The sequence below is a fragment of the Molothrus aeneus genome, chromosome 1 (genome assembly GCF_037042795.1).
Source record: "Molothrus aeneus isolate 106 chromosome 1, BPBGC_Maene_1.0, whole genome shotgun sequence".
Taxonomy (NCBI): Eukaryota; Metazoa; Chordata; class Aves; order Passeriformes; family Icteridae; genus Molothrus; species Molothrus aeneus.
The window spans coordinates 960,584-1,026,735 of NC_089646.1; the positions used below are offsets into that span (position 1 = coordinate 960,584).

Consider the following 66,152-nt stretch of genomic DNA (forward strand, 5'->3'; position numbering starts at 1 on the left):
TCCTCAGCAGGGACAGGCAGCAGGACAGAGCTCTCCTTTGCTCTTAGTTACTTTTAGCTGGCTGAGGCAGAGAAGATCTCTGGACTGTGTTTGTTTTTTTTTTTTTCCTTTTTCTTTGGAGCTGTTTAAACCTGTTCTGCACTGAACACCCAGAAGAGCACCGGCAGCTCACACCCGTGGCCCATCAGACCAGGCCTGGCTGCAGCATTTCCAGCACCAGAGGGACTGATAAGAGATTAAGTGAGCCAAGCTACAGCTCAAGATGGGGACTTTCTGAGTTTGTCATCTCTTTTGGAGCAGCAAGAGATTTTATTGTTGAATATGGCTCCTTTGTGGTGCTGATGAATTCTTTGCTCCTTAACCAACCATTTTTTTCAACTTTTCACCAAGGAAATCTTTTTTCTGAACCAGTTGAGGGAGGGGCCGCTTGAATTTGCTTTCCAGAGGAAAACCCTTTAAAGGTTTTTCTCCCAAAATTGCCCTAAACCAGGACACACTGCGATCCTTCCCGAGGCCCGGCTGTGGCCGGAGCCGCTCCCGGCCAGCGGGGCGGGCTTAGTGCGCTTTGAAGGGATTGGGTCGGGGCGGCAGCGGCGCCCTGAGGGAGCCCAGGGTGATCCTGCGCTGCCTCCCTGCGCTGCCGGCCCCGGCCTGCTCGCCCGAAATCCCCCCAAGGCCCGGCTGCTCCGGCCACGAGGGCTCCCGCCTCCATCCAATAAAAAGCTGAATTCATCCATTTCTAGGAAGAAAAAAGGATTCTGCCAGGTCAGTGACACTGCCAGTGTGACGGACACCAGCCACAGAGAACCAGAATCACTTCTGCTTTTCATTTCCTCCTTCCCCATAGCTGCATCCAGACCTGGTGAGGGGGATGCAGGGAGGCTGCTGAGGGACACAGGGCTGCAGCCAGGCCCTCCTGTCCTGCCCCCACACCTCCCTGCCAGGACATCAGCCCCACCACAGCACTTTTCAGGGAATCCCAGAATGGTTTGGGTGGGAAGGGACCTCCAAGCTCATCTTCTTCCACCTCCCTGGAAGGGGGCAGGAACACCTTCCACTATCCCAGGGTGCTCAAAGCCTCATCCAGCCTGGCCAACTTCCAGAGATGGAAGTGTCAACTCCTGTCAGCACGCCCTGACCCGAAACCCCAAACTTCTTCCAGGGAGTTGCAGGCACCACCCCAGCAGTGGGAAGGCAGGAACCCTGGCAGGCTGCACACACAGCCCCAAAATGCTGCCACCCACAGCAATGAGCAGCTGGTGGCTCTGAAAGAGTAAAGCAGGGATTTATTACAAGGTCTCCAGGGATTCACCTTAGGCAGCGGAAAAGCCCAGCCAGGGCTACACCCAAGATGGGACCAAAGCGGTCACAAAATGGACGAGCGCTCACACTTTTAAAAGTGTGGTGGTCTCGTGCTTTTATAAGTTGTGCTCCATTTGAATAGTGGAGTTAACTGTCCAATGACAGCTTTAGGTTATGAAGTCCCATCCTCCTTGTTGCTCTCTCTTCAGTTCACCGTTGTTTATATTTTTTGGGCCTGGACTTTGTATCCTTGGCCTCAAGCTAGAAAAGAATTGTTTTGTCTACCTACCCCGTGAAAAGAACTTGCTAACAATGAAGCTCAGAGCTACACACCAAAGCAGCACAGAATCTAAAAAATATGAACGCTAAAATGCAAGGCATCCTTGTCAGCTCATGGCTCCAGCCTGGCTTCCTGAGTGCGGGGTGGCTGCATCCTCCAGCCCAGCCCAGCCCATCCCAGCCCAGCCCAGCCCAGCCCAGCCCAGCCCGGCCCCGCCCAGCCCGGCCCAGCCCAGCCCAGCCCAGCCCAGCCCAGCCCAGCCCAGCCCAGCCCAGCCCGGTCCAGCCCAGCCCAGCCCAGCCCAGCCCAGGTGCCACCAGCCCTGCAGTGCTGCCAAAGGCCGGCACAGACAATCAGAGCCTCTTCCCCATTCCCTCCTGATTCTTCTGTGGCCTCAGTGCCCACAGGGAGAGGTAGGACACCATCCCCATGGCATCTAGGCAGGATAGCAGCACGCAGACAGCTCCAGGCAGGACAGCACTTCTTTAATGCTCCAAAGGACTGAGCGGGAGGAGATGCAGAAAATGGCAGAGAGGGTCCAGCCCAGGCAGAGCTGCAGTGAGGCTGCACTGTGATGCCGTCATTCCCACAGTTCCTCCCTGCTCAGCCAGCCAAGGGCATGGGCAGGGGCCCAGCAGCCATCCCACCCTGTCAGTCACACACCTGGATGTAGGTATCTTCTGAGCAGATCAAAAAATATGGGAAGACTTTCTCAGTGAAGGTGGCCTCCAACTGCAAGATCTGCGTCAGGTCCTTTGCGTTGTAGAAAGTCACTCGACCCATTTCATAGTCCAGGCAGACCCTGATTCTCTGGAGGTTTTCCCTGAGTGCCACCACCTCAGAGCTCATGCAGATTGAACTGTACTGTCCATCTGGGTACATTAGCAGCCCCCAGAGCTTCTCAGATCTGAGCAGTTTGAGCAGTTCCTTCCTTGGCACGGACTCCAGGGCCACCCCGAGGGACCACCAGCCGTCTTCCCCAACCTCCACCTCCCAGTAATGCCTCCCAGATGTGAACCCCTGGGTGCCCAAGACAATGAAACTGCTTGTGAACCTCTTGGGGATGTCAGGGAGGTTTTGTTCTTGAAGTATGAACCGGACCCTTTTGCAGTCCTGCGAGAGGATCAGGCAAGGATTCGCCGTCTCTGGGTCCAGCCGCACCTGCTCTAAAGGGTGACAGAAACATCAGTCAGTGCCTGCTGAGAAGAGAACCAGGACCTCTCCTCCACCCTGCACCACGGGGCTGGGACCTGTCCTGGGAGCACAAGGGGCACTCCTGCAGCCCCCTCGGGTGGCATGGGACACGGCAGCCTCGCTGTCCCCACGCTGGCAGCCGAGGGTGAAAAGATGCTCCCTGAGGCAGGACTGAGGCAGGCAGTGTCCCCACAGGCAGGGCACAGACACGATGGGCTTTGCTAAAGCTGCTCCCAGATGTGCTGCATATTGCAGCCTGTGGGGAGCAGTGCATGCCGTGGCTGTGAGCAGGCAGTGCTGCAGGGCAGGAGGGGCCAGGCCAGTCCCTGCTCCTGTGCCAAGGGCTCACCCAGCTCGGAGCCCTGCTCTGCCCAGCCAACAGGCAACCGAGCTGCAGAGCCCGAGCTGCCCATCCACCAGGGATGTTCTGCTGCCATCCCGTGGCCATCCCACAGGGCCACACAGCTGTCACTGTGCGGTGCCACCAGCCCAGACCCTCTGCCAAACCCACTCCTGCGGGGACTGCAGGGGGGAAACTGAGGCACGACTCTCCTGTGCTCAAGTGAATCATCCCAAAAACGGAGAGTGTGGAGAGCGGCCTCAGCACAAATGGTGCCAGCCACACCTCAGCCCAGCAATGCTGCACCATGTGGGCCCTGAGCACCTGCAGAAGCACTTCTGATCACACCAAAATGCCAGCTAAAATCACGTACAGCCCCTCTGCTTAACTGGGCACAGCCTGACACGGCCTCCTGCTGTCCTGGCCCTGGCCTGGCATCGCAGGACAGCATCCCTGGTGCTGCCTGGCACAAGGACAGACCTGGATTTTTATTGCAGGCCTAGTCACAACAACAGGACTCAGCTCTAGACAGATGCTGGGTTTACATGTGCTGTAAGCCCATCTCAGCACCAAGGACATGAGGACACTCATCCTGGAAAGCTTTTCCCCCTCAGTTGTGCTCAGCAGCTCCATAAACTTACCCCTTATGCCCCAGTCTATCTCGCTCTGCAGGCTCACTGGAAGAAGGAAAGGAAGATGCATGAGTGTCTCTCCTGTGGCACCTGTCCTGCTCCCCATCAGGGCAGCAACCCAGATGTGGAGCCCCAGGCTCCAGCAAAGCCCATCCAGGGGATGGTTCCCACCTGGAGCAGCCGTTTTGCTCCTGAGCCCCAGGCAGAGGCAACAGGCAGTGAGGATTTCCCCCTGCCAGCCCAGCCCAGGGGAAGCACAGCACAGAGCCAGCAGGGCTTTACCTCTGAATTTATCCACCATGTCCACGACCCGCTGGCTCCTCCAAGTGAGGCTCTGAATGCTCTTCTGCAGCTCTGGGGAAACTGGCTCTGGGATCGGGGCCTTGGCTGCCTCACAGCTGAGGGGAACAGGGAGAGGAGCTCAGAGCCCAGCCACCAGCCAGGGCCAGCAGGGAAACAGGGAAATCCCTGCGGCCACAGAGCCCAGGGCAGCCGTGTCCCTGCTCTCAGCACAGCAACCCCATCTTTAGGAGGGGTGCAACAGCCTCTGGTTCCTGGTAACATCCCATGAAATCCCAAATCCCCAGCAGGGCAAACCACCTCCATGCTGGCTCCTGCAGCGCTCCCAAAGCTCTGCCAAAGGAGCTGAGCAGGAGGAGAGGGACACCGAGCCTGTTTCATACCTGCTCAGGATTCTGCCAACATCCTGCAAGAGAGAAAACACAGGAGAGCTGTGGCACTGCCGAGGGCCAGGGAGCTGCAGTGGCTGCCCAGCTGTGTGAAGCAGCTGAAGGGGGCTGGGGCTGAGCCCACACCTCATCCCAACCCTCCCTTCCCTCAGGGCCCTGACCCACAGCAGGCACAGCACAGTGTCACAGCACAGTGTCACAGCACCGTGTCACAGCATGGTGTCACAGTGTCACAGCACAGTGTCACAGTGTCACAGCAAAGTGTCACAGCTCAGTGTCACAGCACAGTGTCACAGTGTCACAGCACGGTGTCAGAACACAGTGTCACAGTGTCACAGCATGTTGTCACAGTGTCACAGCATGGTGTCACAGTGACACAGCACGGTGTCACAGCACGGTGTCACAGCATAGTGTCACAGCACAGTATCACAGCACAGTGTCACAGTGTCACAGCACGGTGTCACAGCACAGTGTCACAGTGTCACAGCACGGTGTCACAGCACGGTGTCACAGCACAGTGTCACAGCACGGTGTCACAGTGTCACAGCACCGTGTCACAGTGTCACAGCATGGTGTCACAGCATGGTGTCACAGCACAGTCTCACAGCACAGTGTCACAGCACGGTGTCACAGTGTCACAGCACTGTGTCACAGCACTGTGTCACAGCACTGTGTCACAGCACAGTGTCACAGCATGGTGTCACAGTGTCACAGCACAGTGTCACAGCACGGTGTCACAGCACGGTGTCCCACCATGGCCGCAGCCTGCACCAGGATGCAGAGGGTGCCAGCTGGGTGTCCCCAGCCCCAGTAGGGGTCACAGTGCCCAGGGGCTGATGCTGCCTCACCTGGAGGAACTCGACCCCCGGCTGGTCCCGCTTCTCCTGGATCTGCGCTATCACCGTGTCCAGCAGCGACTGCCTCTCCAAAACCCTGGACGTGTATTCCTCGCTCTTATTCACCAGCTCCTGGGACATCTGCTCCAGCTGGCCCAGCAGGGCCTTCTTCTGCTCCTCCAGGCACTGCTGCAGCTCCTCAAAGCTCTCAGTCACACGCTGCAACTCCGACCTCACTGTCACCTGCAAGGCACCGCACGGAGGCCCTGAGCCCAGCCAGGCTCCGGCTGCCCCCGCAGGGACACGGCTGCTGCACAGAGGGGGCCAGGATCACACACAACGGCACCAGAGGTTTGGAACAGGAACAGCAGGAAGAACAGAGACAGGGGGGGCAAGTCTGGATGTTGATGGGCCCAAGGAGGCCACATGAGATGGACAGAGAAAAGAATGTTGGCATGGATTAGGAGATAAGTATATATGGGGAGAGGGAAAGATGGGACATTCCTGGGGAGCCACATGGGTGAGCACTGGGGGGCATGGAGAAGAACACACACCTGCAGGTCCTCGCTTTTCTGGTCTCCTGTGCTGTTCAATTTTTCCTTCTGCTTTTGTAGAAATAGCAGGTTTCTCTGGAGTGTCTCCTGGGGCAGGGATTAAACAATTGGCATTTCTGTTAATTTTGGAATGACATTCACAGCAGGGAGATGATGTTGCCAAACAACCCCTGTGCGGACAAACCCAGTCTGGGGAGTCACTGGGGGTGACCCCTGCGAGCCTGGGAGTGAGTTTTGCGCTCAGAGACACCACGCAACTCTCCAAACTGAGCCTGGGGACAACCCCATCCACAGCTCTTAGGGACAGAAACATTGCTGGAATAACTTCATTGGAGTTCCAATCCATTCCAGTGGAGACCCTGGATTTTGTGTTTATTTACATGTTTTTTTTAATTAGAAAAAACAACTCTCAACATAGAAAATGTGATTTCTGGGAAGAGGTTTGCAGTGACAGTAGCAGGGACTCAGACAGGCCCCATCAATTTCCTGGAGTATTAACAAACTCCTCCTGCTCTGAGGCATCTCCTGCGTTGCAGTGAGCTGAGACCCCAGCCCACGCTGTGGGGAGAAAGCCTGGCTGGGGACACGTGGGGCACAAGGGACCATGTGGGGACCCAGAGGGGTGAGCAGGGAGAGGGACCGGGGCTCCTGCGTGGGCTGGGGCCAGGCGGTGGCAGAAGCAGCAGCCCCAGCAGGGTGGGGTAGAGCAGCCCAAGCTGGCAGCCAGACAGGGAGCCCGGGCAGCAGCCGGCTGAGGCCCCAGATCCGTGGCTGGCCGGGGACACGGCCGAAGCTGTGTGTGGAGGGGAAGCAGAGCCGCGCCCTGAGGGAAGCCCAGACCCTGCTCAGAGCAGACCCAGAGCCACAGCCAGAGGAGCTCATGCCCAGAGCAGAGCCCAGACTGTCCTTGAAGGGAGCCCAGATGTGTGCCCGGACAGGACGCGGACCTGTGCCCACAGGGAACCCCAGCCTGTCCCCGAGGGAGCCCAGCCCCTGCTGCAGGGGATCCCCGCCTGTGGCCGGAGGGGACCCTGAGCTGTGCCCCTCGGCCGCCCCACCCCGGGCAGCCAAGGCCCCCAGGCCCTGCCCAAGCCCCCGGCCCCTCTCGCGGCGCCGCCCCGTACCCGCAGCTCCCGGGCGGCCTCTTCGGCGGGGCGGACACGGTGCCGGCGGTGCTCGGGCCCGTCCCGGCAGGGCGCGCAGAGCAGGGCGGCGCAGGGCTCGCAGAACAGCGCCAGGGCCTTGCCGTGCTGGGGGCACCGCGGCCGCGCCGCCACCTCCTCCAGGGCCCGGGCCAGCCCGGCCATGTTGCCCAGGGAGCGGATGGGGCGCTGCGAGCCCGGCTCCAGCGGGGCGCGGCACTGCGGGCAGGCGGCGGGGCGCGGCGGGTCCCCCAGCACGCCCGCCAGGCACTGCCCGCAGAAGCTGTGCCCGCACGCCGTCAGCACGGGCCGCTCGAACACATCCAGGCACAACGGGCAAGTGGCCTCGGCCACCAGCTGCTCCCGCAGGGCCAGCAGCTCCTCAGCCATGGCCGCGACGGACGGGAACGGACGGGAAGGTGCCGAGGCGGGGCCGGGCCGGGGCCTTGCCCCGGGGCACAGTCCGCACGGTACGGCAGGCGCGGCTTGCTCCGGGAGTAGCGCTGCCATGGCCCGGTTAATGTTTAAATTCCTATAATCATCAATATGGTGGAACGTGTCCAGCCTGTCTCGCCCTTGGCGGCGGCTCGGCGCTGCCTAGCGGCAATCTCACCTCCAGGCCTTGCACTGTGTCCTGAGGTGACTTTTATGCTCATATCCCTCTTCGTCTGTGTCGCTCAGAAATAAATTTTGCACGTTTAGGATTGGTTCTGAGGGCGAAGAGGGGGGTCAGAAGAAGAAGCGCAGAGTTTGTTTTCAGAAAAATAGCGCTCCCTCCTTCTGCACATTCCTGCTGCGGTTCGGTGCTGTCCTCAGCAGGGACAGGCAGCAGGACAGAGCTCTCCTTTGCTCTTAGTTACTTTTAGCTGGCTGAGGCAGAGAAGATCTCTGGACTGTGGGTTTTTTTTTCCTTTTTCTTTGGAGCTGTTTAAACCTGTTCTGCACTGAACACCCAGAAGAGCACCGGCAGCTCACACCCGTGGCCCATCAGACCAGGCCTGGCCGCAGCATTTCCAGCACCAGAGGGACTGATAAGAGATTAAGTGAGCCAAGCTACAGCTCAAGATGGGGACTTTCTGAGTTTGTCATCTCTTTTGGAGCAGCAAGAGATTTTATGTTGAATATGGCTCCTTTGTTGTGCTGATGAATTCTTTGCTCCTTAACCAACCATTTTTTTCAACTTTTCACCAAGGAAATCTTTTTTCTGAACCAGTTGAGGGAGGGGCCTCTTGAATTTGCTTTCCAGAGGAAAACCCTTTAAAGGTTTTTCTCCCAAAATTGCCCTAAACCAGGACACACTGCGATCCTTCCCGAGGCCCGGCTGTGGCCGGAGCCGCTCCCGGCCAGCGGGGCGGGCTTAGTGCGCTTTGAAGGGATTGGGTCGGGGCGGCAGCGGCGCCCTGAGGGAGCCCAGGGTGATCCTGCGCTGCCTCCCTGCGCTGCCGGCCCCGGCCTGCTCGCCCGAAATCCCCCCAAGGCCCGGCTGCTCCGGCCACGAGGGCTCCCGCATCCATCCAATAAAAAGCTGAATTCATCCATTTTTAGGAAGAAAAAAAGGATTCTGCCAGGTCAGTGACACTGCCAGTGTGACGGACACCAGCCACAGAGAACCAGAATCACTTCTGCTTTTCATTTCCTCCTTCCCCATAGCTGCATCCAGACCTGGTGAGGGGGATGCAGGGAGGCTGCTGAGGGACACAGGGCTGCAGCCAGGCCCTCCTGTCCTGCCCCCACACCTCCCTGCCAGGACATCAGCCCCACCACAGCACTTTTCAGGGAATCCCAGAATGGTTTGGGTGGGAAGGGACCTCCAAGCTCATCTTCTTCCACCTCCCTGGAAGGGGGCAGGAACACCTTCCACTATCCCAGGGTGCTCAAAGCCTCATCCAGCCTGGCCAACTTCCAGAGATGGAAGTGTCAACTCCTGTCAGACAGCACGCCCTGACCCGAAACCCCAAACTTCTTCCAGGGAGTTGCAGGCACCACCCCAGCAGTGGGAAGGCAGGAACCCTGGCAGGCTGCACACACAGCCCCAAAATGCTGCCACCCACAGCAATGAGCAGCTGGTGGCTCTGAAAGAGTAAAGCAGGGATTTATTACAAGGTCTCCAGGGATTCACCTTAGGCAGCGGAAAAGCCCAGCCAGGGCTACACCCAAGATGGGACCAAAGCGGTCACAAAATGGACGAGCGCTCACACTTTTAAAAGTGTGGTGGTCTCGTGCTTTTATAAGTTGTGCTCCATTTGAATAGTGGAGTTAACTGTCCAATTACACCTTTAGGTTATGAAGTCCCATCCTCCTTGTTGCTCTCTCTTCAGTTCACCGTTGTTTCTATTTTTTGGGCCTGGACTTTGTATCCTTGGCCTCAAGCTAGAACAGGATTGTTTTGTCTACCTACCCCATGAAAAGACCTTGCTAACAATGAAGCTCAGAGCTACACACCAAAGCAGCACAGAATCAAAAAAAAAAAAGGATGCTAAAATGAAAGGCATCATTGTCAGCTCATGGCTCCAGCCTGGCTTCCTGAGTGCGGGGTGGCTGCATCCTCCAGCCCAGCCCAGCCCAGCCCGGCCCAGCCCGGCCTGGTCCAGCCCAGCCCAGCCCAGCCCAGCCCGGTCCAGCCCAGCCCAGCCCAGCCCAGCCCAGCCCAGCCCGGCCCAGCCCGGCCCGGTCCAGCCCAGCCCAGCCCAGCCCAGCCCAGCCCAGCCCAGCTGCCACCAGCCCTGCAGTGCTGCCAAAGGCTGGCACAGACAATCAGAGCCTCTTCCCCATTCCCTCCTGATTCTTCTGTGGCCTCAGTGCCCACAGGGAGAGGTAGGACACTATCCCCATGGCATCTAGGCAGGATAGCAGCACGCAGACAGCCCCAGGCAGGACAGCACTTCTTTAATGCTCCAAAGGACTGAGCGGGAGGAGATGCAGAAAATGGCAGAGAGGGTCCAGCCCAGGCAGAGCTGCAGTGAGGCTGCACTGTGATGCCGTCATTCCCACAGCTCCTCCCTGCTCAGCCAGCCAAGGGCATGGGCAGGGGCCCAGCAGCCATCCCACCCTGTCAGTCACACACCTGGATGTGGATTTCTTGTGAGCAGATCCAAAAATATGGGAAGACTTTCTCAGTGAAGGTGGCCTCCAACTGCAAGATCTGCGTCAGGTCCTTTGCGTTGTAGAAAGTCACTTGGCCCATTTCATAGTCCAGGCAGACCCTGATTCTCTGGAGGTTTTCCTTCAGTGCCAGCACCTCAGAGCTCATGCAGACTGTTCTGTACTGGCCAACCTCCTCCATTAGCAGCCCCCAGAGCTTCTCAGATCTGGGCAGGTTGAGCGGCCTCTTCCTCGGCACAGACTCCGGGGCCACCCCCACGGCCCACCAGCCGTCTTCCCCAACCTCCACCTCCCAGTAATGCCTCCCAGATGTGAACCCCTGGGTGCCCAAGACACTGAAGCTGCCCGTGAACCTCTTGGGGGTGTCAGGGAGGTTTTGTTCTTGAAGTATGAACCGGACCATTTTGCAGTCCCGCGAGAGGATCAGGCGTGGATTCGCCGTCTCTGGGTCCAGCCGCACCCGCTCTAAAGGGTGACAGAAACATCAGTCTGTGCCTGCTGAGAAGAGAACCAGCACCTCTCCTCCACCCTGCACCACGGGGCTGGGACCTGTCCTGGGAGCACAAGGGGCACTCCTGCAGCCCCCTCGGGTGGCATGGGACACGGCAGCCTCGCTGTCCCCACGCTGGCAGCCGAGGGTGAAAAGATGCTCCCTGAGGCAGGACTGAGGCAGGCAGTGTCCCCACAGGCAGGGCACAGACACGATGGGCTTTGCTAAAGCTGCTCCCAGATGTGCTGCATATTGCAGCCTGTGGGGAGCAGTGCATGCCGTGGCTGTGAGCAGGCAGTGCTGCAGGGCAGGAGGGGCCAGGCCAGTCCCTGCTCCTGTGCCAAGGGCTCACCCAGCTCGGAGCCCTGCTCTGCCCAGCCAGCAGGCAACCGAGCTGCAGAGCCTGAGCTGCCCATCCACCAGGGATGTTCTGCTGCCATCCCGTGGCCATCCCACAGGGCCACACAGCTGTCACTGTGCGGTGCCACCAGCCCAGACCCTCTGCCAAACTCACTCCTGCGGGGACTGCAGGGGGGAAACTGAGGCACGACTCTCCTGTGCTCAAGTGAATCATCCCAAAAATGGAGAGTGTGGAGAGCGGCCTCAGCACAAATGGTGCCAGCCACACCTCAGCCCAGCAATGCTGCACCATGTGGGCCCTGAGCACCTGCAGAAGCACTTCTGATCACACCAAAATGCCAGCTAAAATCACGTACAGCCCCTCTGCTTAACTGGGCACAGCCTGACACGGCCTCCTGCTGTCCTGGCCCTGGCCTGGCATCGCAGGACAGCATCCCTGGTGCTGCCTGGCACAAGGACAGACCTGGATTTTTATTGCAGGCCTAGTCACAACAGGACTCAGCTCTAGACAGATGCTGGGTTTACATGTGCTGTAAGCCCATCTCAGCACCAAGGACATGAGGACACTCATCCTGGAAAGCTTTTCCCCCTCAGTTGTGCTCAGCAGCTCCATAAACTTACCCCTTATGCCCCAGTCTATCTCGCTCTGCAGGCTCACTGGAAGAAGGAAAGGAAGATGCATGAGTGTCTCTCCTGTGGCACCTGTCCTGCTCCCCATCAGGGCAGCAACCCAGATGTGGAGCCCCAGGCTCCAGCAAAGCCCATCCTGGGGATGGTTCCCACCTGGAGCAGCTGTTTTGCTCCTGAGCCCCAGGCAGAGGCACCAGGCAGTGAGGATTTCCCCCTGCCAGCCCAGCCCAGGGGAAGCACAGCACAGAGCCAGCAGGGCTTTACCTCTGAATTTATCCACCATGTCCACGACCCGCTGGCTCCTCCAAGTGAGGCTCTGAATGCTCTTCTGCAGCTCTGGGGAAACTGGCTCTGGGATCGGGGCCTTGGCTGCCTCACAGCTGAGGGGAACAGGGAGAGGAGCTCAGAGCCCAGCCACCAGCCAGGGCCAGCAGGGAAACAGGGAAATCCCTGCGGCTACAGAGCCCAGGGCAGCCGTGTCCCTGCTCTCAGCACAGCAACCCCATCTTTAGGAGGGGTGCAACAGCCTCTGGTTCCTGGTAACATCCCATGAAATCCCAAATCCCCAGCAGGGCAAACCACCTCCTTGCCGGCTCCTGCAGCGCTCTCAAAGCTCTGCCCAAAGGAGCTGAGCAGGAGGAGAGGGACACCGAGCCTGTTTCATACCTGCTCAGGATTCTGCCAACATCCTGCAAGAGAGAAAACACAGGAGAGCTGTGGCACTGCCGAGGGCCAGGGAGCTGCAGTGGCTGCCCAGCTGTGTGAAGCAGCTGAAGGGGGCTGGGGCTGAGCCCACACCTCATCCCAACCCTCCCTTCCCTCAGGGCCCTGACCCACAGCAGGCACAGCACAGTGTCACAGCATGGTGTCACAGTGTCACAGCACAGTGTCACAGCACAGTGTCACAGTGTCACAGTGTCACAGCACGGTGTCACAGTGTCACAGCATGGTGTCACAGCACAGTGTCACAGTGTCACAGTGTCACAGCATGGTGTCACAGTGTCACAGCACAGTGTCACAGAACAGTGTCACAGCACGGTGTCACAGTGTCACAGCACAGGGTCACAGTGTCACAGCACAGTGTCACAGCACTGGTGTCACAGCATGGTGTCACGTCACAGTGTCACAGCACAGTGTCACAGCACAGTGTCACAGCTCAGTGTCACAGCATGGTGTCACAGTGTCACAGCACAGTGTCACAGCACGGTGTCACAGTGTCACAGCACGGTGTCACAGTGTCACAGTACAGTGTGACAGCACAGTGTCACAGCATGGTGTCAGAAGACAGTGTCACAGTGTCACAGCATGGTGTCACAGTGACACAGCATAGTGTCACAGCACGGTGTCAGAGTGTCATAGCACAGTGTCACAGCACCGTGTCACACCACAGTGTCACAGTGTCACAGCACAGTGTCACAGCACGGTGTCACAGCACAGTGTCACCGTGTCAGAGCACGGTGTCACAGTGTCACAGCATGGTGTCACAGCATGGTGTCACAGCACAGTGTCACAGCACAGTGTCACAGCACTGTGTCACAGCACGGTGTCACAGTGTCACAGCACAGTGTCACAGCACGGTGTCACAGCACGGTGTCACAGCACAGTGTCACAGCACGGTGTCACAGTGTCACAGCACGGTGTCCCACCATGGCCCCAGCCTGCACCAGGATGCAGAGGGTGCCAGCTGGGTGTCCCCAGCCCCAGCAAGGGTCACAGTGCCCAGGGGCTGATGCTGCCTCACCTGGAGGAACTCGACCCTCAGCTGGTCCCGCTTCTCCTGGATCTGCGCTATCACCGTGTCCAGCAGCGACTGCCTCTCCAAAACCCTGGACGTGTATTCCTCGCTCTTATTCACCAGCTCCTGGGACATCTGCTCCAGCTGGCCCAGCAGGGCCTTCTTCTGCTCCTCCAGGCACTGCTGCAGCTCCTCAAAGCTCTCAGTCACACGCTGCAACTCCGACCTCACTGTCACCTGCAAGGCACCGCACGGAGGCCCTGAGCCCAGCCAGGCTCCGGCTGCCCCCGCAGGGACACGGCTGCTGCACAGAGGGGGCCAGGATCACACACAACGGCACCAGAGGTTTGGAACAGGAACAGCAGGAAGAACAGAGACAGGGGGGGCAAGTCTGGATGTTGATGGGCCCAAGGAGGCCACGTGAGATGGACAGAGAAAAGAATGTTGGCATGGATTAGGAGATAAGTATATATGGGGAGAGGGAAAGATGGGACATTCCTGGGGAGCCACATGGGTGAGCACTGGGGGGCATGGAGAGAACACACACCTGCAGGTCCTCGCTTTTCTGGTCTCCTGTGCTGTTCAATTTTTCCTTCTGCTTTTGTAGAAATAGCAGGTTTCTCTGGAGTGTCTCCTGGGGCAGGGATTAAACAATTGGCATTTCTGTTAATTTTGGAATGACATTCACAGCAGGGAGATGATGTTGCCAAACAACCCCTGTGCGGACAAACCCAGTCTGGGGAGTCACTGGGGGTGACCCCTGCGTGTCTGGGAGTGAGTTTTGCGCTCAGAGACACCACGCAACTCTCCAAACTCAGCCTGGGGACAACCCCATCCACAGCTCTTATAGCCAGAAACATTGCTGGAATAACTTCATTGGAGTTCCACTCCATTCCAGTGGAGACCCTGGATTTTGTGTTTATTTAAATGGTTTTTTTTAATTAGAAAAAACAACTCTCAACATTGGAAGTGTGATTTCTGGGAAGAGGTTTGCAGTGACAGTAGCAGGGACTCAGACAGGCCCCATCAATTTCCTGCAGTATTAACAAACTCCTCCTGCTCTGAGGCATCTCCTGCGTTGCAGTGAGCCGAGACCCCAGCCCACGCTGTGGGGAGAAAGCCTGGCTGGGGACATGTGAGGCACAAGGGACCATGTGGGACCCAGAGGGGTGAGCAGGGAGAGGGACCTGGGCTCCTGCGTGGGCTGGGGCCAGGCGGTGGCAGAAGCAGCAGCCCCAGCAGGGTGGGGTAGAGCAGCCCAAGCTGGCAGCCAGACAGGGAGCCCGGGCAGCAGCCGGCTGAGGCCCCAGATCCGTGGCTGGCCGGGGACACGGCCGAAGCTGTGTGTGGAGGGGAAGCAGAGCCGCGCCCTGAGGGAAGCCCAGACCCTGCTCAGAGCAGACCCAGAGCCACAGCCAGAGGAGCTCATGCCCAGAGCAGAGCCCAGACTGTCCTTGAAGGGAGCCCAGATGTGTGCCCGGACAGGACGCGGACCTGTGCCCACAGGGAACCCCAGCCTGTCCCCGAGGGAGCCCAGCCCCTGCTGCAGGGGATCCCCGCCTGTGGCCGGAGGGGACCCTGAGCTGTGCCCCTCGGCCGCCCCACCCCGGGCAGCCAAGGCCCTCAGGCCCTGCCCAAGCCCCCGGACCCTCTCGCGGCGCCGCCCCGTACCCGCAGCTCCCGAGCGGCCTCTTCGGCGGGGCGGACACGGTGCCGGCGGTGCTCGGGCCCGTCCCGGCAGGGCGCGCAGAGCAGGGCGGCGCAGGGCTCGCAGAACAGCGCCAGAGCCTTGCCGTGCTGGGGGCACCGCGGCCGCGCCGCCACCTCCTCCAGGGCCCGGGCCAGCCCGGCCATGTTGCCCAGGGAGCGGATGGGGCGCTGCGAGCCCGGCTCCAGCGGGGCGCGGCACTGCGGGCAGGCGGCGGGGCGCGGCGGGTCCCCCAGCACGCCCGCCAGGCACTGCCCGCAGAAGCTGTGCCCGCACGCCGTCAGCACGGGCTGCTCGAACACATCCAGGCACAGCGGGCAAGTGGCCTCGGCCACCAGCTGCTCCCGCAGGGCCAGCACCTCCTCAGCCATGGCCGCGACGGACGGGAACGGACGGGAAGGGGCCGCACCCGCGACCGCGGCGGGGGAGGGCCTGGGCACGACGGGAACGGGCTGGGCTGGGCTGGGGGCCGGCAATTGGCTCTGGGATGCGAGTGTGTGTTTGTGAGTGTGTGTGTCAGTGTGTGAGGGCGTGTGCGCATCCATGTCATTGCACACACATGTAGAATGCCGCACCTTGTGCACATCCATGTCACTGCAAGTGTGTCTGTGTGTGCCTCTGTGTGTTTCTGTGTGCCTGGGAGTGTCCCCGTCTCTCCCTGGGCAGATTCCTGTGCCTGGATCTCACATTACTCACACGCGTGTCCATGTCCAAGTGCGTGTGTGCAAGCTGGGGAGGAAGGAGCAGGAAAACCCCGGGGGAACACGGGCACGGGGCCGCAGTGTGCGCTGCGTGTGCCCGTGTCTGCAGCCCACGGCAGCGGGGATGCAGCAGCGGCCGCGCAAAGTGAGGGCTGGGGTGAGTGTGAGTGAGAGTGTGAGTGTGAGCATGAGCATGAGTGAGAGTGTGAATGTGAGTGTAAGTGTCAGTGCAAGTGTGAGCGTGAGGGTAAGTGTGAGTGTGAGTGTGAGCCTTCATCCCAGCCTTCCCCCGGGGCGCAGCCAGTACGGTTCTGCCAGGGCCCGCGCATGCTGGGGATGCTTAAATCAGTTGAATAGTTAATAACCTGCCAGGGGCTGGGAGCTTCGGCCCGGCCCGGCCCCTATGGCGGGTCGCAGCTGGCAGCGGGAGCCCCTTCCCCAGGCCGGGCCCCGCGATCCTTCCCGAGGCCCGGCTGTGGCCGGAGCCGCTCCCGGCCAGCGGGGCGGGCTTAGTGCGCTTTGAAGGGATTGGGTCGGGGCGGCAGCGGCGCCCTGAGGGAGCCCAGGGTGATCCTGCGCTGCCTCCCTGCGCTGCCGGCCCCGGCCTGCTCGCCCGAAATCCCCCCAAGGCCCGGCTGCTCCGGCCACGAGGGCTCCCGCCTCCATCCAATAAAAAGCTGAATTCATCCATTTCTAGGAAGAAAAAAGGATTCTGCCAGGTCAGTGACACTGCCAGTGTGACGGACACCAGCCACAGAGAACCAGAATCACTTCTGCTTTTCATTTCCTCCTTCCCCATAGCTGCATCCAGACCTGGTGAGGGGGATGCAGGGAGGCTGCTGAGGGACACAGGGCTGCAGCCAGGCCCTCCTGTCCTGCCCCCACACCTCCCTGCCAGGACATCAGCCCCACCACAGCACTTTTCAGGGAATCCCAGAATGGTTTGGGTGGGAAGGGACCTCCAAGCTCATCTTCTTCCACCTCCCTGGAAGGGGGCAGGAACACCTTCCACTATCCCAGGGTGCTCAAAGCCTCATCCAGCCTGGCCAACTTCCAGAGATGGAAGTGTCAACTCCTGTCAGACAGCACGCCCTGACCCGAAACCCCAAACTTCTTCCAGGGAGTTGCAGGCACCACCCCAGCAGTGGGAAGGCAGGAACCCTGGCAGGGGCCTGCACACCCAGCCCCAAAATGCTGCCACCCACAGCAATGAGCAGCTGGTGGCTCTGAAAGAGTAAAGCAGGGATTTATTACAAGGTCTCCAGGGATTCACCTTAGGCAGCGGAAAAGCCCAGCCAGGGCTACACCCAAGATGGGACCAAAGCGGTCACAAAATGGACGAGCGCTCACACTTTTAAAAGTGTGGTGGTCTCGTGCTTTTATAAGTTGTGCTCCATTTGAATAGTGGAGTTAACTGTCCAATGACAGCTTTAGGTTATGAAGTCCCATCCTCCTTGTTGCTCTCTCTTCAGTTCACCGTTGTTTATATTTTTTGGGCCTGGACTTTGTATCCTTGGCCTCAAGCTAGAAAAGGATTGTTTTGTCTACCTACCCCGTGAAAAGACCTTGCTAACAATGAAGCTCAGAGCTACACACCAAAGCAGCACAGAATCTAAAAAATATGAATGCTAAAATGCAAGGCATCATTATCAGCTCATGGCTCCAGTCTGGCTTCCTCAGTGCAGGGTGGCTGCATCCTCCAGCCCAGCCCAGCCCAGCCCAGGTGCCACCAGCCCTGCAGTGCTGCCAAAGGCTGGCACAGACAATCAGAGCCTCTTCCCCATTCCCTCCTGATTCTTCTGTGGCCTCAGTGCCCACAGGGAGAGGTAGGACACTATCCCCATGGCATCTAGGCAGGATAGCAGCACGCAGACAGCCCCAGGCAGGACAGCACTTCTTTAATGCTCCAAAGGACTGAGCGGGAGGAGATGCAGAAAATGGCAGAGAGGGTCCAGCCCAGGCAGAGCTGCAGTGAGGCTGCAGTGTGATGCCGTGTCATTCCCACAGCTCCTCCCTGCTCAGCCAGCCAAGGGCATGGGCAGGGGCCCAGCAGCCATCCCACCCTGTCAGTCACACACCTGGATGTAGGTATCTTCTGAGCAGATCAAAAAATATGGGAAGACTTTCTCAGTGAAGGTGGCCTCCAACTGCAAGATCTGCGTCAGGTCCTTTGCGTTGTAGAAAGTCACTCGACCCATTTCATAGTCCAGGCAGACCCTGATTCTCTGGAGGTTTTCCCTGAGTGCCAGCACCTCAGAGCTCATGCAGATTGAACTGTACTGTCCATCCGGGTACATTAGCAGCCCCCAGAGCTTCTCAGATCTGAGCAGTTTGAGCAGTTCCTTCCTTGGCACGGACTCCAGGGCCACCCCCACGGCCCACCAGCCGTCTTCCCCAACCTCCACCTCCCAATAATGCCTCCCAGATGTGAACCCCTGGGTGCCCAAGACACTGAAGTTGCCTCTGAACCTCTTGGGGATGTCAGGGAGGTTTTGTTCTTGAGGTTTGAAGCAGACCCTTTTGCAGTCCTGCGAGAGGATCAGGCAAGGATTCGCCGTCTCTGGGTCCAGCCGCACCCGCTCTAAAGGGTGACAGAAACATCAGTCAGTGCCTGCTGAGAAGAGAACCAGCACCTCTCCTCCACCCTGCACCACGGGGCTGGGACCTGTCCTGGGAGCACAAGGGGCACTCCTGCAGCCCCCTCGGGTGGCATGGGACACGGCAGCCTCACTGTCCCCACGCTGGCAGCCGAGGGTGAAAAGATGCTCCCTGAGGCAGGACTGAGGCAGGCAGTGTCCCCACAGGCAGGGCACAGACACGATGGGCTTTGCTAAAGCTGCTCCCAGATGTGCTGCATATTGCAGCCTGTGGGGAGCAGTGCATGCCGTGGCTGTGAGCAGGCAGTGCTGCAGGGCAGGAGGGGCCAGGCCAGTCCCTGCTCCTGTGCCAAGGGCTCACCCAGCTCGGAGCCCTGCTCTGCCCAGCCAGCAGGCAACCGAGCTGCAGAGCCCGAGCTGCCCATCCACCAGGGATGTTCTGCTGCCATCCCGTGGCCATCCCACAGGGCCACACAGCTGTCACTGTGCGGTGCCACCAGCCCAGACCCTCTGCCAAACTCACTCCTGCGGGGACTGCAGGAGGGAAACTGAGGCACGACTCTCCTGTGCTCAAGTGCATCATCCCAAAAATGGAGAGTGTGGAGAGCGGCCTCAGCACAAATGGTGCCAGCCACACCTCAGCCCAGCAATGCTGCACCATGTGGGCCCTGAGCACCTGCAGAAGCACTTCTGATCACACCAAAATGCCAGCTAAAATCACGTACAGCCCCTCTGCTTAACTGGGCACAGCCTGACACGGCCTCCTGCTGTCCTGGCCCTGGCCTGGCATCGCAGGACAGCATCCCTGGTGCTGCCTGGCACAAGGACAGACCTGGATTTTTATTGCAGGCCTAGTCACAACAACAGGACTCAGCTCTAGACAGATGCTGGGTTTACATGTGCTGTAAGCCCATCTCAGCACCAAGGACATGAGGACACTCATCCTGGAAAGCTTTTCCCCCTCAGTTGTGCTCAGCAGCTCCATAAACTTACCCCTTATGCCCCAGTCTATCTCGCTCTGCAGGCTCACTGGAAGAAGGAAAGGAAGATGCATGAGTGTCTCTCCTGTGGCACCTGTCCTGCTCCCCATCAGGGCAGCAACCCAGATGTGGAGCCCCAGGCTCCAGCAAAGCCCATCCAGGGGATGGTTCCCACCTGGAGCAGCCGTTTTGCTCCTGAGCCCCAGGCAGAGGTACCAGGCAGTGAGGATTTCCCACTGCCAGCCAAGCCCAGGGGAAGCACAGCACAGAGCCAGCAGGGCTTTACCTCTGAATTTATCCACCATGTCCACGACCCGCTGGCTCCTCCAAGTGAGGCTCTGAATGCTCTTCTGCAGCTCTGGGGAAACTGGCTCTGGGATTGGGGCCTTGGCTGCCTCACAGCTGAGGGGAACAGGGAGAGGAGCTCAGAGCCCAGCCACCAGCCAGGGCCAGCAGGGAAACAGGGAAATCCCTGCGGCTACAGAGCCCAGGGCAGCCGTGTCCCTGCTCTCAGCACAGCAACCCCATCTTTAGGAGGGGTGCAACAGCCTCTGGTTCCTGGTAACATCCCATGAAATCCCAAATCCCCAGCGGGGCAAACCACCTCCTTGCCGGCTCCTGCAGCGCTCCCAAAGCTCTGCCAAAGGCGCTGAGCAGGAGGAGAGGGACACCGAGCCCGTTTCATACCTGCTCAGGATTCTGCCAACATCCTGCAAGAGAGAAAACACAGGAGAGCTGTGGCACTGCCGAGGGCCAGGGAGCTGCAGTGGCTGCCCAGCTGTGTGAAGCAGCTGAAGGGGGCTGGGGCTGAGCCCACACCTCATCCCAACCGTCCCTTCCATCAGGGCCCTGACCCACAGCAGGCACAGCACAGTGTCACAGCATGGTGTCACAGTGTCACAGCACAGTGTCACAGAACAGTGTCACAGCACAGTTTCACGGTGTCACAGCACAGTTTCACAGTGTCACAGCACAGTGTCACAGCACAGTGTCACAGTGTCACAGCACAGTGTCACAGCACGGTGTCACAGTGTCACAGCTCAGTGTCACAGCACAGTGTCACAGTGTCACAGCACCGTGTCACAGCACAGTCTCACAGCACAGTGTCACAGCACGGTGTCACAGTGTCACAGCACTGTGTCACAGCACTGTGTCACAGCACAGTGTCACAGCACAGTGTCACAGCATGGTGTCACAGTGTCACAGCACAGTGTCACAGCACGGTGTCACAGTGTCACAGCACGGTGTCCCACCATGGCCCCAGCCTGCACTAGGATGCAGAGGGTGCCAGCTGGGTGTCCCCAGCCCCAGTAGGGGTCACAGTGCCCAGGGGCTGATGCTGCCTCACCTTGAGGAACTCGACCCCCGGCTGGTCCCGCTTCTCCTGGATCTGCGCTATCACCGTGTCCAGCAGCGACTGCCTCTCCAAAACCCTGGACGTGTATTCCTCGCTCTTATTCACCAGCTCCTGGGACATCTGCTCCAGCTGGCCCAGCAGGGCCTTCTTCTGCTCCTCCAGGCACTGCTGCAGCTCCTCAAAGCTCTCCGTCACACGCTGCAACTCCGACCTCACTGTCACCTGCAAGGCACCGCACGGAGGCCCTGAGCCCAGCCAGGCTCCGGCTGCCCCCGCAGGGACACGGCTGCTGCACAGAGGGGGCCAGGATCACACACAACGGCACCAGAGGTTTGGAACAGGAACAGCAGGAAGAACAGAGACAGGGGGGGCAAGTCTGGATGTTGATGGGCCCAAGGAGGCCACGTGAGATGGACAGAGAAAAGAATGTTGGCATGGATTAGGAGATAAGTATATATGGGGAGAGGGAAAGATGGGACATTCCTGGGGAGCCACATGGGTGAGCACTGGGGGGCATGGAGAGAACACACACCTGCAGGTCCTCGCTTTTCTGGTCTCCTGTGCTGTTCAATTTTTCCTTCTGCTTTTGTAGAAAGAGCAGGTTTCTCTGGAGTGTCTCCTGGGGCAGGGATTAAACAATTGGCATTTCTGTTAATTTTGGAATGACATTCACAGCAGGGAGATGATGTTGCCAAACAACCCCTGTGCGGACAAACCCAGTCTGGGGAGTCACTGGGGGTGACCCCTGCGTGTCTGGGAGTGAGTTTTGCGCTCAGAGACACCACGCAACTCTCCAAACTGAGCCTGGGGACAACCCCATCCACAGCTCTTATGGCCAGAAACATTGCTGGAATAACTTCATTGGAGTTCCACTCCATTCCAGTGGAGACCCTGGATTTTGTGTTTATTTACATGTTTTTTTAATTAGAAAAAACAACTCTCAACATAGAAAATGTGATTTCTGGGAAGAGGTTTGCAGTGACAGTAGCAGGGACTCAGACAGGCCCCATCAATTTCCTGCAGTATTAACAAACTCCTCCTGCTCTGAGGCATCTCCTGCATTGCAGTGAGCCGACACCCCAGCCCACGCTGTGGGGAGAAAGCCTGGCTGGGGACATGTGGGGCACAAGGGACCATGTGGGACCCAGAGGGGTGAGCAGGGAGAGGGACCTGGGCTCCTGCGTGGGCTGGGGCCAGGCGGTGGCAGAAGCAGCAGCCCCAGCAGGGTGGGGTAGAGCAGCCCAAGCTGGCAGCCAGACAGGGAGCCCGGGCAGCAGCCGGCTGAGGCCCCAGATCCGTGGCTGGCCGGGGACACGGCCGAAGCTGTGTGTGGAGGGGAAGCAGAGCCGCGCCCTGAGGGAAGCCCAGACCCTGCTCAGAGCAGACCCAGAGCCACAGCCAGAGGAGCTCATGCCCAGAGCAGAGCCCAGACTGTCCTTGAAGGGAGCCCAGATGTGTGCCCGGACAGGACGCGGACCTGTGCCCACAGGGGACCCCAGCCTGTCCCCGAGGGAGCCCAGCCCCTGCTGCAGGGGATCCCCGCCTGTGGCCGGAGGGGACCCTGAGCTGTGCCCCTCGGCCGCCCCACCCCGGGCAGCCAAGGCCCCCAGGCCCTGCCCAAGCCCCCGGCCCCTCTCGCGGCGCCGCCCCGTACCCGCAGCTCCCGGGCGGCCTCTCCGGCGGGGCGGACACGGTGCCGGCGGTGCTCGGGCCCGTCCCGGCAGGGCGCGCAGAGCAGGGCGGCGCAGGGCTCGCAGAACAGCGCCAGGGCCTTGCCGTGCTGGGGGCACCGCGGCCGCGCCGCCACCTCCTCCAGGGCCCGGGCCAGCCCGGCCATGTTGCCCAGGGAGCGGATGGGGCGCTGCGAGCCCGGCTCCAGCGGGGCGCGGCACTGCGGGCAGGCGGCGGGGCGCGGCGGGTCCCCCAGCACGCCCGCCAGGCACTGCCCGCAGAAGCTGTGCCCGCACGCCGTCAGCACGGGCCGCTCGAACACATCCAGGCACAGCGGGCAAGTGGCCTCGGCCACCAGCTGCTCCCGCAGGGCCAGCAGCTCCTCAGCCATGGCCGCGACGGACGGGAACGGACGGGAAGGTGCCGAGGCGGGGCCGGGCCCGGGCCTTGCCCCGGGGCACAGTCCGCACGGTACGGCAGGCGCGGCTTGCTCCGGGAGTAGCGCTGCCATGGCCCGGTTAATGTTTAAATTCCTATAATCATCAATATGGTGGAACGTGTCCAGCCTGTCTCGCCCTTGGCGGCGGCTCGGCGCTGCCTAGCGGCAATCTCACCTCCAGGCCTTGCACTGTGTCCTGAGGTGACTTTTATGCTCATATCCCTCTTCGTCTGTGTCGCTCAGAAATAAATTTTGCACGTTTAGGATTGGTTCTGAGGGCGAAGAGGGGGGTCAGAAGAAGAAGCGCAGAGTTTGTTTTCAGAAAAATAGCGCTCCCTCCTTCTGCACATTCCTGCTGCGGTTCGGTGCTGTCCTCAGCAGGGACAGGCAGCAGGACAGAGCTCTCCTTTGCTCTTAGTTACTTTTAGCTGGCTGAGGCAGAGAAGATCTCTGGACTGTGGGTTTTTTTTTTCCTTTTTCTTTGGAGCTGTTTAAACCTCTTCCGCACTGAACACCCAGAAGAGCACCGGCAGCTCACACCCGTGGCCCATCAGACCAGGCCTGGCCGCAGCATTTCCAGCACCAGAGGGACTGATAAGAGATTAAGTGAGCCAAGCTACAGCTCAAGATGGGGACTTTCTGAGTTTGTCATCTCTTTTGGAGCAGCAAGAGATTTTATTGTTGAATATGGCTCCTTTGTTGTGCTGATGAATTCTTTGCTCCTTAACCAACCATTTTTTTCAACTTTTCACCAAGGAAATCTTTTTTCTGAACCAGTTGAGGGAGGGGCCTCTTGAATTTGCTTTCCAGAGGAAAACCCTTTAAAGGTTTTTCTCCCAAAATTGCCCTAAACCAGGACACACTGCGATCCTTCCCGAGGCCCGGCTGTGGCCGGAGCCGCTCCCGGCCAGCGGGGCGGGCTTAGTGCGCTTTGAAGGGATTGGGTCGGGGCGGCAGCGGCGCCCTGAGGGAGCCCAGGGTGATCCTGCGCTGCCTCCCTGCGCTGCCGGCCCCGGCCTGCTCGCCCGAAATCCCCCCAAGGCCCGGCTGCTCCGGCCACGAGGGCTCCCGCCTCCATCCAATAAAAAGCTGAATTCATCCATTTCTAGGAAGAAAAAAAGGATTCTGCCAGGTCAGTGACACTGCCAGTGTGACGGACACCAGCCACAGAGAACCAGAATCACTTCTGCTTTTCATTTCCTCCTTCCCCATAGCTGCATCCAGACCTGGTGAGGGGGATGCAGGGAGGCTGCTGAGGGACACAGGGCTGCAGCCAGGCCCTCCTGTCCTGCCCCCACACCTCCCTGCCAGGACATCAGCCCCACCACAGCACTTTTCAGGGAATCCCAGAATGGTTTGGGTGGGAAGGGACCTCCAAGCTCATCTTCTTCCACCTCCCTGGAAGGGGGCAGGAACACCTTCCACTATCCCAGGGTGCTCAAAGCCTCTTCCAGCCTGGCCAACTTCCAGAGATGGAAGTGTCAACTCCTGTCAGACAGCACGCCCTGACCTGAAACCCCAAACTTCTTCCAGGGAGTTGCAGGCACCACCGCAGCAGTGGGAAGGCAGGAACCCTGGCAGGCTGCACACACAGCCCCAAAATGCTGCCACCCACAGCAATGAGCAGCTGGTGGCTCTCAGCTGCTCCATGTGGCTGCGCTGCCCTCTGGCACATTCTAGCACCGTTAGAGGTCGTAAATCCCAACTTAGGAGGGGTTCATACCCCAGGTCCTGGATGAGGACTTTGGTTCTGCGAAGGCTTTAACAGGTCCTGACAATTTCTCCCATCATCTGTTTATTGATGCCACTGTCCAACATGAGATCTGATAGCACCAGGAAGGAGCCCAGTGTGCTCCGGGGAGCTGGTGTCACCAGCCCAGCCTCAGCTGGTGTCACCAGTGTGGCCCCAACCCAGCCCTTCAGATGGCTCTCACCCAGCCACAGCCCAAACTCAGGAGCTGCAGCCAGGACGAGCTGGGATCCCCAGGAACCGAGCTGGTACAAACAGGAGTGCAGACCAACAGCAGGGAGATGGATCATGTCCCACCCACCCTGGCAGCAGGTGCTCAGGAGAAGGGAGGTCCTTCCTTGGAGCCAGCCTGGAGCTGCTCCTCCCCCGGACAGGAATCCCGCCGCTCCTGCCATTGAGGAGGGCACAGTCGATGCCCCCGGCCGCGGCTCAAGGACAGCAGAGCAGTTAAACACAACAAGGCCTTGCTCTCAGTCCCTGCTGGCCCCACAGCAGGCAACGGCCAGACCCACAGCACCCCATGCCCTCGGGGGCAGCAGGGCCAGCCCCCGGTGGGAGGATTGAGCGCTGGGAATGAATGTTTGGGGGAGCCTTGTGGAGGGGTCCTACCAGAAAAAGCGTCTTTTACTGCAACTAGAATTTTATTCTATTGTATAATTCAGGAGTGCATCACAGCCCCGCGAGCCGGGCAGACACCCATCAGCGCTTCCAATCTAGACACACGCAGAACTTCCTCATCAGCTGCATCTGTTAATTACTCACCTCCCCCCACGGCTGGAGCTCCTCCTATCACATCCAGCCCGGACCGGAGCAGCGCCTCCACAGAGCTCCTGGACAAAAAGTGACTGTGCCAGAATCAGCCTACAGAGCAGTTAACAACAAAAAAAAAAACAAACAACCAAACCAAAACAAACAAACAGAAAACAAACCCGAAAATAAAATCTTGCCCATCCTAAGGCTGCTTATCAAATAAAAAGTTCCTCCACATTTATTAAAAAAAACCAAACAGTAGATTTAAAAAGCAGTTACGAGTCCTACTCTGGCAAAACACCCTGTGTACAGGTTTCTTTTGTTGGTGGTTTGTTTGCTTGTTGGTGAGGATTCCCCCTAAATCAGCTGCTTCTGCTAATTTTTTATATATATCATCTTTTAATTTTGCCGCGCATTGCTTGCTTTAATTCATTAATTTATTTCCAATCAGCCGAGTCTCCACCAGACCAGCGGCGCTACCACACAAAGCTTCCTTGATGTCCATGCCCTGAGCCGGGGTGGGGGGAGATGGATGGAGGGAGGGTGGGAGAGATCAGTGGAGGAGAAGGAGGACGAGGAGGAAGGGAGGGACGGAGGGAGGGAGGGAGGGAGAGGAAGCCTCGGCAGGCCCTCACTCTCCCATGTGCGTCCTCAGGTGGTACTTGAGCGACTGCTTGTAGCGGAAGCACTTGGTGCACTCGGTGCAGGGGTAGGGCCGCTCGCCGGTGTGCGCCCGCTGGTGCTCCAGGAGGTGATGCTTCTGCGTGAAGTTCTTGCCGCACTCGGTGCAGTGGTAGGGCCGCTCGCCCGTGTGGATGCGCTGGTGCTCCAGGAGGTGGTGCTTGCGGATGAAGCCCTTCCCGCAGACGGCGCAGGCGTGCGGGCGCTCCCGCGTGTGGATGCGGTAATGGTTGGTGAGCTTGGACTTCTCGCTGAAGGTCTTCTCGCACTGGCTGCACTGGTAGGGCCGCTCGCCGGTGTGAGTCCGCTGGTGCCGCAGCAGGTGGGAGGGCCGGGTGAAGTTCTTGCCGCACTGGGGGCACAGGAAGGCCATCTCGTTCTTGCCCGCGTGGATCCTCTGGTGCATGAGCAGGCTGATCTGCAGGCGGAAGCTCCTCCGGCACTCGCCGCAGGTGAAGGGCCGCTCCCCGACGTGGGTGATCTGGTGTTTGCTGAGGCTCGACTTGTGGCTGAAGCTGCTCTCGCACTCGGAGCACTTGTAGGGCTTCCCCGGGGGCGGGGGCCGCGCCGGGGGCTTGAGGCCGTGCTCGGGGCGCCGCGGGACCCCCACGCCGCGGCGCGTGTGGCTGCGCTGGTGCAGCAGGAACTGCTGCTTGTTGCGGAAGCTGAGGTCGCACTCGTGGCACTCGTAGGGCCCTTCCTTGAGGTGGTTGCGCTGGTGGATCATGAAGTTGATCTTGAGCATGAAGCTCTTGCCGCACTCGGGGCAGATGTAGGGTCTCTCCCGCGTCCGGTTCCGCTGCTGCCCGCTGGCCGGCTTCATGTCCCCGGAGTCCCTCTCGCAGGCCGACGGCTTCCTGACGCGGGCCAGGCTGCGGGGCTGCGCCTTGGAGCTGCACTGCGCCTCGCAGCCCAGCCCGGCCTCGTGGCTGGGGAACGCCGGCACCTCGCTCCGGCCCGAGAACATGGCGCACTGCTCCAGCGTGTCGGGGTCATCCTCCTCCTCCTCCTCCTCCTCCTCCTCCTCCTCTTCCTCCGTCTTGATCACGATCCCGTCCTCTGAGGGGAAAATCAAACAGCATTAGGGTCATTGGGTGGGACAGGATGGCCTCTTATACCCCTGGTGCTACAGAAACACCTGCATGGGTTCCTGCAGCTGTTTGTGCGCTGGGAGCCAGCCTGTGCCACAAATGGGGCTGCAGGTGGAGCCCGGAGCACTGGGATGGGCCATGTGCCCCCAAACATGGAGTTCAGACAAACCCCCCCCGGCCAGGCTCCTCTAGAGGGTGTGTTCCACTGCCTGCCAAAAGGTTTGGCAACTTCGTGCTGCTGCTGCAGGATGTGAGGGATGAAAGCACCATGGGTTCACCAGGGCTTGGGTGGCTGAGTGATTTCAGAGCAGCTCCATCTGGGCTGCAACAACACCCCTGGCACGGCACCGCTCGACAGAAACAGCACCAGACTGCTGGCTCTGCTCTAGGGACAGCACAGCCCACCTGGGACTGTCCCCTTCCCTCAGCCCCTGCTGCCATGTGGTGTGGCAAGAGACCCAGCCCCCTCCTTCCCAGAGCACCCAGCAGTGGGATGGATCAACAGTGGGATGGAATGGCAGCAGGGGGATGGCAGCAGGCCAGGCTCCCCTTCATGTCACCAAGGCCGGAAGTGAGCCGGGGACTTTGTTTGGTGACAGCAGCCATCCCAGGGACACACGGCAGGACACACAGCCAGCACGGCCCAAGGAAAGGCCAACAGGTCATCCCTCATGTCACCCCACACTGGACTGTGAGCCAGGCCTAAACGCTCTCCCAGGAAGAGCAGCTACACTTTCCCAAGAAAAGGAAAGTGATGGGAGTGGATGTCTCAAAGCCATGGCCCTCTTCCCTTTAAGGGAAAACCCAGGTCCTTCTCTCTGCCCCCTCTGTGGGCCTGGGGGCTCAGCCCCCCATCCTGGCCAGCACAGCTGCAGCTCCTGCCCAGCCCCACCAGCTGGCAGAGGCAGTGGCTCTCAGACAAGGATCAGCCCCCTGGTGGCTTGGCTGGTTTCCCTCACAAAGCCTTGAGCAGACCACAGGACCCACAAGACGGAGTTGAGGCCCTCAAGAGCCCCACTCTCTGAGTCTTGGTTTGTGTTACACCACCACAAAGCCGTCAGGAGGAAGGAACCCACCATTCCCAACCTCTCATCTCCCTGCTCTCCCGTCCCCAGCCTTACAGCACATCTGTAGGACTTGGCCTGTATCTGCCACTCCACCAGCAGAATTCTACACATGAAACACTCGGTGCCATCATCTCATCTCTCCACAAATCACCTCATCCTTCCCCTTCCCTCCTGGCAGCTCGCACATCACAGAGCTCCAGCCACATTCTTCCCTATCCTGTGGAGCTGCCCCAAGCAACTCCCACAAGTGGCAACCTGCAGGACCTCCCACATTCCTCCAGCAGTGTCCAGTGTGCAACCATCCACTCCTCCACACCAGACACCAACCTCTTGCCCTCTGCCACAGCGGGGTTTTGGGAGCAGGGCTCACAGGGGCTCTCACAGAACACAGCCTGAGACACATCTTCCCTTGGTCTCCGTGGCTATCCAGGGCTTTTCCCAGACTCAGAGGACTGGGCCAGTGCTTGCTCTGCTCCTGAGCAGGACAGGAGCCCTTGGAGACCACATTCTGTGTCCACCATGGACGTGCTGCCTCCTCCTCCAAACTCAAGGTGTGACCAGAGCCGCTCTCGGAAGTCACTGCAGCCAGGAACTTTCCTTCTGGTGCTGGTTCTGGGGGGATTTAACTCCTCCTGTCCATCCAACCCCTTCCCCACCTCTTCCTAACCCACCACAGCCCCCTGGGCCTCCTGTCCCTGACACACCATGTGTGCAGATCAGCGTGCTGAGTGTCTCACCTGTGCAGCCCCCGTGGTGAACGATGACCCTCTGGATCTCACTGAAGTCGGCTCCGTACTCGGAGGAGTCTCCCAGGCTGGTGCCCGGGAGGTCCCTCGGGGGGGACACGGAGCCGTAGGGGCTCTCGCAGGCCGCCTCCTCGTCGGGGCTCTGGAAGCTGCCCTCGGACTGCCCCGACATCCCGTGCAGCTCGGGGTTCTCAGGGCTGTCTTCAGGAAGGAGCTCCTCTGTTTTGATCACCACCCTTATTCCAGCTGCAGCAACGAGAGATTGCCACCTGCCATCACTCCCAGGAGCCAGAACGAGGGACCTGCTGCCAGCAATCCCTGCTGGCTCCAGCTGCTGCTCCCACTGAGGGGTCTCCCTTCGGCTTTCTCTTCCGCCCCTGCTCTTCACCCATCCCTGCCACGCTCCCAGCTCCAGCCCAGGACCCTTCACAGGCACAGGGAACTCCCTCCACCCAGCCTGGGGCACCCCTCAGCCACCCCACATCCCCCAGCTGCAGCTCCACGTGGGCCCGTGATTTTCTCCTTCCCATTGGCCTCAATTTAATTTCAAGATCCTTGTGATGGAGAGCACAAGCAAGGCATTGGTGTGACCCCACATCCACAGCCTGGAATCAGGGATGACAAGTGGAGGTGACACCATCTCTTCCAGGCCACCTCTTTATCTCCGTATCAGCCCCCTTATCACAGAGCAGGAGTTGCTCTGAGACTCGGGGTCACTGGTGCCCCATTTCCAGCCCAGTCTTGGCCCTCACCATCCCATCTCCCTGCACACAGCCTGGGACCAGGCCTCCCTGCCTGGGAGGATGCTCCAAGGATAAACCCAGGCACCATCCATGCAAAGAGAGGGTGGAGGATTTTCTGGGTGGATGGGCTCTCCCAATGGGACCCAATTCTCTGTCCTTGCTGGGCACACCAGCTCCCTGAGGACCTGGTCTGGTTGCATATGCTTCCCTTGCTGGGAAGGGAAGGGCTCCCAGTGCCCAACTCTCCAGGCTCTGCTTGCCCTGGTTTCTATGTTGAGCTGTACCTGGACATTAAACCTCCAGTCAGCCCAATCTGTCCCATTCCTAGGCAAGGCTTCTCCTGATAAACCACACCAGCCACAGCTCCCAGCAGCATCTGCTCCAGCCTTGGGATGAGCAGCCCCTGGGAACACAACCCAGGGCTGCCCTGGGGCCAAGGTGCCGCCTCACCTGCCGTGGCATCAGTAATGATCTCACTCTCCTCCAGGTCCTGCTCATTCCTGCCCCGCGATTCCTCCCCTTGCTCGATCTGAGACAAAACACCAGGTTTGGAAATTGCATAGTCTGTTGAGAGACAGAGGGGTGGGAGAGAGGGATTACTGCACTGGGAATCTGATATTGGCTTCCACCTCTTCCCAGCACACGGGGGACATGTGAGGACACTCAGGAACATCCACAGGTGCAAAATCCTCTGAAGGGGTGCAGGGGCTGGTACCCACTGCAGGCCCAGAGGATGCAGGGAAGCCCTCCCAAGAGCCATGGGGAAGGAAGGAGCTGGGTTTGGATGGCATAACTGTGTCTGGAAGAGGTTTGGGAGGTCTCCACCCCACCTGCCCACAGGGCATCCCCTCGCCCAGCCAGAACGCCACCACGGCATGAGCTGGAATAAACCCAGACTGAAAACATCCTCCTGTGTTTTCAAGCATTTAAAATGGAACATTTGGGTCTCATCCAAGGGGATCTCCAAGGAGGAGCCAGAAGGAGCCTCCTGTCCCTCAGCAGGGCAAGGACACCCCGTATTTACCCAGGGAGATCAGAGATTCGTAGTTCCCCTTCATCACATTCTTGTAGAGCTCCTTCTGCCACTCCTCCAGCTTCTCCCATTCCTTGTCATTGAAATAGACGGACACGTCATCAAAGGTCACCGGCACCTGCAATTCCAACAGTGCCTTCAAGCAGGAGCCTGGACACAGCCAGGCTTCAGCTCCTCCAAGGCCAGCCATGAGCTGCTTTTTCCATTTAAAACAAGTCCTGGGCAGGTATTTCTTTGGGAATAAAGGACTCAACCAAACGGATGGTTCCTGGTGGTGAATCCAGACTGGGATTTCCCCAAAGGACCCCGAGCTCCTCCTCTCAGTCCCTGCTCTCTGCAGGGTGATCAGGCTTGGGGGACCACAAGGGAGAGAAAACCCAGGAGCTGGGCTGGACTCATCCCTATTGATGAGCTGACGTAACTCCCGGATTCAATTACCCCAGAACTCCAGGGAAAACTCTACCCAGGCCCACAGGGCTCCCCATTATCCCTGGTTACTGTGCACCCACCATCTGCAGCTTCCCAGCTTGTTAGCCAAGGAATAATTCCTAAGGATAAATTCAGGATGTGCAAACTGTGCCATGCTGGAGTGGAGCTCTTCAGAGGGAACGCAGCACTCCAGTTCTGTCCCCCAACTGCACTAATGGGGTGTCAGGGTCTGAACCCACCTTTTCCTGATCCTCTCTGCTCTCTCCAGAGATACTCCCTCTCCCATGTCATACATGGTCTCATTTGCACAATCTTTTAGCAGGAAGGCTGTGAAATTCAAGTAGGAACTGAATATTGATGGTGGGCTCTTTCCAGAGCTATGACCAGGGAGCTCATCTGCCTTCCTGAATCCCAAAGCTTCCCCCTTCCCTGCAGCAGCAGCTCCCACTTGCTCCTTCCCTGGCCTGGGAGACTCTGCAGCATCAAGGTGGTCAAAACGGAAGAACCACAAAATCTGCAGGATTTCTAGAAATGGTGGCAAAAAAAAAAAAAAAAAAGAACAAAAAAAGAGTCAACGGCCCCAGGGCTGTGCAGCGCAGTGGAGCAGAACTGAAACCTCTGGCCTGAGTACCAGGATGTCCTCCCAGGCCTTGTCCCTCCGTATTTTAGCCCCAGCAGGGGATGAGCGGGGAAGCTGCAATGGGGAGCTGCAATGGCGAGAGACTCACCTGAGCAGGGGCTGTCCCCACTCACCCACCCTGGGCTGGCCCCCCGGGAGCATTTCGGGAGCAGTGTCCGGCTCCCGCTCCCCAGGACACCGTTACCTTGGGGACTTCCCCCTTCCTGCCCGGGGGCAGCCGCAGGATCCAGAAGTTCCTGTTCTTCAGGAGGTTCTCCATGTTCTCCAGGCGCCGCTGGAGCAGCCCGTACTCCTGGATAAGGGTGCCCAGCGCCGCGCACTTGCTCTCCAGCTGGTTCCCCAGCTCCGCCGCCGTCTTCTCGCAGTCGATCAGCTTCTTCTCGGCCATCCCGGTCCGACCCTCCAGGTCCAGCAGGCGGGTGGAGTGGGAATCCACCTTGCGCTCCACCGCCTGCACGGCCGCCACCACGGTCAGGGACAGCTCAGCCGTCTGCGTCTCCCGCTCCGAGGTGCGCTCGGGGCCGGCCGCTGGCCGGAGGGGCGAGGGGCAGCGCGGCGGCCGCACCGGCTCCGGCGCCTGCGGACACAAGGGCGCGGGGTCAGGCCGGGGATGCCCCCAGGGGGACAGGGACCCTCCCGGGGTGATGGAGACCCGCCCGCCCCCGGTGTGACGGGGGCCCCCGGGGCGATGGGGACATCCCCGGGGCCATGCGGACCCCGCGGGGGGGCCGCTGCAGGGCCCGGCGCTCGCCGGGGCGGCGGGGACGTCCCCGTGTCCCCGCTAAGCCGCTTACGGCGGCCCCGTGCCGGTCCCACGGGACGGGCAGGACCCGCGGGGGTGGGGGGAGGTGACAGCGCGGGGCCGGGAGGTGACACGGGAGTGGGGGGGGGCGCGGGGTGACACGGGCCGGCCGAGCCCCGTTGCCATGGGCACGGCGAGGGGACACCCGGGGGGCTGCGGGCGCCCCGTCGCCATGGGGACCGGGCGGTGATACGGGGGGCGGGGGCGGCGGCGGGTCGGTCCCGGGGGGCCGCAGGGCCCGGCGGCGGGGGGGGGGGGGGGCGGCGCGGCGGCCGGGCAGGCCCGGCCTCGACGGCAGCGCGGGCGCCGCCGGCCGCGGAGGCCCGGGCGGGCTCGGCGCGGCGCCGCCGTCCCCCCGGGGCCGCCCGTCCCGTCCCCGCCCGTCGCCCCGGGGGGGCGGCCGCGGCCCCGCGCGCTGACAGCGCCCGCCGCCCGCCGCCCCCCCCCGCCCGCCGCGGCCCCGACGGCGCGGCCCGTGAGCCCCGACGTGCGGCCCGCGAGCCGCGGACGGGCGGTGCGCGCCGGGCCCGGCCCCGCGCCGGGCGGGCGCCCTTTACCTGAGCGGGGGCCCCCTCGGCCATGGCCCTTTGTTCCGTGCCCGGGGCCCCGGGGGCCGCGGCCGGGAGGATCCAGCGCCCGCTCGCTGCTTCACCTCCGCCCGCCGCCGGGCATCGGGCTGGGCGCGGAGCGGCGCGGCGGGGCGGGGGCGCGGCGCGGCGGGGGCGGGGCGGAGGCGGCGCGGGCCTAGCGGGCGGAGGCGGCGGGGCGGGGGCGGCGGCGGCTCCGACACCGAGCGCGGCTCCGGGTCCGGGTCCGGGTCCGGCGCTCCGGCCGCGCCGCTGCCCCGCCGCGCCGCCAGGGGGCGCTGCCGCCGCCGGACCGCGCGCGGAGCGGGGCGGAGCGGGGCGGGCGCGCGCCGCACAGCGCCCCCTGGCGGGCCGACGGCATCAGCGCCCCGCCCCGTCGGGGCCCCCCCACGGCACCGCCCGCACCGGGAACCGCGGGGACCGCGGGGACCGAGGGATTGGAGAACTGACGGAGCTGGGGCCGTTAGTGGCACTCGGGATTGCCCGAGGAGCTGGGCTGGCAGCGGGGAGCCAGGGGGACGGGGGCACCGACGAGTAACGGGGAAGGCGCCGGGGTGCGGTGCGAGGTGACGGGAGGGGCTGGTTTGACTGGGGTGAGTGAGAGAGTGCGGGGGGCTCGGTGCGACATGGCGGGGCAGGGGAGGGACCAGGGGGTCACTGTGGAGGTCCCGGGGCGGCTTTTCCGGCCCCGCCCGTCGGGTCCCTGCCGCCCATCCCTGCGGCCTCGGAAATGGCGGCCGGAGGCGCCGGCGCCGTGGAAATGGAGCGACCCCTCCCCTTCCACCTCTCGGCCTCCCCGCCGGGCCCGACCGCAGCATCCCATCCCGTCCCATCACATCTCCAGCCTCAATCCCATCCCATCCCGTCCCGTCCCATCCCGTCCCGTCCTCTCCTGTGCCGTCCCCTCCCGTCTCACGTCATCCATTCCTATTCTCTCCCATCCCAGTCCATCCTGTCCTATCCTTCCCGATCTTGTCCTGCCCCATTCTGTCTATCCCACCACGCCCTGTCCCATCCATGCCCTCCTGTCCCACCCATCCTCGATGTCTCTTCATGCCCGGCCCATCCCACTCCATGCGCCCTGGCTGATCCCATCCTGTCCCATCCCACTCCATCCATGCTGTGTCCCCACTCTTGTCCCAGCCAGTCCCACCCTGTCCATCCCACATCTTGTCCCATCCCATCCCATCCCATCCCATCCCATCCCATCCCATCCCATCCCATTCCATTCATCCTGTCCCACTGTATCCTTTCTTACCCCATCCCACCCCACCCCATCTCCCCAGTGCCATCCCTGCCTGCTCTGGCACAGCCCTGGCCCACCTTGGGGGGGAAGTTGGTGGCACTGAGCACAGGGAAGGGCAGGAAACCCTTTGGTTTGTGGGAAAAGGGAGAGGACAAGTGGGATGGGTCACCCAGGCTTAGGGGGGCACAGGGATGTGGCAGCAGGTGGGGACCCCCAAGTAAAGACCCCCCTGTCCAGGCCCCTCCTGGGCTGTCCCAGATCCACAACCTCTGCCCAGGGCTGATCCATTGGGAGGGGACACCAGGAGCAGCTCTGGAATTCAGGGGTGTCCCTGGCTGGGGTTTGTAGATCCCAGTGCAGAGGGAGTGCCTGAGCCTGGCTGAGGGACTCCACGCTGTCCCTGTGGAGATGGGTGTGGATCACCAGGTGTGGTTATTGCCAGGAGTGGAGTGAGCAGGACTGGGATACAGCCATGTCCCTGGAGCGCTGTGTGCCTGTGACCAGCCCTGTGTGCACACAGAGCACATGTGTGACCACAGAGGGACACTCGTGTGTCCCCAGGGTGTCTGTGTGACCACAGAGGGACACTTGTGTGTCCCCAGGGTGTCTCTGTGTGCTCAGAGCTGTGCTCAGCCTTGCCCTTGGCAGCACCCACCCTCCCCAGCCTGGATCCCACTGGCTGCTCCTTCCCTGAGCTCTTTTCCTTCTCCTTCTTTCTCCCCATAATCCATCTCCAGCATCTCCATGTCCATGTGGGGCGGCCCCATTCCATGGAGTGGCTCCAGAGTGTGGGGGATTCACTGGGGTCACTCAGAGCGTGGGGGATTCACTGGGGTCACTCAGAGCGTGGGGGATTCACTGGGGGGAATTCACTGGGGTCACTCAGAGCATGGGGGATTCACTGGGGTCACTCAGAGTGTGGGGAGGATTCACTGGGGGGAATTCACTGGGGTCACTCAGAGCATGAGGGGATTCACTGGGGTCACTCAGAGTGTGGGGAGGATTCACTGGGGTCACTCAGAGCATGGGGTATTCACTGGGGGGGATTCACTGGGGTCACTCACTCTGTCCCCCCAGGCACCCAGCACCCCCAGGGTTGGGGTGGCTGAGGGACTCTGGCACTCCCTGGTCTCTGTGGACCCCAGGTGCCACATCTCCATGGTGGCTGTCACCTCAGGGCTGCCCTCTCCCCTCCCAGCCCAGGTCCCAGGCTGGAACAACCCCTGGGGCTCGTTGTGTCTCTGCTGGGGAGAGGGAACTGTCTCTGTGTCCTGGGCTCTGGCAGGGAAGAGCCTGGGGAATGCTGGCCTGAGAGGGAGCCTGGAAGGAAAAACCCCCAGTGTGTGGCACCAGCTGGGCACCCTATGAGGGCCCTTCCAACCCATTCTTTGATTCCATGATCCCAGCTCCAAGGTGGCCACAGCCACCAGCACTTCTCCCTGTCCCTCATCCTGGGTGTGGGATGTCCCAGCTCCATCCCACCACGGATCCAAGGATTCCTCAGCTGTCCACAGCCCCATTTTGTGTGTGGCACAGGCACAAACCCAAATCAAGTTAAAACCATCAATCCCAGATGCAGCATCCCAGAGCAGCCTCATTTGCCAGGCCTGGCCCTCCAGCACAGCTTGGCTTGTGCTGTTCACCTGCTCCACAATTACCTGGAAAAGCTCCTGAGTACCAGGATGAGGGAGCTCCTCAAGGAGCTGGAAAAGCTCCCGAGTACCAGCCAAGAGCAGGATGAGGGATCTCCACAATGAGCTGGAAAAGCTCCAGCCAAGAGCAGGATGAGGGAGCTCCTCAAGGAGCTGGAAAAGCTCCAGCCAGGAGCAGGATGAGGGAGCTCCACAATGAGCTGGAAAAGCTCCAGCCAGGAGCAGGATGAGGGAGCTCCACAATGAGCTGGAAAAGCTCCAGCCAGGAGCAGGATGAGGGAGCTCCACAATGAGCTGGAAAAGCTCCAGCCAGGAGCAGGATGAGGGAGCTCCTCAAGGAGCTGGAAAAGCTCCAGCCAAGAGCAGGATGAGGGAGCTGCAGGTACTCACAAAGGGCTGACACAGAATTCAGAATGGAAACACTGTATTGACAGACTTTACAAAAGTTATTACAAAACACGGTCACGAACCAGCAGCTGACGATACAGAGCGAAGAGACACCACGTACAGGCACCTCAGAACAACACCAACAGCTCCAGAAGTCATCCAATATTTACACAAAGATCTGGAAAACTCCGGGCGGTTATCGCATACATGGAAGTGTTTTAGAGCAACTGTGAAATATAGTGTCACACCTTTCCTTGTAGTATTATCATCATCATAATTAATAATAATAATAATAATAATAATAATTAATAATAATAATAAGACTACTTCTAGGTTAACTAAAAACCAAACAGCTCTTTACAGGGGTTAGGAGAAGCTGCTTTCACTCGTCTGACTTACCTGAGTGAGACCAAACCCAGTTAAAAAATAGAAATAAAATCACCTTCATTGTCAGGAGTCCACGTGTCAGCCCAGCGGCGCCGTTCCCTCGGGCCAGAGGGGAACCACAGCCCGGCTGGTGCCAGTGACACCCTCCAGAAGCACGGAGACGTGTCCTCCTCGTGTGAGCGACCCCAGCACACCTCCACACGCTGCCCTTCCCGACTCCTCCTGCTCCAATGTCCTCAGCCCCTTCTCCTGCACCTGCTTTATCTCACCCCGCTCTTTGCCACGCTCTCCTCTCCGCTTTTCCGCCTTCCACAAATCCCACGTCGTGCCCTGATCGCCTCTCTCTGCCTGGCCTCTCTCTGGCCTTCATCCCAGTCCTGGCCTCGCAGCCTTTGGGGACGCGGCGACGCAGCGGGAGCGGGCGGCCGGCCGGGAACGGCGCCTTCCTTCCCTCCCTCCCTCCTCGCGCTTCCAGCCTTGCAGTGAAACGAGTGGAAAAAAGAAAGCGAAAGCTTGTCACTCCTGAATATGCACAAAGATAGGTGGGGGAACACCTGCTAAATACGGAGCCCAGAGAACCGCTCGGGATCATTCTCTACGGGCAGAATCCAACCCTGCGTGGGGAACAGCGAGCGCGGGGCCTGCGCCGCGGTGGGAGCGCCACGGAACCCCGCGGGGTCCCAGAGCCGCCTGGGCCAGCCGAGCAGAGTCTTTAAGAGGAATTCCTTGGATGCTTCACCAAAGCGGGCTTCGTAGCATGACCACATGGATTAGCTGCGATACAAGTCACCTGCCATCATGCTGCACGTCCACCTGCCAGACCGTCACGGTCACCGCGAGCCCTCCTGCCCCGGCCCCACCACGGCTACTGCTTAGTCTCTTTTTTCACGCAGAAATGGTCGGTTTGGGTGCCCGCCGAGCCCAGGTTGTGCTGGGAATCCTCCCCGGGCCGCGGGTTGCGCGAGTGGATTTTCTGGTGGCAATTCAGGGACTCTTTGTAGCGGAAGTGCTTCCCGCAGACAGGGCACTGGTAGGGGGTCTCCCCGGTGTGCACCCGCCAGTGCTTGAGCAGGTGGTCCCGCCGGATGAAGCTCTTGCCGCACTCGGTGCACTGGTAGGGCCTCTCCCCGGTGTGGATGCGCTGGTGGCGGATGGCCTTGGAGAGGTCTCGGAAGTCCTTCCCGCAGTAGGTGCACGTCAGCGGCCCGTCGCCCTTCCCCGTGTGCAGCTTCTGGTGCAGGATCAGACTCACCTCCAGGCTGAAGCTCTCCTTGCACTGGGAGCAGGTGTAGGGCCTCTCCACCATGTTGTTCACCTGGTGCCTGACGAAGCCATACTTGAAGCCCGAGCTCTTCTCCCCGTCGGGGCGCTTGGACGCTTTGGAGCGGGAGGGGCCCTGGCCCTTGGCTTTGGATTTCTGCCGGAAGCTCTCGCCGCGCTCCAGGGACGTGCAGGCCTCCTCGCTGGCATGAGCCTTCTGGTGGGTGGCGAAGAGCTGCTTGTCCAGGAAGCTCTGGCCGCACTCGCAGCAGATGTAGGGCCCCTTGTCGGCCGCCGCCTCCTCGGGATCCTTCCTGGCCAAGTCTCTCCCGCGGCGCACGGAGCGCCTCAGCCCGTTGCCCGTCGCCGTTCGCTGCGGCGGGGCTGACCCGCTCTGGCTCTTGCTGCTCGATTGCATCTCCTCCTCCGGGTTGGAGAAAACCTCTTCCCACTTTCCTGTCAACGACCTGGAAAGCTCCAGGCTCTCGGAGCCTTCCTCATCGCACGGCTGTTCGTCTGGTGGAGCAGAGACACCGGTGTCATTTGGGGTCCCAAGGACTGGGGGGTGCTCACTCAGCTCCCTTGGGACATGGGGGGTCTCTGCTGTGCACACCCAGCTCAGAGCCTGGCACTGACGGGGCTGTGAGGCCGGCTGGGAGCACCTACTCTGTTCAGAGGGATTGGACTTGGAATCTTGGAATTGTTGAGGTTGAAAAAGGCTTCGGAAATCATTAAGTCCAGCACTGCCAAGACCACCCCTGACCATGTCCCCAAGTGCCACATCCACATGGATGTTACATCCCTCCAGCAATGGAGAATCCACCACTGCTCTGGGTGGTCCCAATGTGTAACAGGCTCTTTGAGGGAATAATTTTACCAATTTCCAACCTGACCCTCCCTGGCACAGCTTGAGGCCCTTTCCTCTCATCCAGTCCCCGTTCCCTGGGAGCAGAGCCTGACCCCCCCAGGCTGTCTTCTCCTATCAGGGAATTGTGCAGAGACAGAAGGTCCCCCCTGAGCCTCCTTTTCTCCAGGCTGAGCCCCTTTCCCAGCTCCCTCAGCTGATCCTGGTGTTCCAGACCCTCCCACAGCTCCATTTCCTTCTCTGGACACACTCCAGCAACTTCCTGCATTCAATTATATTGTAATATAATATTATATACATAATCTAGCTATAGATAGGTAGCCAGAGGAAAAAAAAGGGTTCCTGAAGCAGGACAGGTCTTTAAGAACTTGTGCTTTAGGATAAAGCCTAAAAAACAGAGGAAAAAGGAATAAAACTTCTTTTCTTTCATGGGCTTGGACAGTGCCTTAGGGTGAAGGATCTCCCATGGTATAAACTGTGACTCAAAGCAACTTTCTGAAATTCTGGAAAAGCATCATCCGGAACAACTGAGCTGCTCCAGGGAATTAGGCTGGGAAGTCAGAAGCACATCTAGGCAAGGGACACTTCCCAAAGCAGCTCAGTGCACTTACATGTACCAGGGACCTCCATGCTCTCCTCTTCCTCAGAGCCTTCGTGGCTTTCAGCCAGAGTCTCTTCATATTTACCCCACGAGCTGTCATCGGGCCCAGGGAAGAAAAACTCTGTGCAAGAGAAAAGAGCAGGAGTTACACTCCAACCTTGCAGCTGCTTTAGAGGATTCTAGGAGAGATGGATGCATCAGGTGGGAGACAAGCAGGAAAGCAAAGCCCCCCTGCACCTGAGGAGAGAGCTGACAAAACAGAACAGCCCCACATCTGCCTCCACCTCCCCTCCGAGTCCCAGGAACCTCGTGGCTCACCAGTGGTGGGGTCTGTGGGGGTCTCTCCTCCCTCAGAGTCCTCCTGATCCTCAGCGTTGGGATCCTCTCCCTGCTCAATCCGTGTCAGCAGCTCAGGCTTGGAAATGGCAGCGTCTGCACATAAAAAGAAGATGAGGATGTTTCCCCTGCCCTGGCAGGAGAGAGACTCTGCAGCCTTTACCCACCAACCTTCCTTTGCTGGGGAATGAACGAGAGAGGCTCGGGAAGCTGCTCTCAGCCCTCTGCCCCGCTCACCTTGCGTGGGCCCTGGATGCAGGAGCACACTCTGCTCAGGTGAGGAGCACCTCCCAGCCTGCAGTGTGAGGAGGACAGGAAGAAAAGGCATCCAGGCTTACCTGCAGGCTCTCCTGTCTTCTCCTCTGCGCTAAGGTCCGCGGATCCATTACAATGGGGGCTTCAGCTCGGGGGCAGCAGCAGAGCTGCCAGCACTGCCCTCCCCGTGCGGTTCCCTCCAGCCAGGACCGCTCCGTCCTACTCGTCCGAGTCCCGGGCTGCTCGCGGATTTTGGTGGGGGAAAGGGGACAATTACTGTCTCTCCTGGGGCGGAGAGCAGAAAACTTCACTTCCAGACATGTGGGAGGGAGGCCCTGGGGGTTAAACTCCACCTCTGCTCCGCTCGATCCGTTTCCCTTACACGGGAGCCAAAGCCCTAAACCTCATTTCTCAAGGGAAAGCTCGGGATGAAGCACAGATAGGTTTCTCTAAGCTCCAGGGTCAGATCCCCAGATCCCCTGCAGCTGCACTCCTGTGCCTCAGGAGCAGGACACAGGACTGGTTTGCAAACAGGAGAGTGGGGGCTGTGGTTACCCTTCACCTTTCTCCCTGGCACACAGGGACTGCAGGAAACTTCAGTTCAAAAAAATAAACGGGGGGAAAAAAAAAAGCAGAAAAGGCCTGGATTGGGCAGAGCTGGATGGCAGGGAGGCAGATGAGGCTGGACTCGGCACAGGGAAGTGTCTGGCTACCAGGGACGGCGTCTGCGCTCCCAGCCCCGGTCCAGCCAAGGCAAGGTCATTTCTGGAACATGCTGTGAAGTTCCCCAGAGGGAATTCCCGCAGCCAGGACTGGCAGGAGCGAGCGGAGCGCGTTCCTTTGGCTGGGAATGCACTGCCCTGAGCTGCTGAGGGGAAAGCAGGAGGCAGAGCTCACCCCCAGCCACTGCTTCTCCCCAGCTCTGCCCCAGCAGACCCCGCAGCACCGCGAGCAGGACTCGCTCCCCGGGGCTGGACAGAGCACCAGGCAAACGTCACTTCTCCCTCACGGGAGAGGAAAGGGAAGTCAGCACAACTCCCCATGGAAAGGGCTGGAAGGAACCTCAGAGGCAGGGCACAGGGCACCCTCCGCTGCCCTAAGCAGCCAGCGGGCTGATGCACCCAGCGCAGTGGATCTGTGGACCTTGGCGTGACAAAGGAACTTCCCTCTTCCCCAGCTTTGCTTGGATTGAGGGTCCTCTCACTTCCCCTCCTCCTCACAATCCCAGCACTCGCCAGGCTGCAGGGACCATCAGGGAGCCACTGTCCCTGCAGTGACACTCATGACATCCTTCCACCCTCAGCGTGGCTGTGAGGGCTGAACTCACTGCCAGGGCTGTGTAACACCTCCCCAGAGCACAGCACCCCTCCCTGACCCTGCAGGACACAGGTTCCATCCACCAGTTCCCAGGAAAACTCTGTGCCAGGAGGCTGAGGGCAAAGCCAGGCCTGTCATTACCCATGGAGATGACAGCCTCGTAGTTGCCTTTCATGATGTGCCTGTAGAGCTCCTTCTGCCACTCGTTGAGGCTCTTCCACTCCTCCTCGGAGAAGTTAAACGAGGCGTCGTTGAAGGCCACGGGGACCTGCAAAGAGCAGCACCACAGGGTTTGTTCCTCATTTAAGAAAACACCTGGGGACATTTTCTCATTCAATTTTCTCACTCAAACTCCTCAAGTGTCATGCAGACAGGAACATCTGCTCCTTCCCACATGCCTCATGCCTCAAGGGACACGACAGGGATTTCCCCTGTCACCTCCCCCTGCTCAGCCTCCTCCTGTCACTGCCCCATGCACAGGGCCTGGCACAGACTCCTTTTCACTTCCTTTTTGACACAATTCTGCTGCTCATCACCTCTGAACAGCCCTGGGGATGTTCCCAAGCCTTCCCAGTTACACGGGGCTGAGCCACAAAATTCCACGTGATCCACACACAGGAATTTGTGACATCCCTCCCAGATCACACGTGCATGAGTAGGGCATAGCCAACAAAGCAGGACCTGTGCTGGTGCTTCTGGGTACTGAAGGGAGAACAGGGCTCTGGGGGAGCCATGAACGGCTCTCAGCACTGCAGCTGTCCCAAAATGGGACTGTGAGTGCAGGGATCAGGCTGTCACTGCAGGAGATGGGGCTGCCAGTGCAGAGATCACGCTGCCAGTGCACAGGAGATGGGGCTGCCAGTGCAGGATATGGGGCTGCCAGTGCACAGGAGATGGGGCTGACAGTGCAGGATATGGGGCTGCCAGTGCAGAGGAGATGGGGCTGCCAGTGCACAGGAGATGGGATTGACAGTGCACAGGAGATGGGGCTGACAGTGCAGGGATCAGGCTGTGAGTGCACAGGGTAAGGGGCTGACAGTGCACAGGAAATGGGGCTGACAGTGCACAGGAGATGGGGCTGACAGTGCACAGGAGATGGGGCTGACAGTGCAGGATATGGGGCTGTCCAGGGCATGGGGCTGTGAGCTCAGTATATGGGGCTGTGAGCTCAGGATAAGGAGCTGTGAGCACAGGGCACGGGGTTCTGAGCCCCAGACGTGCAGAACAGCCCCGTTTTGCAGCGGGGAGCAGCAAACCCAAACCGTTACCTTGGGGACTTCCCCTTTTGCCCCCGGGGGCAGCCGCAGGATCCAGAAATTCCTGTTCTTCAGCAGGTTCTCCATGTTCTCCAGCCGCTTCTGCAGCTGCCCATACTCCTGGATCAGGGTGCCCAGCGCCGTCCACTTGCTCTCCAGCTGGTTCCCGAACTCCACCGCCGTTTTCTCGCAGCCGATCAGCTTCGTCTCGGCCATCCTCATCCTGCCCTCCAGGTTCATCAGCTGCGCGGCCTGGGTGTCCACCTTCCTGTCCACGGCCTGGATCTCGGTGACCAGCGTCAGGGAGATCTCGGCGGCCGGCAGCTCGGCCTCGCCGCCGGGGCCGTGCTCGGGGGCGGCCAGCGGCTGCTCCAGGCCCAGCTCCTGGGGTTCCATCATGCACTCCAGCTCCTGCGGGGGGAACGCGCGGTGCTGAGCGCGGGGACGCGCCCGCAGCCCGCGGGGGGGCGGGACGCGGGGCCGGGCCGGGGGGCGGCGGCCGGCGGGGGAGGCGGGGGGCGGCGGCGGCGCTTACCTCAGCGGGGGCCCAGTCGGCCATGGCGCGGGGGGCGGCGCGGGCGGTGCGGGGCGGCGGCGCGGGCGGGCGGCGGCGGGGCCGGGCGGCGGCGGCGGCGGCTCAGCAGCGGCGGGGCGGAGCGGCCATGCCGAGGGCGCGGGGCGCGCTGGGAGCGGCGGCGGCGGCGCCCGGCGCCACAGCGACCCCCGGCGGCGGGCGGACCGCGCGCCCATTGGGCGGTGGCGCGGCCAATCGGGGGGCGGAGCGCCGAGGGGGCGGGGCCCGGCGTCACGCGCGCTCCCGCCGCCGGTAGCGGGGCCGCGCGAGGCGGGGGCGGCGGCGGCGGCACCGGGCGGGGCCGAGCGGGACCGAGCGGGCGGGAGGGGACGCGGACAGGTGCGGCAACGCCACCGCGGCCCACCGGGGCTCGGCGGCCCCGCCATCGGCCCCACGGTCGCCGCCGACGCCGCGTCCCGCCGCCCGGCCGCGCGTCGTCATCCCGGTGCGGCATCACTCAGGCACCGCCATCCCTCGCGCTGCTGAGGCCTCGGCGGGAACAGCACCGGGAGGAGCTGCCGCCGCGTTTCCCGATAACCGGGACGGTGCCGGTGCCATGAAGGAGGACCGGCAGCATCCCGTCGACCTGGGTGAGGCACCGGGGCCATCCCGGCTCCGCTCCTGGCGCTGCCGGTCGTGGCCTGGCCACGAGGGAGACCGGCACTCACCGGGTTGATACCGGGAGCAGGAGGTCACGGGGTGGCTCTGGGGTCACCACGGGACCATACCGACCATACCATCACCACGGGCAGCCAACCCTGGCCTGTTGTGACCGATGTCATCTCGGGTGGCATGCCCGTTGGCATGGCCAGTGGCATCACCGGCTGTACCTCCTCTTGTCTCTGTGACAGGTTACGCCATCACCAAACCCGACATCCTGGCTGAGGTGGAGCGAGGGGACGATGGGGTGGCAGCGGCAGCGGGGCGCTACGGGGAGCGCCAGAGCCCCCGGCCACACGCGGCACCCGCCGGTCCCTCCCAGGGTGAGCGGGACACGGGGACGGGCGGGATCGTGGCCAGGTGGCACCGGGAGCAGGAGTTGGGCACCGGCCCGGATCCTGCCGAGCCGGGGGCTTGGGCCGCTCCCCAACGCGCTCCTGTGTCCGCAGGGGACTGGCAGGGGAAGGAGGTGAAGAGCGAGGACGGGGTGTCCCCACCGCCCCGCTCGCCCCCGTCCCGCCACGCCGGCCCCACCGACTTCCTCGTCCCGCTGCGGGAACGGGGCTGCAGCTACTGCGGCGTCCTCGAGCCGGAGCCGAATCCCGGTGCCGGTAACGGGGGGTTCATCGCCGCACCCCCCGCCTTCGAGAGCCGCCGCTGCCGGCCCGGGGAGCCGCCGCTGGATTGTGCTGAGTGCGGCCGAGGAAGCATCGGGCAGAAGCCGGACCTGGTGCGGCACCGGCTGGGGCGCGGCGCGGAGCTCGGCTATGCCTGCGGCCGCTGCGGGAGAGGCCTCGCCGAGCCGGGGGGGCTGGGGGCCACGGGCAGCCCCCACCGCCCGGGGCCCTGCCCCGGGCGCTCCCCGGGCACGGCGGAGGGAGCCACGGCGGCGCCGCGGAAGGAGCGGAAGGAGCTGTCGCTGACCGAGAAGGTGCGCGTGCTGGAGATGCTGGAGGGCCCCAAGGTGTCGCAGAGCGAGCTGGCCAAGCGCTTCGGGGTGTCGCAGCCCCAGATCTGCCGCATCATCAAGAACAAGGAGCGCATCCTGAGCGAGTGGCACCGCAACGGCGACCCCGAGCGCAAGCGCAAGCGGGAGGGGAAGGACGCGGCGCTGGAGGCCGCGCTGCTGCGCTGGGTGGAGGGTGCCCACGCTGCCGACCTGCCCGTGGGCCGCCCGCTGCTGCAGCTCAGGGCCAGGCACCCGGCCCGGCCCGAGCCCGAGCCCAGCGGCGGCTGGCTGGCTCGCCTGGGCGCTCGCCACGGCAAGAAGCCGCCGGCGGAGAAAGGGGACGCGGAGCAGCCCACGGCGGAGCACTGGGCCGGCGCGGTGCTGCCCGGCCTCCTCCGCAGCTACGCGCCCGCCGAGATCTTCGCCTGCGGGGAGACCGCGGTGCCGCTGCCGACCGGCGCCCCCGGTAACGGCGAGAGCCCCGGCGAGCGGCTTACGCTGCTGCTCTGTGCCAACGCCAGCGGCTCGGAGAAGGTGCCGCTGCGGGCGGTGGGGGACAGCCCCCGGCCGCGCTGCCTGCGGGGCGTCAACCTGGAGCAGATGCCGTGGAGCTACCGCGCCGGCGGCCCGGCCGGCCTGAGCGCCCCGCTCTTCGCCGAGTGGCTGCGGGAGTTCAACGAGGGGATGCGGCGGCGGGGCAAGAGCGTCCTCCTCCTCCTGGCCAAGCACGAGGCGCACCCCTACCTCCAGCTGTCCAACGTCAGGATGGTTTTCATCCCGCCGGCCGCCGCCCTGGCCCAGCCCCTGGACCGCGGCATCGCCGGCGACCTCAAGGGCCACTACCGGCGCCGTTTGCTGCGGTGGCTGCCGGCGGAGCGCGGCGCGGGCCAGCCCAGCCTGCTGGACGTGCTGCACATGCTGGCGCAAGCCTGGGGCGATGTTCACCCGGGGCTCATCGCCGGCTGCTTCCGCGCCGCCGGCTTCATCCCCGATGCCGGCACCGAGGCCGTGTCCCTGACCTCGGCCCCCGGTCTGCTCGGTCAGGAGCGGCTGGAGCGCGACGGGGACCCGGCAGAGGCGGACGGGGACGAGGGCACGGCGGAGGGTGAGGACGCAGGCGAGCTGGCGGCCGTGCCGCCCTGCCCCTCGGAACGGGAGGTCTGGAGGAGCCTGGCCACGCTGCGGCGGTACCTGGAGTGCCAGGCCACCTCGCCGGACCTCTTCCAGGCCTTCTACGAGCTGGAGGATGCGGTGCACATGGTGTCAGCCGGCGCAGGGCGAGCCTTCCTCGGGGACAGCCCTCCCCAGCAGTGACTGTGCCCGTGAGAGGGGCCGGTGCTCGTTGGGGCTGTCACCGGCCCGGCCTGGCCGCTGTTCCCTGCTCTTGAGCCCCGTGGGGTTTGCAGTGGCAGCGCTGGGGACACAAAGCTGCTGCCAGAACCTTCTCCCAGGGAGTGGCTGCTGCAGTCAGCAGGAAACGATGTGGAGCTGCTGCCAGCGGGGATTTGCCCCGAGTGGGGTGGTTGTGACTGCCGTGGGGGGATGTGGGTGGTGCTGGGGTGTCCCCATGCCGGGGACAGCAGCTCCATCCCACGGGGGAATCGGGTGCCTCCAGCTGCTGTCCCCACGTGGTGCCTGGAGGATTGTTACAGGCATTAAATGTTGGAATTCAGCAAAGCGAAGCATGGGTGGTTTTATTCTGCTGTCACATCTGCTGGGAGAGGGGCAGAGCTCCCCGGGGCTTCCTGGAGCAGCAGGGCCACCCCAAACCCCCCCTTCCCCTCCTGGGGACACCATGGCCCCCACAGCCACCCCGAGCTGTGCCATCCCCACCCGGGTACCAGGGCCGTGGCAGCACCTGTGGGCAGTGAGGACCTGGCTGGTCACCCTGTCCTGGCTGTGCCAGCCTTGGTGGCACCCTGGGGTCCCCTGCAGAGCCCCCCGTGTGCGCTGTGCCCCTGTCCCCCACAGTGGGGTCCTGAGGTCCATGTCTCTGCTGGACTGCAGAGGGTCAAGGGCAGCTGGAGGCCACCAGGCAGGGACAGAGGTGTCCCCACAGGCTCAGGGGGTACAGGGATGGGGGCCACAGAGGGATCCCCACACGGATACAGGGTCATGGATGGGCATGAAGCACCCGGGGGAGGGGGTGCAGCAGGCGGGACCCCCACAGGGATGCACAGCTACAGAAAGGGGAGGGACACAGGGGCTCCTGCACTGGGGGTGGCCACGGGAACACCATCATGGGGGTACATGGGGTGCACGGGGATGGGACCCCTGTGGGATGCACCTTGCCAGAGGTGCAGGGTTTGGGGGCATGGCGGGATCCCCACGGGGACACAGCCCCACAGGGGTACCCATGGCACCCTCGGGAGTGGCACACAGGGATGTATCGCCCCAGGGAGCCCCCACAGGGATGTATCCGCGGTGGGTACCCGCCGTCCCCTTAGGGTGGAATGCAGGGATGTCCCGTCCCTTTGGGATGTCCCGTCCCTTTGGGATGTCCCGTCCCTTTGGGCTGTCCTGTCCCGGTGGGCTGTCCGGTCCCGGTGGGCTGTCCCGGTGTGCCGTCCCTCCCTCTGCGCTGTCCCTCCCGGGGCTATCCGGTCCCGGTGGGATGTCCTGGTTTGTTGTCCCCTCCCTCTGTGCTGTCCCGGTTTGCTGTCCCCTCCCGGTTCGCTGTCCCCTCCCGCAATGCTGTCCCTCCCGGTGTGCTATCCGGTCCCGGTGTGATGTCCGGTCCCGCTCTGCTGTCCCCTCCCTCCGCGCTGTCCCTCCCGGGGCTGTCCCCTCCCGCAGGGGTACCCGGTCCCGGTGGGATGTCCCGGTGTGCTGTCCCCTCCCTCTGCTCTGTCCCTCCCGGGGCTGTCCGGTCCCGGTGGGATGTCGTGGTTTGCTGTCCCTTCCCTCTGTGCTGTCCCCTCCCTCTGCGCTGTCCCTCCCGGGGTTCTCCGGTCCCGCTCCGCTGTCCCCTCCCGGGGCTGTCCCCGCGCGGTCCCGCCCCCGGCGGTTCGCGGCGGTGCCGCCAGGGGGAGCCCGCGGCCGCGGTGTCGCGCAGGGCCCGCGCCGGCGCTCGGAGGAAATGAAGGCGAGTTCCGCCGAGGCGGGAGCCATTACCCGCCGCCGGACCTGAGCCCCCCCTCCCGCCGCCGCCGGGGCCCCGCTCCGCGCCCCCCGCGCCCCGCACGCCCGTCCCGGCGCAGGTAAGCGCTGCCCCGGGGCCGGGGGGGCCGGCGGGCCGGGGGCAGCGGCGGGGCCGCGGCCGGTGCCTGCCCCGCGCACCCGCCCGCGGTGGGATCCCGAATGGGGGGGGGGTCCGCGGGGCAGGCCCCGGCCCGGCCGCTTTGTCCCCGGTGAGAGGAGCGCGAACAAAGCCGGGGCAGGGCAGCGAGCGGCCCCCCCGGGCCCGGCAAAGGGCGCCCCGAGGCCGCGGGTGCGGGCGCTGCCGGGGGCCCCGGGGATGAGGAGGGGGCTCGGGGCACGGCAGGGCCGGCGGGGGCACCGCGGGGCTGCGGGCTCTGCTCGAGGCCGCTGCGCTGCTCCTGGGGTTTGCTGCGGGTCGAGGGCGCGATGGGAGGCTGGGGTGGGCACGGTGGTCTTTGCTGTGATCCCGTGGTATTCGTGGGAGCTTGAGGTTTGCACACCTGGTCCAGGTGTGCCCCATGGCCAAGGGCTTCTTCATGGCCTTGGAGCTCTCGCTACAGCCAGGGCTTTTGATGTGGTCCCAAGTTCCTCTCGAGGAGTTTGGGGTGTTCACCGTGGCCACGGTGTTTACCATGGCCGAGGTCTTTGCTGTGGCCCCAGGGTGCTCACTGGGAGCTCCAGGTGTGCACCCTGGCCCAGGTCTTTGCTGTGTCCATGAGGTCCTCGCTGGGAGCTTGGGGTGTTCACCGTAGTCAAGGTCTTTTCTGTGGCTCCTCACTCCTCACTGGGCTCTTCAGGTGTTCATCATGGCCAAGGTCTTCATTATGGCCTTGCAACACTTGCCATGGCCTCAGTCATTGTCTTGGTGCCAGGGTGCTTCCTGCAAGCTTGAGCTGCTCACCATGGCCAAGGCCTTCTGTGATGCCTTCGCCATGGCCTTGGGGCTCTCACTGTGGCCATGGGTTTCACCATGACTCCAAGGTCCTCAGTGGGTGCTTGAGGTGCTCACTGGGCTCTTGATGCTCCCACCATGGCCAAGACCCTTGCCAAGGGCTGCTTCTTGGCCAAGGTCTTCACCATGGCCTTGAGGTGCTCACTGTGGCCAAGGCCCCTGGACCTGTCCTTCAGGTCTTGGTCAGTGCTGTGGCCCCGAGGCCCTGGCTGGGAACCTGAAGTGCTCATCACGCCCGAGACTTTCCCCATCATTGCTGGTATTGCCGTGAGCCCCTTGCCGTGGCCTTGAGGTGTCCCCATCACCCTCAGCCCGGCCCTGAGGTGCTCTGAGGCGCCCTGTGAGGCAGCTCTGTGGCCCCAGGGCAGGTGCCGTGCCCGAGGCGCTCACCACAACCCCTCACCGTGGTGCTGACGCTCAGCACGGCCACGTCCCCGTCCGTGGCACCCTGGGGGCTCTCCCGGGTGCCTCTGGCTGGAGAGAGCCGGGGGGCCCTCGCCGTTCCCCCCGCGCTGCCACCAGCCACCGCTGCCCTTTCCTTTTCTCCCCTCCCAGGTGCCCTCGAGCCGGGCGAGGCGATGCGGTGCGCCCGTGCCGCGTGCTGTGCCGAAGCGGCTCTTTAGATCCTCCCCGGCCCAAGCCTCCCCTGCCATGGATGCCTCCGGGGCTCTTGCTTCGGCTCCCTCCTCCGCGGCTCCCTCGGGCTCCCGCAGCCCCATGTTCCCCCCAGGAGCCGACAGAGAGGAGTGGGGACCGAGGTTCAATTGTGCCCCTTCCACCTCTGCCGCAGCCTCGCAGGCGATGCCAGCGTCTGGCCGGAAGAGGAAGGCCAACTTCTCCAATGACGAGACCGAGACGCTGGTCTGGAATGTGGTCCGGCATTTCAGCGCCCTGTACGGGTCCGAGGCCCTGCGGGCTCACCCCGTGCGGCGGAAGCAGCTCTGGACCCAGATCCAAAGCCGCGTCAACTTCCTGGGCTACACCGAGCGCTCCATCGACGACCTCAAGCACAAGTGGCGCGACCTGCGGCTGGACGTCAAGAAGAAAATCACCTCCAAGAAGCACCTGCCCATGAACCGCGCCGGGGGGCCGCTCCACAAGCCGCGCCTCACGCCCCTGGAGAAGATGGTGGCTTCCACCTTCCTGCAGGCCAGCCACGACTCGGAGCCCGAGATCATCCTGGACCCAGGTGAGTGGTGGCGGCTCTGTGGGCTGCGCTCCCTGAGGGACGTCTGGCCACGCTGGCGTTCTCAGCTGGCTGTTGTGTGTTGTGGAGAGAGACTCTGGGGTTTGTCTTGGGGTTGCAGCATCTGCCAAAGTCACGGTCCTGTTGTACCCAAGTATCAGCCACTGGGGCAGGGAACTGCGTGTGCTGGGATTAGAAATTCTCCGTGGAAATAACCTGGGATCAGTGAGTCGTAGAAATCCCAGGTTTGAGTGGGAAGGGACCTTAAAGCTCACCCTGTTCCACCCTGTGCCATGGGCAGGGACACCTCCCACTATCCCAGGGTGCTCCAAGCCCCATCCAGCCTGGCATTGGACACTTCCAGAGATTCGGGGGCAGCCCCAGCTGCTCTGGGAAAACTGTGCCAGATCAACAGTATTCATAGGAACACCTCAAGCTTTGCAGGAGTGGGTCTTTTTTGTTCTTCTTTCTTCTTTTCTTTAATTTGGTGCTTTCAGTGGCCTCTCTGGTTTCACTGAAGGCATCATAGGCTCCATCCATGTGGCCCAGACTCGGCTGTCATGTGCCAAGCACAGGGCTCTAGGCTGAAGGAAGAAATCCTGTGTAATGGCATGAAGGTGTGCCAGGGGAGGATCAGACTGGAAATCAGGGAAAGGTTCTTCCCTGCTGGGCACTGCCCAGGCTCCCCAGGGAATGGTCACAGCTCCAACCCTGCCAGAGCTCCAGGAGCATTTGGACAGCACTCTCAGGCATGCACAGGGTGGGATTTTGGGGTGTCTGTGCAGAGCCAGGAGCTGGATCAATGATCCCTGTTGGTTCCTCCCAGCTCAGCTTATTCCCCAACCCCACGATTCTCTGGCACTAGGGGCTGTCAGCCCCCCTGGGGGCCCAGGATGGTGCTGGGGCAGGTGAGGCTGAGCGATGGCGTGGGATGGCCTTGCGGGAGCATCTGTACCTGGGGGCCACCGTGTCCCCGCCAGCTGAGGCCACATCCTCTGTGTCCCGCAGATCTGTTCTTCCCTGGCGCGTCCAAGCAGCCCTTCATGCACCTGCAGCCCGGCGTGAGCCACCCCAGCATCTACATCGACACCAACGGGCAGCCCTCGGCCCTGCCCGACGTGGAGGGCTCGGCTGCACCACGCCTGCCGGGACAGAGCCCCGACCCCGCCGGCGGCTGCGAGTACCGAGGAGAGGGGCAGGGCGGCTCCGGTACGGCGGGAGCCGGCACGGGCTGCGGGTGCTGGGAGCAGGGCGGGATGGAGACGGGCTGGGTCTGAATGGAGATCCACTGGGAGTGGGGTTTGGATGGAGATCCGCTGGGTCAGGGTGGAGATCCGCTGGGAAATGCGAGATCTGGATGGAGATCCTTTGGCAGCAGGGTTTGGGTGAAGATGCAGTGGCAGTGAGGTTCTGGATGGGGTCTGCTGGAAGTGGAGTCAGGATGGAGATCCACTGGGTCAGGATAGAGATCCACTGGGTCAGGATGGAGATCCACTGGGTCAAGATGGAGATCCTCCGGGTCAGGATGGAGATCCATTGGGTCAAGATGGAGATCTGCTGGAACCCACGTGCTGGGGAGGGCCTGGGGCCAGGGCAGTGCTGTGGTTTCTCTCACCAGAGGTTTCTCTTCTCTCCCAGCCGAGTCGGGAGCGGAGCTGCGCACTCCAGACGCGTCGGCCATCTCTCCGTCCCTACGAAACGAGTCCCTGGTCTCCTACGCCTCCATGTCGGAGGAGGAGGAACGGGAAGGCCGGGAGGTGGAGAGGGGCCACGGTGGGGCCGCGGGGATGCAGCCGGGGCCCGAGGCCCCCATGTCAGCGGAGGAGGACATGAAACTGTCCCGCCAAGCCATGCTGATCCGCCGGTGCAGCTCCCAGGGCTCCGTCACTTCCCTGCCCGAGGACTCCCTCAACCCCGCGGACGCTCACTCGGACTGGGGGCACGAGGGCGTGTCCGACCTGCCCGCCCTGGGCCGCGGGCTCGACTCGGCGCATCCCGAGGAGCAGGCGGGCGGCCCGGGCCCGGAGATGGGCGCCTTGCCCAGGGTACTGATGGGGCCCACCTGGGAGAAGGCTCCGGCGGAGGAGGAGCCCCCGGTCCGCTCCCCGCTGCACGGCGCCCTGACCGAGGAGTCGCTGCCCTCCTCCGCCTCCCCGCCCGGGGACGCCCCGGCCGCCGCCGGCCCCGCCCGCGGGCTGGGCTGCTCCCGCCTGCGCGAGGACCGCCGCGAGAGCTGGAGGACTAGCATCCATCACCTGCTCGACCTGGAGGAGCAGTGGGACCAGCTGTACCACCAGGAGCTGGCCATGTGGCAGGAGGAACGGGCCACCCAGCGCGAGGAGCGGGCCCGCGACCGGGAGCTGCAGTTCCGCCTGCTCGGCGTCCTCACGGACATCCGCGACGAGCTGCGCTACCTGCGCCAGGAGCGCGCCGCCGCCCGCCAGAGCCCGGCCCCGCCGCCCCCCGAGCCCCGCCGCGACCCCAGCCCGCTCCTCGAGCAGCCCAAAGCCGAGCCCAGCTTCCCCGAGCCGCCGGCTGGGAGCGCCGCCTGGGCAGACACCGCCGTGCCCAGCCGGAGCCCCTTCGGCAACCGCGGCCGGGGCCGGCGCCGCGGGCGGCCGCGCGGCTCCGCTTCCCGACACAGACGCCTCTTCCTCACCAACAGCTAGGGACGGGCGGGAGCCGCTCCGCCACGGACACCGAGTGCCCGCGGCCGCCCCGGGGGGACGGCGTGCGGTGACGCGGGCGGCACCCGGACGGATCCCCGCGGGAAGGGACGGAGGGCGCGGGCGGCCGGCGCCGCCCCGGCGGGCTCGGAGCGCTCCGGGCGGGTGCCCGCGGGTCTGAGGCACGGGAGCGCCCCGAGGTGACGCCGCCGTGCCCGCGGGGGACACGCGTGACAGCGCGGTCTGACGCCGCCAGTCCAGTAGGATTTACTACCTGTCGGGGGGTGGGAGTTAGAAACACTTAGTCGCTGACGTGCGAACATTTTATGCAAATCATTTAATGACCTAATTTGCATATAACCATAAAACTTCTGTTTAAAAAAAAAAACGCCTCCAAAAAAACCCAGAAACGATGGTTTTGTGTGTGATCTCTGTGTGGGGGCGGGAGCTGGGCCAGGGGGGTCGTTTGTCCCATGGCTCTGCAGCCCTGGATGGAGACAAGGCCATGGGACAAATGAGCTTCACCCCATTCCTTTGGGGCAGCCCAGCACCGTGGGATCAGGGCTGGGGAACAGGAGCTCTGCTGTCCAGGCTGGGAACCAGCAGCTCTGCGGAGCTGCAGAGGGGTGAGGGCATGCACATCGTGGGGGGAACATGGAGGGGGCCCTGCCCAGGAGTGTTTGGGGTCCCCAGGCAGTGTGAAATGTCCCCAGGTAGTGTGAAGTGTCCCCAGCAGGTTCAGAGGGTCCCCAGGAGTGTGCAGGGCCCAGGCAGCCTGACAGGTTCCAGAATGTGCAGTGTCCTGAGGGAGTGTCCAAGGTTCCCAGCACTGTCCAGTGTCTCCAGGGAGTGTGGAAGGTTCCTGGCATCATGCAAGGCCCCTTGGGCAGTGCGCAGTGTCCCCAGGGAGTGTGCAGGGTCCCCAAGCTTTGTGCAGTGTTCCCAGAGCGTGTGCAGGATTGCCAGGAAGTACTCAAGGTCCCCAGCAGCATTTGGGGTCTCCAGGCAAGGTGCAGTGTCCCCAGCAGTGTGCAGGGTCCCTGGACAGTGTGTAGGTCCCCAGGGAATGCCCAAGGTCCCTGGACAGTGTGCAGGGTCTCCAGGGAATGTCTGAGGTCCCCATGGCAGGTGTAGTGTCCCCACAGCAAGTGCAGTGTCCCCAGGGCACCCCAGCACTGTCTCCCCCCTCCATCTCTAGCCCACATCAGGGTGACAGCACTGCTGAGCCCTCTGTGCTATGTGTGTCCCCTGTGCTGTCCCCTCTTCCAGCCCCCCAGCATCCAGGACCCCTTGACTGCCACGTCCTGGTGGGGTGGGACAGGAGGGTGCAGCCCCCAGGGAGGGGACAGTGGGGCAGCATGGGCCGTGGCATTTGCAGGGTCACCCAGCTCTGGTGGTGGCCTCCCAGGAGGATGGTGACACCCAGCCTGGGGCCCCTGGCGTGCCTGAGGAAAGGCCCTGGATTCTGTGGGGAAAGAATTGTGTGAAATAGCTCCTACCCCCAAATCAGGGGCAGGAGGGACCTGGGGATGGAGCAAGGACAGAGGACAGGAAGGACCCAGGGGTGGGTTGGTGACAGGAGTGGTGGTCTCCACACAGCCCCACCAGCACGAGGCCACCGCAGCCGGTGACACAGGGACCTCCTGAGCCGCCACACCTCCGAACCCACAACCCATTCCCACTACCCCGTGTCCCAGCAGGACATTCCCACTTTCCCATCCTGCTGCCGCTGCCTTCCCAGGGCGCAGGAGCCTGGGGACAGGGCGGGAGCGCAGCCACAGAGCACGGGGGACCCGCGGCGGGGCCGCTGAAGGCTCTGCAGCCCAGCACGACTTTATTCCGTATCGCTTCGTCCATACAAAACTACACCCCAAGCACTGTACAGCGGGACGGCGCGGGGGGGGCAGTAAAAATAAGCAGCGGGGGCGAGGGGACAGAGCGGCAGGCGGGGGTGGCGCGGGGGGACACGGCGAGGGGCTGCCCCCACCCCGAGCGGCGACATTGTCCGTGGGGGGAGCGCGGGGGCTGAAGCGTCCGTCCGTGGCGGGGGAGGCTCGTTCCCGCCCCGGGGCTCCCCACCTGCCCCCCGCCCCGGCCGGGCACCCCGGCTCGGTCGGAAGCGGCGTGGCCGGGGGCTGTCCCCGTGCCGGGGGGTGGCAGTCCGCGCCGGGGCGGCCCCTAGTCCCCGGGGGGCAGGATCCCGGGCGGCGGCAGCGGCGGCGGCCCCGCCTCGGCGCCGTGGACCCGCTGGTGATCCTTGAGCGATTCCTTGTAGCGGAAGCTGCGGCCGCAGGCGGGGCACTGGTACGGGCGCTCCCCGGTGTGGATGCGCTGGTGCTTGAGCAGGTTCTGCTTGCGGATGAAGCTCTTGCCGCACTGGGCGCAGGCGAAGGGGCGCTCCCCGGTGTGCAGGCGCTGGTGGTTCTGCAGGTGTTCCTTGCGGCTGTAGCACTTGCCGCACTCGGAGCACTTGTAGGGCCGCTCTCCGCGATGGATCATCTGGTGCCGCACCAGCCCCGAGTGGCAATTGAAGCTCTTGCCGCACTCGGCGCACGGGTAGGGCCGCTCGGCCGCGTGGCTGCGCTGGTGGATCCGCAGGCTCTTCTTGCCGCTGAAGCTCTTCCCGCACTCGGCGCAGCCGTGCGGCCGCTCCTCGGCGGGGCCCGGCGGCGCCGCGGGGACGCCCCCGGCATCGGCCCCCGGGCCCGGCTCGGGGCCCGGAGCTTTGCCCAGTCTGTGCTGCGCCGGCAGAGCCACCGCGGCCGGCACCGCCGCCTGTCCCTCGGGGGTCCCGAAGGCCGTGCCGGGGAAGAGCAGCTCCCCGGAGCTGCCCGGCAAACCCACCTCCTCGGGGGGCTCGGCGTGCGGGCACCGCTCCTCCGTCTTCACCAGCAGCCCCTCGCTGGCTGCAGGGGACAGAGAGACCGGTCAGTCCTACCGGGGACCCTGGGGATGTCCCCAAGTCACAGCTCGCCCTGCGGGGGTGCTCCCCCCACCCCAGCCCCGTGGCGGGGATCGCTCACCAGGACCAGGCCCCGGGGGCAGCATCTCCCTCTCGGGCAGCTCCCAGGGCTCCCGGACACAGGGCTCTTCCTCCTGTTTGATCCACGACAAGAAGTCGTGCGCGGTGATCAGGGCGTCCGCGCCTGCAGGGAGGGACAGGGACGGGCACAGGGACTCAGGCCCTGCTCCGGGAGGCACGGGAGGGAACGGCTCCGCTGGGGGCAGGCTCAGCACCGGGCTCACCTGCACAGGGGTCTGGCGGCATCCCTCGCTCCTCCGGGAACTGCTGCTCCCCCACGAAGGCCACCTCCTGCTTGATCCGGGACAGGATGTCGGAGGTGGAGATCAGCGACTCTGTTCACAAGGAGAGACTTGGCCGGGGCCGGGATGGAGCCACACGTGTGACCCACGGCCACCACACCTGGGGTGTGACCCCCGGACTCCGGCCTGAGGGGACACCCCCATCCCACAGCAGTTATGGACATCCAACAGCCCCAGGGAGCTGTGGGGACAGGTGGCTGTGGGACAGCCTTTGGTGATGGGTGCCACTGAAATGGCCCATGGGGTTGGGTGACCCTTGGGGACAGGCATAACCCCTGGGAACAGATGACTGTGGCAGAGCCCATTGGGAACAGGTGACAATGGCACGGCTGATGGGGCTGGGTGACTGTGACACAGCCCATGGGCCCTGACACAATGTGGTGGCAGCAGGGGACACATGGATCTCCCAGTGATGGGTATCCAAGATCTCCAGCACAACAGTCAAGAATTTTCTGGGGTCACTCATGGCAGCTCCCAGTCACAGCTGGGGAACTGGGCCCAGTGGGGATGGGACTGTTTGGGAGGGAGGAGGGGCATCCCTGGTGAGGAGGGTGGGGACACTGGGGACACTGGGGACAGTGGGGACATTGGGATGGGTCCTCCCGCGGTGTCTCACCCGCGCAGGTGTCCGGTGGCAGCTCCCTCTGCTCCAGCTCCCGCTGCTCAGGGACACAGGGCCCGTCCCCGCGCTCGCTGCGGGGCTGGGCCTCGCTTCTGGAGAGGGCCCCATCTGCCAGGGACACAGACCGATGTCACCCGTGCCTGTCACCCCCTCCCTGTCAGCCAGGCTTTGGGGGACACTCTGGGGACACACCAAGCTGCCAGGACCTGGCGTCCCTCCTGGCAAAGGTGCCTAAATCCCACAGCACCTCCATGCTGGAGGTAATGTGGACACTCAGGTCCTGGGTTCTGGGGGACAAGGACCCTCTCCAGCCCCCTGGGCAGCACCATGGCAGCACTGGCATGGCATGGTGTGTCACCCTGTCCCCACACACAGCATGAGCCATGGAACATTCCCTCTGGAATGGTCCCAGGACACAGCAAGTGCCACCACCAACCACCGACAGGGGACCAGGCCACCCACGTTGGGGACCCACTGAGGAGACACAGCCATCACTCCATCCTACCAGGAGAGGGGGAAAAGGGACATTTACCCAGGGACAGCAAAGCCTCATAGTTCTCCTTCACCAGGTTGTTGTACAGCTCTTTCTGCCACTCCTCCAGGTTCTTCCACTCCTCCGCTGAGAAGTAGACGGCGATGTCAACAAATGTCACTGGCACCTGTGGGGACAAGACCCCCTGGCTCAGCGGCGCCCGCTCCCCAGGGACACCGAGGGTCCCCCCACTGTCCTGCAGCCCCAGGGACACTCTACCTTGGGGACCTCGCCCCGGGGGCCGGGGGGCAGCCGCAGCACCCAGAAGTTCCTGTTCTTCAGGAGGTTCTCCACGTTCTCCAGGCGCCGCTGGAGCAGCCCGTACTCCTGGATGAGGGTGCCCAGCACGGCCCACTTGCTCTCCAGCTGGTTCCCAAATTCCATGGCCGTCTTCTCGCAGTCCAGCAGCTTCTTCTCGGCCGTGCCGGAGCGGCCCTCCAGGCTGAGCAGGCGGGTGGCCAGGAGGTCGATCTTCCTCTCCATGGCCTGCACCGTGGCCACCACGGTCCAGAGCGAGGCCTCTGCGGAGTGGAGCTGCGCCTCCCGCACGTGCGCCCGCTCCGGCAGCAGCGGCGGCTGCAGCGGCATCAGGTGAGGGGCCTCCATGTTCCACTCCTGCACCTGGGCCACCGGGAGGGCATGAGTGGGAGGAGGCCCACGGTCACCCCCTGGAGCCTCTGCTCCCCGTTTCCAGGGCTTTTGGGCACCAGAACTGCAGGGGACCCCTGTGTGCGATGCCCACCGGCCTGAGGGGACAGTGAGTGGCAGTCCAGGGTGGCCGTGGGGTCAGTGTCCATCCCTGTCCCCATGGAACACCTGCCAGGCAGGTCACCATGGTGACCCCCTGCCAACTTGTCACCCCAATCCCTTGGGAGCCATTCCTGGGTCTGCCCGGGCTGGAACCCACCCGGGAGGAGGATGGGGCTGGGTGGGCAGGGAGCAGCAAGGGCAAGAGTGGACCAGGGACGTCCAGGGACACCTTGGGGACATAAAGGGGCAGGCCAGGACAGAGGTGCCTGGGGCATCCCTGGGCTGAAGCCTGCTAAGAGCATTCCGGGGCACCCTGGGCCATCCCAGGGCATCCTGGGGGCACAGGGATATCCCGGGGCAGAGGTGCCTGGGGACATGCTGGGAACACCCGGGCATCCCGGGTCAGCGGGGCATCCCGGGAGCACCGGGGCCATCGCGGGTCGCGTCCCTGGGGACATCCCGGGGCACCCCGGGTTATCCCGAGGGCACGTGGACATCCCGGGTCAGCGGTGCCCGGCGCATCCCGGGGACGCACGGACATCCCGGGCCGGGGGTGCTCAGCCACGTCCCGGGGCACCGGGGCCACCGCGGGTCCGGTCCCCGGAGGCGGCGGGGGCCCCGCGGGCCGGGGGTGCCGGAGGGTCCCGGCCGGGCCGGGCAGCGGCGGGAGCGCGGCGGGCGGGGCGGCGCCGCCTGCGGCCGGTTCCCGGTGCCGGTGCCCCGGGCCGCGCTTACCTGGGCGGGCGCCCACTCGGCCATGGCCCCGCGGAGCTGGGCCGGGCCCCGGCGGCCGCGGCCGGGGCTGGGGCTGGGGCTGGGGCTGGGGCCGGGCGGCGGCGGCGGCGAGCGCGGAGCGGGGCCGGGCCGGGGCCGGGGCCGGGAGCGGGGCCGGGGCCGCTGTCGGTGCCTGCGCACGGGCCGGGCCCCGCCGCCCCGCCGAGCAGCCACGGGCAGCCGGGGAATCGCATCCGCCTCCTCCGGGCTGGGCGGCAGCGGGCGGGGAGCGGCGGCAGCGCGGAGCGCCGAGCACTGCCGCCTACCGGCACCGGGAGCGGCTCCGCCACCGGCGCGGCCCCGGTACCGCCACCGCCTGCCGGGAGCGGCCCCGCTGCCGCCACCGGGACTGGCACTGCCACAGTCTGCTGGCACCGGCAATGGCTCCACCACGACAGCGGCCACCAGCACTGGCACCGGCACCTCCACCTCTGCCACCGGCACCGGCACCACTGTGGGAATCGGTATCGGCTCTGCCACCAGCACCAGCCTCTGCATGACATCAGCACCGAGGCTGACTCGAGCGTGGGGGACATTGGACTGGTTTGGGTCCTGGGAACACCGATTTGGGTGGCACCGAGGGCCAGGAGCTGTGGGGGAAAAGGACATGAGCACCCACACCAGGATCCCCATCCTGGCCAGAAAACCCTTGTGAGGAGACATTCTGGGTTTGGGAGCCACCCCGTGTGCTCATCCTGACCCTGGAACCTTTCGTTTTACCAGTGCTGGGGCTGGGGCCAGGCCACAGAAAAGCGCTACAGTCCCACCTTCCTGGGATTATCCCGGGAAAAGCTCCTCCAGTGCCTCGGTGTTCCAGGATCCGTACGGATGGGCCAGGACAGGGCTCCCCTGGGCTGGACAGGGAGTGGGATGACCCCGGCCCCGGAGGGAGGGCAATGGCACAAGAAGGGTTAATGGGCTGAGCAGCATCACAGGAGCCTGAGCAGCCATTTCCCTCCAGGATGTCATTGCTCCCTGTCCCCTCCAGCACCCTGTGCCCCAGCTGGGACACCCCAGGCCCCCCAGGCCCTGCCCCATGGCCCCAGGGCTGAGCCATTTTTATGAAGATGTTTTCTCCAATATCCAATCCAAATATGAGTCCATTTCCAATTTTCCTGTCCCTGTTCCCGGGGAGCAGAGCCCGTTCCCCCCTGGCTGTCCCCTCCTGTCAGGAGCTGTGCAGAGCCACAAGGTCCCCCCTGAGCCTCCTTTGCTCCAGGCTGAGCCCTTCCAGCTCCCTCAGCCTCTGACGTTTCTTCATCTCAGCCATGGATTCACCTGCTGCCAGCACAGACATGGTTTGCTTGGTTTATTCCCCAAATTTTCCAAACATCTCTTACCACACAGGTGATATTTCCCTGAGAATATCAGTTCAGAAGCTTTGATCCCAGGACAGCACCTGCTGGAGATCCCACTCCTTGTAGCAGTGGGGAGTTGAAGCTGGGTCTGACACAGCAGCTCTGCCCCCCCTCAGGAGTGAGGGGTGCTGGGGGCTGGAGCATCCCACGGGATCCAGGGCTCAGGAGACAAAGGAACCATCCCCTCTGTGGGAATTGAGCTGTATCCCAGTCCAGGACACATCCCCTCCTCTGAGGGCTGGGAACAGTGCAGGATGTGCAGGATGGAAAACCACATCCCAGCCTGGAGAGGGACTGGGGCCAAGGGATGGAGGGACAGGACAAGGGGAATGGCTCCCACTGCCAGAGGGCAGGGATGGATGGGACAGTGGGAAGGAATTGTTCCCTGTGAGGGTGGGCAGGCCCTTGCACAGGGTGCCCAGAGCACCTGTGGCTGCCCCTGGATCCCTGGCAGTGCCCCAGGCCAGGCTGGACAGGGCTTGAAGCAGCCTGGGACAATGGAAGGTGTCCCTGCCATGCCAGGGGTGGCACTGAATGATCCTTAACATCCCTTCCAATCCAAACCATTCTGGGATTCTATGAGGAATAAAAGCAAAGCCAACCCCAGGACTTCACTTATGAAGAAGGAAACAATGACAAGCCAGTGCCAAAAGGTTTTTGGGACATTATTCCTGTACCTGGGATGGGCAGGATGATTTGGGGCCAAGTGTATTTTCCCAGTCCTGCTCAGAACTCCTGGAACTGCAGCACAGCACCAGCTGGGTGTTCTCTGCTGCTCCTCAGGGCCTGCTGAGCCTGGAGACTTCATTCCAGCTGGAGTCTCTGACTGAGGACACCCCTCCAACTGGAGGCAACACATTTTCCCTCTTGGCACGCAACTGGAATATTCAAAAATGCTGAAAACCACCAGCACGTGGGGAGAAAACACAAAATCTGCATGTGCTGCCTCCTGGCTCCTCTCCTCCACCCTTCTCCCTGCTGCATTTCCACTTCCCAGAGGAACATCACCAACACACTGTACACACATTTAGAATATACCCATGGGGTTTTTCCCCCAGAATTTCAGAAAACAAAGCAGTATCTCAGCCCACAGGAAAACATGGGGTCAATATAAAAATAGAATCCAAAACCAGAGTTAGTTCTGCAGGTACAGTAATGGGAGAGCAGCTAAAGTGGGGAAATAATGCCAGGAATTGGTTACTTCAAACATCAGTTTACAATCCCGTTCCCAATTCTTCATTTTTCATCCCTGGAAACTTCCACTGTTTCTCTGTGGTACTCTGGATGCTCTCCAGCACGTGTTGTTTGGTGCACCAGGCTTTTTTAATGTCCCTTTTGGTACAGCCAATGCTGCTCTATCCTACTCCTGCTCCAAGGAGGAGCTGGATGGAGCATGGTAAGAATGACAGGAATGATCAGGTCCTGATCACTGACAGGACAGCAGGAAATTGAATCAGAGCTCGATTCATGTCTTAGGTTGCAATGCAAGATGTAACCAAATGCACTCTATCACCAGGTGTTAAAGCCAGGTGGGGCAGTGTTCTTTATCTCTTCCAGGACCCATCCTTTGTCCAGGGAGATATCTTCTGCTCATGGGCCATTGAGTGTCCCTGCACGGCTGATAAAGTCCCATCATCCCATTGGGAGATGCTCTGCCCAGGGGGAGGAGCCAAGCATTCCCAACTGCATATAATCTGAGGTCTGGAACACCACAGCAGCCTCTTCCACTGGATTCCCAGAGGAGCAGTTTCCTTCTCCACTGCATTCCCAGAGGCAGACCAGGCTCATCTACACCACCACTGGAAGAAAGATTTTTTTTCAGAGGAAAACTCCACCCTTGTGCAGGATCCCTGCTCCGACAGAACCACAGCTGGCACTGCAGGAGGGCTGCAGCCACCATTGAACCAGGCTGCTGCCAACACCCTGACCCACAGGGTGCCAGGCTGTATCCTGACTCTCTCAGTGGTTTTGTACTACTGCATTTCATTCTAATTGTCCTATTAAATTAGTAGTTCTGACTTGGGATCTCCCGCTGGTTAGCTTTCAAACTAAAGTTTGGAAAGTGGGAAAACTGCCTTATCTCCAGAATCTACTCTAACCCACAGAGGACTATAAAGCCCCAGCTCTGGGCAGAGCAGGATTTTTGACAGCTGACTACAAAGCTCTACCCTAGGCAGGCTTGTGGCACATGGGTGAGATGGACTCTGAGGGGGCTGTGGAGGGTGGGCTTCTCCAGGAAGCAGAAGGGTTTCTCTGGGAAGCAGAAGGGTTTCTCCAGGAAGCACAAGAGTTCCTCTGGGAAGCAGAAGGGTTTCCCCAGGATGCAGATGGGTTTCTCCAGGAAAAAGGAGAGTTTCTTCAGGAAGTAGGAGAGTTTCTCCAGGAAGCAGGAGAGTTTCTCCAGGAAGTAGGAGAGTTTCTCCAGGAAACAGGAGGGTTTCTTCAGGAAGCAGGATGGTTTCTTCAGGAAGCAGGATGGTTTCTTCAGGAAGAAGGAGGGTTTCTTCAGGAATAAGGAGGCTTTCTTCAAGAAGCAGGCAGGTTTTTCCAGGAATAAGGGAGGTTTCTTCAGGAAATAGGTGGGTTTCTCTGGGTATCAGGTGGGTTGCTCCAGGAATAAGGGGGGGGGGTTTCTCTGGGAAGCAGAATAGTTTCTCAGGAAAGCAGTTGGGTTTCTCCAGGAAGCAGGCGGGTTTCTCCAGGAAGCAGGAAGGTTTCTTCAAGGAAGCAGGATGGTTTCTTCAGGAAGCAGGATGGTTTCTTCAGGAAGAAGGAGGGTTTCTCCAGGAATAAGGAGACTTTCTTCAAGAAGCAGGATTGTTTCTCCAGGAATAAGGGCAGTTTCTTCAGGAAATAGGTGGATCAGGTGGGTTGCTCCAGGAATAAGAGGGGGGGGGGTTCTCCGGGAAGCAGAAGGGTTTCTCCAGGAAGCAGGAAGGTTTCTCCAGGAATCAGGAAGGTTTCTTCAGGAAGCAGGAAGGTTTCTCCAGGAATCAGAAAGGTTTCTTCAGGAAGCAGATGGGTATCTCCAGGAAGCAGGCAGGTTTCTCCAGGAAGCAGGAAGGTTTCTTCAGGAAGCAGATGGGTGTCTTCAGGAAGCAGATGGGTTTCTCCTGGGCTGCCCGGCGTGGGCGCGCCGGTGCCGCAGCAGGTACGCGTGGCGGGCAAAGCTCCTGCCGCACTCGCTGCAGATGAACCACGGCACTGCCACGTCCTCGGGCTGGCCCTGGTGGTACAGCAGGAACCGCCTGAACTCATCCAGCTCCTGCCCTGCCAGGACTTTGTTACCGCTCCTGATTGTCACTGGATTTGGTGCTGGATTGTGGCAGGTGCCCGATGTTTCTGCCAGGTCAGAGCAGTGGTGGTGCGGGGCATGGGATGATCCTGAGGATGATCCCTGGGTCATGGCACCACCATGGCCTGGAACAAGGAGATTCCAAACATTCCCTGTAACTTATGTGACAGAAAAATCTCCAAAGAACAACAATTCCCAATTCGCTGCTTCTGGACAAAACCCCTAAGTTTTGGGTAAAAAAAAAAGCAGAGCTGAGCTGCATTTCCCCATCCCTCCAATCCTACTAATTTCAAGGTGCTACCAGAGAATTCCCACAACACCACACACCTGTGCTGAGGCTGGCAGGGATTTTCTTTTCCTCCAAATCTTGTGGATCCTTGACCCATGCTGCTCCTCCTGCTGAGATATGGCTTTTGGGAACAGGACATTCTGAACAAGGAACAGAAAGAACATGGCAGTGATGGTCATCAATATTTCCCCCTGATGGTTTTCCAGCAAATCCCTGCATCACCCACTCTCTCTAAAGAGCATCTCTGTTATTCTAGGAAAAGATCCATTGGGGAGGAAGAAGCAGCAGCTGCCCCAGTGTCTAAAGGGGTGTGTGTCTGGGATGAACAGGATTTGTGCTCCAACTTTTACAAAACATTCCAAAAATTGCACCCAGAAGGTTGGAGATTAAATGTTGAAAAGTGGAAGGTCTTGGATTTGAGCCTTAACCCCAAATTCAGCTGCCTGGTGCTGGATTTCATGGTTCAGTCCTGTCCCTAATTCCTCCTTGTGCAATGCCCCCAGTTTCAGCTGGTTCTTCTAGGAAGCAATCCAAGGAATTACCTGAGTGCTGAGGAGCCAGGGAGGGCTCACAGCTTCAGAATTAAAATATCAGTGACTTCAAGCAAACATATAGTTGGGCATTTAAAGCTAAATATCGAGATTTCTTAATTTTCTGGGCATCATTCACATTATTTCACTATTTCTCCATCAAAATAGTTCAATTCTCTTAAGTGAATCCCAAACCCATATGTACATCAGGGTTTGGGGATGAGGAAAACACAACTTCACTGTAATTAATGAGGGTACAGGAATAATGATCCCATGTGTTGTTGGAACCCTGGCTGCTGAGAATTTCAGATTTCTGTGCTGCCAGGCACTGACCCCCAAGAGAACACTGCATTGACCTGAGGCCCTGGAGAAGCTTCCAAAATGGAATGACAGAACTGGGATTGTGGGTGTGGAGTTTGGATAGACGTGTGTGATATCACAGGGTGGGAAACCCAGAGTCTGAGGGTTTAGAATACAGTAATATATATAAAGATAGGATAGATATAAAGTTTTAGGATGAAGACTAATCCTTTTTCACCTTCTTCTTCATGGGTTTGGGTAGTATTGTGTAATTAGACAAAGTCCACATTACAAGACATGAGTGATTAATTATTAGGTTAAAAGTAAAAATAATTTAGGTGTAATTTCTTAATTAGATATTTTTTCTTTGAAAGATCTTGTAGAGATAAATATGGGGCAATTTTATAACTTGTTGGTGAAATACTGTAGATTTCATGACTTGTAAGACTGTAATATAAATAAGAAATAGTAAATATCTAAGTCCAAACACAAAATATTGTCTCTGCACATTTAATTCCAACACTGACCAAGACAAAAAAAAACCCAAAAAACCAAAAACAAGTGTGTCACTGCAGCTCCTGTATCCAAACCTTTTCCATTCCCTGTTCCTTGTTTTTATTGGCGGCTGCATTCCCTGGGATCCTAAACTGTCCTTCAACCTTTTAAAGGAAAAATTGCGGAGCTTTTTGTCTCTCACAAAGGTTCACAAGCTCTTAAAGATGAATTCTCTAAAAATCCAGGGATGTGAGGAGCAACAAGAGCCAGGCCAGACCCAGCGTGTGTCCCTTTGGAGAGGAAAAACTGACCTTTTCCCAGTGTGATCAAAGGTCCAAATTTCTCCTTCAGCAATTGCTTATAAAATTCATTCTGCCAATCCTGCAGACGTGGCCACTGAGGAAACATCGCAGGGACCTAAAAAGCAAAATGCTCCACAGTCAGGGGAGCTGAGAATCCCTGAAAACCCTCTTATCCCAACAGTTTAAACACGTTGGCACCTCCCAGCTGCTCCCAGCCATGTCTGTGGTATGTGTAAGCAGCATATTAATGAAGGATTTTACATAAGAACCTTCTACTGTTAATCCAGAATGAGAGAAAAGGCTTTAAAGTGATGTGACTCAGCCAGAACAATGATTTGCTCCAATAACTGGGTCAGAAATTAGTCATAAAAACAGATATCTGTGGTCAGCATCCACACCCAGCCCCCTCAGGGAATGTGGTTCTTCCTTCAATGAAAAATAAAATAATTCAGTGTTTTAAATAAACCCTGAGGCAGTGCCATGATCTGTCAGACTAGCTGGAAAAGCTCCTCCCTGGTAATGAAAGCTTATTATTAGGGAATAACAATATTATTATTATTAATTAAACCCTCTAAGGGATATTTTTCCCAGCTGCTTCCAAGGCTTTACACACAGATCTCCCTTTAATTGAATTTATTCCCACTATCCAGCCCCTCAATTACCCCACAGGGCTCAGAATTCCGGATCCTTTTTCGGGTTTTGTTGCTCATCACGTCACCACCACCCCGGGGGGTGCCCACGAGCCAGGTCCCATCCAAGGCCAGGATGAATTTGCTGGGAACAGCTTCCTTCAGCAGGCGCCGCCTCTTGCGGATTTTCACGGGGTCCACCTC

At 61.3% G+C, this 66,152-nt stretch overlaps 5 protein-coding genes across 6 annotated transcripts; 1 reads left to right on the plus strand and 4 right to left on the minus strand.

Annotated features, from left to right (window-relative positions):
- Positions 1-2,136: 2,136 nt before the first annotated feature.
- LOC136556742 (E3 ubiquitin-protein ligase TRIM7-like) lies at positions 2,137-7,359 on the minus strand. Its single transcript, XM_066550120.1, has 7 exons — positions 6,952-7,359; positions 5,828-5,914; positions 5,286-5,516; positions 4,432-4,454; positions 4,031-4,146; positions 3,758-3,793; positions 2,137-2,748 (listed from the first exon to the last, which is right to left on the minus strand). Exons 1-7 carry the CDS (start codon positions 7,357-7,359, stop codon positions 2,234-2,236), a joined length of 1,416 nt encoding a protein of 471 aa, XP_066406217.1. The 3' UTR covers positions 2,137-2,233.
- A 2,475-nt stretch (positions 7,360-9,834) lies between these two features.
- LOC136556715 (E3 ubiquitin-protein ligase TRIM7-like) lies at positions 9,835-15,400 on the minus strand. Its single transcript, XM_066550086.1, has 7 exons — positions 14,958-15,400; positions 13,834-13,920; positions 13,293-13,523; positions 12,218-12,240; positions 11,816-11,931; positions 11,543-11,578; positions 9,835-10,536 (listed from the first exon to the last, which is right to left on the minus strand). Exons 1-7 carry the CDS (start codon positions 15,363-15,365, stop codon positions 10,022-10,024), a joined length of 1,416 nt encoding a protein of 471 aa, XP_066406183.1. The 5' UTR covers positions 15,366-15,400; the 3' UTR covers positions 9,835-10,021.
- A 2,295-nt stretch (positions 15,401-17,695) lies between these two features.
- LOC136556770 (E3 ubiquitin-protein ligase TRIM7-like) lies at positions 17,696-22,691 on the minus strand. Its single transcript, XM_066550155.1, has 7 exons — positions 22,284-22,691; positions 21,162-21,248; positions 20,621-20,851; positions 19,960-19,982; positions 19,559-19,674; positions 19,286-19,321; positions 17,696-18,276 (listed from the first exon to the last, which is right to left on the minus strand). The coding sequence occupies exons 1-7, from the start codon at positions 22,689-22,691 to the stop codon at positions 17,762-17,764; spliced, it is 1,416 nt and encodes a 471-aa protein (XP_066406252.1). The 3' UTR covers positions 17,696-17,761.
- A 2,757-nt stretch (positions 22,692-25,448) lies between these two features.
- On the minus strand, positions 25,449-58,794 carry LOC136556262 (uncharacterized). The gene is made up of 28 exons (XM_066549355.1): positions 58,712-58,794; positions 57,446-57,847; positions 57,227-57,353; positions 56,689-56,802; positions 55,995-56,105; positions 55,772-55,894; positions 54,930-55,654; positions 52,742-53,022; positions 52,011-52,292; positions 51,698-51,773; positions 51,177-51,370; positions 49,300-49,805; positions 47,802-48,592; positions 45,101-46,042; positions 44,690-44,985; positions 44,389-44,543; positions 43,156-43,256; positions 42,633-43,031; positions 41,506-41,632; positions 39,775-39,888; positions 39,467-39,577; positions 37,600-38,506; positions 33,029-33,401; positions 31,854-32,246; positions 30,592-30,718; positions 30,018-30,131; positions 28,816-29,070; positions 25,449-26,979 (listed from the first exon to the last, which is right to left on the minus strand). Exons 1-28 carry the CDS (start codon positions 58,733-58,735, stop codon positions 25,871-25,873), a joined length of 9,279 nt encoding a protein of 3,092 aa, XP_066405452.1. The 5' UTR covers positions 58,736-58,794; the 3' UTR covers positions 25,449-25,870.
- On the plus strand, positions 43,539-46,485 carry LOC136556660 (tigger transposable element-derived protein 3-like). 2 transcript variants are annotated; one of them, XM_066550018.1, is made up of 3 exons: positions 43,539-43,784; positions 44,046-44,177; positions 44,304-46,485. In XM_066550018.1, the coding sequence occupies exons 1-3, from the start codon at positions 43,751-43,753 to the stop codon at positions 46,115-46,117; spliced, it is 1,980 nt and encodes a 659-aa protein (XP_066406115.1). In that variant the 5' UTR covers positions 43,539-43,750; the 3' UTR covers positions 46,118-46,485. The 2 variants fall into 2 exon arrangements, with proteins under 2 accessions (XP_066406115.1, XP_066406106.1); XM_066550009.1 differs by having other exon boundaries at positions 43,539-44,177.
- Positions 58,795-66,152: the final 7,358 nt, after the last annotated feature.

What these genes read in the sequence shown, in the direction of transcription:
- LOC136556742 (XM_066550120.1), bottom strand. Translation starts at nt 7,359, where the DNA reads ATGGCTGAGGAGCTGCTGGCCCTGCGGGAGCAGCTGGTGGCCGAGGCC. An exon ending in CGGGGGTCGAGTTCCTCCAG is followed by an intron (nt 4,455 to 5,285) that starts GTGAGGCAGCAT and finishes TCTCTCTTGCAG; the next exon opens with GATGTTGGCAGAATCCTGAG. An exon ending in GATAGACTGGGGCATAAGGG is followed by an intron (nt 2,749 to 3,757) that starts GTAAGTTTATGG and finishes GTCACCCTTTAG; the next exon opens with AGCAGGTGCGGCTGGACCCA.
- LOC136556715 (XM_066550086.1), bottom strand. Translation starts at nt 15,365, where the DNA reads ATGGCTGAGGAGGTGCTGGCCCTGCGGGAGCAGCTGGTGGCCGAGGCC. An exon ending in TGAGGGTCGAGTTCCTCCAG is followed by an intron (nt 12,241 to 13,292) that starts GTGAGGCAGCAT and finishes TCTCTCTTGCAG; the next exon opens with GATGTTGGCAGAATCCTGAG. An exon ending in CATGGTGGATAAATTCAGAG is followed by an intron (nt 11,579 to 11,815) that starts GTAAAGCCCTGC and finishes TCCTTCTTCCAG; the next exon opens with TGAGCCTGCAGAGCGAGATA.
- LOC136556770 (XM_066550155.1), bottom strand. Translation starts at nt 22,691, where the DNA reads ATGGCTGAGGAGCTGCTGGCCCTGCGGGAGCAGCTGGTGGCCGAGGCC. An exon ending in GTTGGCAGAATCCTGAGCAG is followed by an intron (nt 19,675 to 19,959) that starts GTATGAAACGGG and finishes TGTTCCCCTCAG; the next exon opens with CTGTGAGGCAGCCAAGGCCC. An exon ending in CATGGTGGATAAATTCAGAG is followed by an intron (nt 19,322 to 19,558) that starts GTAAAGCCCTGC and finishes TCCTTCTTCCAG; the next exon opens with TGAGCCTGCAGAGCGAGATA.
- LOC136556660 (XM_066550009.1), top strand. Translation starts at nt 43,970, where the DNA reads ATGTCATCTCGGGTGGCATGCCCGTTGGCATGGCCAGTGGCATCACCG. An exon ending in ACCCGCCGGTCCCTCCCAGG is followed by an intron (nt 44,178 to 44,303) that starts GTGAGCGGGACA and finishes CTGTGTCCGCAG; the next exon opens with GGGACTGGCAGGGGAAGGAG.
- LOC136556262 (XM_066549355.1), bottom strand. Translation starts at nt 58,735, where the DNA reads ATGGCCGAGTGGGCGCCCGCCCAG. An exon ending in CGAGGCTGTCATCTCCATGG is followed by an intron (nt 39,889 to 41,505) that starts GTAATGACAGGC and finishes TTTTATGTGCAG; the next exon opens with ACGCTGCCATTTCCAAGCCT. An exon ending in GGAAGGGGGAAGTCCCCAAG is followed by an intron (nt 30,719 to 31,853) that starts GTAACGGTGTCC and finishes TTGGAATTGCAG; the next exon opens with GTGCCGGTGACCTTTGATGA.